We start from the raw sequence: 71051 nt of genomic DNA on the forward strand, positions 1-71051 counted from the left end.
CCTGAGCCTATATAATCCAAAATGTCTTCAAGGATGGGTAAGAGGGAGCGCTATATTAGAAATAATAGAAGGAGAACAATGATGTCAATTGCTGAGGTGAGTAGCTCGAGAGAGGACGCCTTCAACACCGGAGCGGGGGGGAGATCAGCGTCCAGGAGCCTCAACTCAGAGCGGCGACAGCCACCGAGGGAGCCTCAAGTCCTCGACAGGACCTGCCCAGGAGCCGGCAGCTCAGCTGACGAGAGCGAGCAGCTGACTCACACGGGGCGGAGCCTGAAGCAGCGGCACCAGCCCTGACTGGGTAAAAACCTGACCCAGGGAGCGCGGCGAGGCAGTTTGCGCGGGCAGGGGAGCGGGGTGGTGGGCACTCGGCGTATGAACAGGGCCCGGTCCGAGAGCTCTGCTTTATCTGCCCCTGCGGTGGCCAGCGTAGGCACCCAGACAGAGCCGATGAGAGGGGAGGCTGCAGTGCAGAGCTCGGGGTGCAGAGAGGTGAGTGCCTGCACTGGTCTGGTGAGGGGAGGGTGCACAATGGGCAGGGCTGCGCTCGGTGCTCCCTGGTGGAGGTGCTCCTGCAGCAGGGGCTGAGCTGCGGGATGCTATCAATAGACTGCGAGATGTCAGGGAAGCTGAGAGGAAGCAGGAATGCTTGCTCCTGGCCCAAACTGTGCAGGGGCCTCGAGCTTCGCCTTTACCTCATGGAGGAAGAAGGAGGCCGTTAACCTGGCAAGCTGGGAATTAGTGACAAAAAAAAAAACCAACCACAAAAAAAAAAGAAGGAAAAGGACAACCAAAAGCAAGGGGCTTCCCCCTACATCTCCTGTCCCGACGCAGAACCGCTTTGCTGTCCTGCAGGGGGCTAATGAGGAAGCGCACTCGAGGCAGAAGCAGCCGGCTGATGCACTCGTAAAGAAGATCTCTACTGGTGCTGCCAGGAAAAAGCAGCGGGTTGTAGTAGTAGGGGACTCTACTTGGAAAGGGACAGAAGCACTCATCTACCAGCCAGACCCCGTCTCAAAGGAGGTGTGTTGCCTACCGGGGGCACGGATCGGGGATGTGGCAGAGAGGCTGCCTGCGCTAGTAAGTCCCACAGACTATTACCCACTCCTGGTGATGCATGTGGGTGCTAGGCATATAGATAGTAGTAGCCTGGGGAACATAAAGAAGGGCTACAGAGCCCTGGGGGAGGTGGTTAGGGGCTCTGGAGCTCAGATAGTCTTTTCGTCAATTCTCCAGGATACAGGGGAGGACCTAAAAAAAGCTAGGAGAATTAGCCAGGTTAATAAATGGTTAAAAGGGTGGTGTCATAGTCAGGAGTTTGAGTGTTTTGAACATGGGACCCAAGCTTGTAGGCCAGGTCTAGTGGGGGCTGGTGGAGCTTGTCTAAAGCTCCAGACTGGTCAAGGAGGCTTTAAACTAGTTGTGCTGGGGGAGGGGGGCATCATTCCATTCCAACACACACAGTCAGTTGCCAAAACCTATAATAAATGCTCAGAGCACTGTAGAGATATCCCAGCCGCTGCAGCCAATGAGCCGGCTTCATTTGGAGCTCGGCTCAGATGCCTCTATACAAATGCCCATAGCATGGGGAACAAACAGGAGAATTAGAGACGTGTGCACATCTACGGGGGTATGATATAATAGGCATCACAGAAACATAGTGGGATGGCTCCTATGACTGGAGTGTTGGAATGGAAGGTTACAGGCTCTTTAGGAAAGACAGGCCTGGCAAGCGGGGAGGGGGAGTTGCCCTTTATGTTAGAGATAGGCTGGAGAGTATGGAACTCTGTCTGGGGACAGGTGAGCAGTCCACAGAGAGTTTGTGGGTCAGGGTTAAAGGGAATATAGCTATGGGAGACATTACTGTGGGCATCTGTTACAGACCGCCTGATCAAGGAGAACCTGTGGATGAAGCACTCTATAGACAGATAGGAAAAGCCTTACGCTCACAGGCCCTTGTTCTCATGGGTGACTTCAACCACCCTGACATCTGTTGGAAGGACAGTGCGGCCCGGCACAAGCAATCCAGGAGGTTCCTCGATTGTCTGGAAGACAACTTCCTTCTGCAAGTAATAGAGGAGCCGACAGGAGAGGTGCCATGCTTGACCTCGTGCTTACCACCAGGGAAGGTCTCGTTGGAAATGTGACTCTCCAGGGCAGCCATGGATGCAGCGATCACGAGATGCTCGAATTTGAGATCCTCAGGACAGTGAGAAGAGCGTGCAGCAAGCTCACTGCCCTGTACTTCAAAAGAGCAGACTTTGCCCTCTTCAGGAACCTGCTTAGGAAGGTTCCATGGGATACAGCCCTAGAGGGCAGGGGGGCCCAAGACTGTTGGTTGATATTCAAGGATCACCTGCTACAAGCTCAGGAGTGTTGCATCCCAACTAGAAGGAAGTGCAGCAGGAGGGCCAGGAGACCTCCTTGGATGGATAAGGAGCTCCTGAGGAAAACTCAAATGAAAAAGAGGCTTATAATAAGTGGAAGCAAGGACAGGTGGCATGGGAAGAATACAGGGATGTTGTCTGGGAAGCTAGGGACCAGGTTAGGAAAGCTAAGGCCCAGTTAGAATTAAACTTAGCTAGAGGTATTAAAGATAACAGGAAGGGATTCTACAGGTACATCGCAAATAAAAAACAGACTAGGGAGAATTTAGGCCCCCTCTGGAAGCTCTTGGGAGAACAGGCTACACGGGATTTGGAGAAGGCTGAGGTTCTGAATGACTTCTTTGCCTCGGTCTTCACTGGCAAAGGCTCTGACCAAACCACCCAAGTCTTGGAGGGCAGACACAGGGACTGTGAGAATGAAGACCTTGTGCCCACTGTAGGAGAGGATCTGGTTCGAGACCATCTTAAAAATCTGAATGTGCACAAGTCCATGGGACCTGATGAAATCCATCCGCGGGTCCTGAATGAGCTGACAAATGAAGTTGCAAAGCTGCTGGCCATCATATTTGAGAAATCATGGCAGTCAGGTGAAGTTCCCGATGACTGGAAAAAGGGAAATATAACCCCCATTTTCAAGAAGGGGAAAATGGATGACCCGGGGAATTATAGACCAGTCAGTCTCACCTCTGTGCCTGGCAAAATCTTGGAGCAGATTCTCCTGGATGGCATGCTAAGGCACATGAAAATCAACAAGGTGCTTGGTGACAGCCAGCATGGCTTCACTAAGGGGAAATCCTGCCTGACCAATTTGGTGGCCTTCTATGATGGGGCTACAGAACTGATGGACAGGGGTAGAGCAGTTGATGGCATCTACCTGGACTTGTGCAAAGTGTTTGACACTGTCCCAAATGACATCCTTGTCTCTAAATTGGAGTGACATCAATTTGATGGATGGACCACTCGGTGGATAAAGAACTGGCTGGATGGCTGCACACAAAGAGCTGTGGTCAATGGCTCCATGTCCGGCTGGAGACCAGTAACGAGTGGCGTCCCTCGGAGATTGGTGTTGGGACCAGTCTTGCTCAACATCTTCATCACTGACATGGACATTGGGATTGAGTGCGCCCTCAGCAAGTTTGCCGATGACACCAAGCTGTGTGGTTCAGTTGATACGCTGGAGGGAAGGAATGCCATCCAGAGGGACCTTGACACACTTGTGAGGTGGGCTGATGCCAACCTCATGAAGTTTAACCATGCCAAGTGCAAGGTTGTACACCTGGGTCGGAGCAATCCCAGGCACAGCTACAGGTTGGGCAGAGAAGAGATTCAGAGCAGCCCTGTGGAGAAGGGGTGTTGGTTGATGAGAAAATGAACATGAGCCAGCTTCAGTGTGCGCTTGCAGCCCAGAAAGCCAACCGTATCCTGGGCTGCATCAAATGGAGTGTGATCAGCAGGTCGAAGGAGGTGATCCTGCCCCTCTGCTCTGCTCTTGTGAGACCTCACCTGGAGTATTGTGTACAGTTCTGGTGTCCTCAACATAAAAAGGACATGGAACTGTTGGAACAAGTCCAGAGAAGGGCCACGAGGATGATCAGGGGGCTGGAGCACCTCCCATATGTAGACAGGCTGAGGAAGTTGGGGCTGTTCAGCCTGGAGAAGAAAAGGCTGCGTGGAGACCTCATAGCAACCTTCCAGTATCTGAAGGGGGCGTATAGGGATGCTGGGGAGGGACTCTTCATTAGAGACTGTAGTGATGGCACAAGTGGTAGCGGGTTAAAACTTAAACAGGGGAAGTTTAGATTGGATACAAGGAGGAAATTCTTTCCTGTTAGGGTGGTGAGGCACTGGAATGGGTTGCTCAGGGGGGCTGTGAATGCTCCATCCCTGGCAGTGTTCAAGACCAGGTTGGACGAGGCCTTGGGCAATATTATTTAGCGTAAGGTGTCCCTGCCCATGGCAGGGGGGTTGGAACTAGATGATCTTAAGGTCCTTTCCAACCCTAACTATTCTATGATTCTATGATGTCCTGATGTTTCAGACTGAAAAGGTAAAGGGAATCTTTTGAGATGGATTCTTGTGGTGATTCACAATTTAAAAGCCCAGTGCTACGCAAACACAAGAAAAAGAAAACAAACAAACACAACAATAAAAAAAAAACAAAAAAAAACCCAACCAAAACAAAAAAAATCTCCTGTTGCATTGTAAAGAAGGTTTACTAAAGTGGCAGGTAATTACTCCCAACCCTGTCATCTAGTTCATAAGAGAGTAGAGTGAAACTGCAATATCTAATAATCAGAAATAAACAGCACTAATGGTATTTGCACAGTAAAAATTGGCTAGTCCCCAAAAGAACACCAAAGGAATCCATGCAATTTATCATGTTGAGAAAGTTATTATTGCTGCCAAAGAGACAATAAGTAAATAAAATTAAATTAAAACTGTGAACTAATGTTGCTGCCCCTGGGACTGAGATAATTCTGTGGCATATCATAGCAAGAAAGACAAGCAGTATACTTTCAATTGATACTAACAGAAATGCATTAAGACCCCCAAATTCCTTTTCAGTACTCGCTGGTATCACTTGTAGGCAAATGCTGCAAAAAAACTTTCTGGCTTTAGTAGCTGTGTCCTTACGGAAGAAATGAAAGTTCTTTTTTTTGTTTCTGCCAGTAATGGGATTTATGATTCTTGTGGAGTCATGCCACCTTCCTCCCACCTATTTCAAGCCACCTTTAAGAGCAGCAATCAATCACAGGCTGTTTCTTCTTATGCATTTGCAAAATACTTAAGAAACTAATAGGTTTGTGTTATATCATAATAATAACCACTTACGGACTATTCTCATAAGCTTTAACCCTAAATAAGTACTTTAGGATTTGGCCTAATTACCCAATTTTGTCTTACTGTGGTCAGCAAAATAATTTTCTCCAGCTTTAATTGGAATGAAGTTCAAGTTGTACATCTTTGTGGAATGCATGGATTTCCCTATGCAGATATAGTGTACTGATTTTGGTTTTATATTCAGTTGGCAACTAAAGAGATTTTTTTTTCTACTAAAAATATACTTTGTTTTATAGATCAAGATTTCAGAACAAAAATTTAATTCCATCCTATACAAACTCTAAAGGAAATTCTAGTTTAGTAATTTTGAATAAATGAAATGCTGAAATCACACTGATTTCCCACTTAACTGACACAAAGGCTCATTTTTTAATTTATTAATGTTGCATAATTTGCATGTGGAAGTGCAGTAGAATGATGACATCATGCAATTGTTGAATATTTATCTTCTAATTTTTATCCATTGTTAAATCCAATTTTAGTCAGTGCTTGATGCGCTTGTTTTTGGATGATACCTGAATGATTATATTTAATAAAAAGTATGCCATGTCTTTTCTTCATAGCAAGTCAAAGGAATGGTTGCCAGTAGTATACCACTATATGTCCAAAAGCAATTCTGATTGTGTTTGAAAGTAGTTAATGAAATTTATTTCTTTCGACAACATCGGATTTAGTTTCTAAGTCTTTGAACAAAGTTTTGGATCAAAATAAGGTGGTTTAAAGTCAATACAAATGAATGCAGGGTATGAAATATTAGTATACAACCCATGTCACTCTTAGAGATTCTGTCAGAAATTTTCTTAGGTATCAAAAAACCTAATCTGTTCTTGAGTATATTTCTGTGTGAAACACATACACTTGATGTAAAGTAGAATTTCCTCTATACAGCAGTATCATGCAGGTCATTATCCAGTTGATATAAAGAAAATACTTGTTGGAGTTGCAAGTGAAATACATTTATTTGCAATGGCATTTAGTATTGTGGCCACTTTGGGGAAAAAAAAAAAAAAAGGGTGAAGGAAAAATCCATATTAAAATGGTGATAATGCAGTGGGGTCTTCCAAGCCATATTCCAAGATTCAGTAACTGGCTTTCCAAAGAGCATTCAGGAGAAAATATTTCCACAGAATGATTCATACTAACTGCTGCACAGTTATGTAGTACACTGTTATTGTAGTTATGTTGTTTGAGCTGGGTTTTAGTATTTTTGTCAGGTTTGTGTTGTTTTTTTTTTTTGTGCAAACTGTGTTCATTCTCAGGGTGGTAGAAGTTTTAAAACTATTTTTCTTTTCTTCTTTGTTACTGGTTCAATTTATCAGTGGCTGTTTCTAGTTTTGAACATTTCTTGGTGGTGAGATCTGTATTTCTTCAGTAATTTCTCTCTTATCATGAGTGAATCTTGATTCTCATACTTTTTCTCCTTGAAATCTTTAGGTTTCCCTGGTCCACCCAAAAAATTTCACAGAATCATAGAATGGTTTGGGTTGGAATGGACATTAATGATCAACTCATTCCAATCCCCCTACTATGAGCAGGGACACCTTCCACTAGATCAGGTTGCTCAAGGCCGCATTCAAGCTGGCCTTGAACACAGATGCCTACAGGATTAACAGGAAAAACAGAGAACAATCAATTCTTTAAGTGTCTTTAAGAAAAGGAGGGTCTCTTCTACAAATTACTTTAAATTCTCTGCCCTCTGAAATTGATGCTGCCTTTGTACACAGCACACATGTTTAAACTTTTAGGTGTAGAGCATATAGTGTATTTGACCAGTTAAAAATAATATCATGCAGATACCAATTCTGCAATACAATAGGAAAAGTGCCCCACCATTTTCAACATCTGTAGGTGTCATGGTTTAAACCCCAGACAGACGGCTTGTTCACCCACCCCCCCCCCCCCCCCCGGGCTCTCCCCTTCCCTGCTCCTGTGTGGGATGGGGAGGAGGACCAAAAGAGTGCAACTCCCACGGGTTGAGACAAGAACAGTCCACAACCAATGTACAACACAAATCACCACCGCTACCACCAACGACAACAATGATAAGAGAAAATAACAAGGGAAGAGAGTACAATACCACCGGCCAGGAAACGAGTCCCACCCAGAAGCCCATGTCCTTCCGGGTAACTCCCAGGTACCCCCCCACCCCGGGCATGATGTGCTGTGGTATGGAATACCAATTTGGCTAGTCTGGGTCAGGCGTCCCTTCTCTGCTTCCTCCCAGCTTCCCCTCCTCCCTGGCAGAGCATGAGCCTCACAAAGTCCTTGGTCAGGGTAAACATCACTTAGCGACAACTGAAAACATCGGTATCACCAACACTGTTCCCAGGCTGGAAGTCAAAACACAGCACTGCGCCAGCTACCACGAAGGAGAAACATGACTGCTACTGCTGAACCCAGGACATTATCCACCCCTTATTCCATACCATTCACGTCATGCTCAGATCCCACATTTTCAATATATCATCGCTCTCCCACATATATACATCCATATACATACAGACCAAGAGAAAAAGATCATTTTCTTAGTGCATGGGCTGCTGAGTCCATTCGGTCCATGATGTCAGGTTCCATCTCTTCCACTGCCTGCTGATGCTGGTTGTTCCTTTACTGTGGAACTCATCTGATTCAAAGTTCATTCTCTGTTGGGATGATGGTTGGAGGGAAGGCAGGGCTAGTCGCTGGTGACCTGAAGACATGTAGTTGATGGGCTATAAAAGTATTACACAGCAGGCAACAGCATACAATTAAGTTCATTGGCTGTTTTCCCCTAAAATCAAATCCCCTTGAGGTATACATCGGACTTCCCCATCTTCCCGCATTACCCACCAAGTATATCCAGGTCCCTGAGCAAAAGCAATCCCACGAGTGGGTTTGCCTTTACCTGAAGCAGGAATAACCCAGACTGTCTTCCCCAGCAATTTCTTCGTATGCACCACGGGAACTTTGTCCCCCCCTACAATATGTAAAAGTTCTGACTGGGCTGGGCCAGCCCTGTTGGCAGATCCTCTGGTGTTGACCAACCAGGTGGACTTTGGTGTGTATTCCAATGCTTGAAAGTTCCCCCACCCATTGCTCTCAGTGTAGTTTTTAACAGCCCGTTGTACTGTTCAATTCTCCCAGAGGCTGGTGCGTGGTAGGGGATGTGATATACCCACTCAATGCCATGCTCTTTGGCCCAAATATCTATGAGGTTATTCTGGAAATGAGTCCCATTGTCTGACTCAATTCTCTCTGGGGTGCCGTGTCACCACAAAATCTGTTTCTCAAGGCCCAGGATAGTGTTCCGGGCAGTGGCATGGGGCACAGCGTATGTTTGCAGCCACCCGGTGGTTGCTTCCACCATGGTAAGCACATGGTGCTTGCCTTGGCGGGTTGGTGGCAGTGTGATATAGTCAATCTGCCAGGCTTCCCCAGATTTTTACTTCAGCCATCATCCTCCATACCAAAGAGGCTTTAACCGTTTGGCTTGTTTAATCGCAGCACATGTTTCACACTCATGAATAACCTGGGCAATAGTGTCCATTGTTAAGTCCACCCCTCGATCACGGGCCCATCTGTATGTTGCATCTCTGCCCTGATGGCCTGAAGTGTCATGGGCCCACCGGGCCAAAAATAATTCACCTTTATGTTGCCAATCTAAGTCCATCTGAGCCACTTCAATCTTAGCCGCTTTATCCACTTGTTGGTTGTTCTGGTGTTCCTTAGTGGCCCGACTCTTGGGTACATGGGCATCTACATGACGTACCTTCACCACCAGGTTCTGCACCCGGGCAGCAATATCTTTCCACAGTGCAGCAGCCCAGATGGGTTTACCTCTGCGTTGCCAGTTGCTCTGCTTCCATTGCTTCAACCACCCCCACAGGGCATTTGCCACCATCCATGAGTCAGTATAGAGATAAAGTACTGGCCACTTTTCTTGTTCAGCAGTGCCTAGGGCCAGCTGGATGGCTTTCACCTTGGCAAACTGACTCGATTCACCCTCTCCTTCAGCAGTTTCTGCAACTTGTCGTCCAGGACTCCATACAGCTGCCTTTCATCTCCGATGCTTTCCCACAATACGGCAGGTCCCATCAGTAAACAAGGCATACTGCTTTTCACTTTCTGACAGTTTATTTTATGGTGGGGCATTTTCAGCATGCATCACCTCCTCCTTTGGTGACATTCCGAAATCTTTGCCCTCTGGCCAGTCCATGATGACTTCTAGAATGCCTGGACGACTGAGATTTCCTATTTGAGTTCGTTGTGTAATTAGTGCAGCCCATTTACTCCATGTAGCATCAGTTGCATGATGTATAGAGGAGACCCTGCCTTTGAACATCCAGCCCAGCACGGGCAACCGAGGTACCAGGAGGAGCTGTGCTTCAGTGCCAATCACGTCTGAAGCAGCTCGAACCCCTTCATAGGCTGCCAGTATCTCTTTCTCAGTTAGGGTATAGCTGGCCTCAGATCCTTTGTATCCCGGACTCCAAAAGCCAAGGGGTTGACCTCGAGTCTCCCCTGGAGTTTTCTGCCAGAGGCTCCAGGTAGGACCGTTCTCCCCAGCTGCAGTGTACAGTACATTTTTTACATCTGGCCCGGTCCGGACAGGTCCAAGGGCTACTGCATGAACTATCTCGCGTTTAATTTGCTCAAAGGTTTGTTGTTGCTCAGAGCCCCATTTAAAATCATTCTTCTTCCGGGTCACATGATAGAGAGGGCTTACAATCGAACTGTAATTTGGGATGTGCATTCTCCAGAACCCCACTGCACCCAAGAAAGCTTGCGTTTCTTTCTTATTAGTTGGTGGAGACATTGCTGTTATCTTGTTGATCACATCTGTGGGGATCTGTCGACATCCATCTTGCCATTTTATTCCCAAAATTGAATCTCCTGTGCAGGTCCCTTGACCTTACTCCGTTTTATGGCAAAACCGGCTTTCAGCAGGATTTAGATTATTTTCCTCCCTTTCTCAAAGACTTCTTCTGCTGTATCGCCCCACACAATAATGTCATCAATGTATTGCAGGTGTTCTGGAGCTTGCCCCTGTTCCAGTGCAGTCTGGATCTGTCCATGGCAAATGGTAGGGCTGTGTTTCCACCCCTGGGGCAGTCGGTTCCAAGTGAACTGGACACCCCTCCAAGTAAAAGCAAACTGTGGCCTGCACTCTGCTGCCAAAGGAATGGAGAAAAATGCATTGGCAATATCAATCGTGGCATACCACTTGGCTGCCTTTGACTCTAGTTCATACTGAAGTTCTAGCATGTCTGGTATGGCAGCACTCAATGGTGGTGTGACTTCATTCAGTCCACTGTTAGTCTCCATTCTCCAGTCGACTTTTGCACTGGCCATATGGGGCTATTAAAGGGTGAGCGGGTCCTGCTGATCACCCCCTGACTCTCCAGTCTACGGATCAGCTGATGGATGGGAATCAGGGAGAATCGGTTGGTGCGATACTGCCGCTGGTGCACTGTTGTGGTTCCAATTGGCACTTGTTGTTTTTCGACTTTCAGCAACCCCACAGCAGAGGGATCTTCTGAGAGACCAGGCAAGGTGGACAGCTGCTCAATTTCCTCAGTCTCCAAAGCAGCAATACCAAAAGCCCACTGGTACCCTTTTGGGTCTTTGAAGTACCCTCTCTTGAGGTAGTCTATGCCGAGGATGCATGGAGCCTCTGGACCAGTCACAATAGGGTGCTTTTGCCATTCCCTCCCAGTCAGGCTGATTTCAGCCTCCAGCACAGTCAACTCTTGGGATCCTCCTGTTACTCCAGAAATATAGATGGGTTCCACCCCTTGACAGCTTGATGGCATCAGGGTACACTGTGCACTGGTATCTACTAGAGCCTTATACTTCTGTGGGACTGATGTGCCAGGCCATCTGATCCACACAGTCCAGTAAATCCAATTGTCCCTTACCTCCACCTGGCTGGAGGCAGGGCCCCTCTAATGGTCATCACAGCACTGGACACTTAAGTTGTGGTGAAAGGGATTATTCTTCGTTATCACAGGAGCTGGAGTAAAATCAGCTCTTCCACTCCATCTGGGAAACTGCTCACCAGAGACTGAAGCCGTAGCCCTCATGGGAGGGTCAGTCTTGGCCCTTGCTCCCCTCTTCAATTCACTCACCCGTTCCTCCAAAGCTGAAATAGGTTTTCCATCCCACTTTGTCATGTCTTCTCCGTGATCCCACAGGTAAAACCACAGGGTAGCTCGTGGCATATATCTCCTTTATCTCCTCTCTCGAACGATAGGATGCCTTTTGTTAATAGCTGAGACGAGTGTTGGTATAAGTGAGGAGCTGGATAAATCAGATAGATTGTCCCTCAATTGTTTGAGGTCCTGGGACAGTTTTTCCAGAGCTGAGATGATGGAAGGGGTGAGATTGTCTTCGAACTCTCGGAGTTTATGAACCATTTCATCCACTGTTAGTGGTACTATGTCATTCCAGGTTACTGCTGCCAATGAACGGGCATATGATGACGGTGCATTCCATGTAAGTTTTCGCCACATGGGTCGTGTACATTCAACTTCATCTGGATCTATGGGTATATCCCCGTTATATGGCTTGATGTGATAGATCATCTCTACGATGCTGATTCCCTCAGAGACTGGATGCCTTTGTCTATAGTAGTCCACTTGGCCGAACGACTCCTAACCGTCCTTGTACGGAAACATTTCTTTCACAGCTGCCAAGAGCCGCCTCCAAAGGCTGAGGGACTTTTTCTCTCTTGCAATTGCTTTGTCAATTCCCCCTTCTCTAACAAGTGATCCCAGCTGCTTGGCTTTTGTATCTTCTAGTTCGTGACCATTGGCCCCATTGTCCCAGCATCAGAGCAACCAGGTGATGATGTGCTCCCCTGGTTGATGGGTAAAATCTTTTTGCATATTCTGTAGCTCGGTTGAGGTCCGAGGTCAAGAAGTTACCTCTTCTTCTTTGTCATGTGATGATGACTCCTGATGAGATGTTAGACCGGGTGGTGAATACATTGTTTCTTCATCTTGCTTCAGCCTTCTTGCCTCCTTTTTGCTTGTTCTCTTGCGTATAGGGGCAACCTATATTGGTACGAATTAATCCTCTGGTTTGGCTGCAGTGATTATCACAGTGGTTTGAGTAGCAACTGTACTTGTTGCTGGGGGTGGTGTAGCTGCTGTGCTTGGAGCTGGGGTAGCCGCACTGTCTGTTGCAGTCGAAGTTTGAGCAGCTGCTGTACTTGCCACTGGGGTAGCTGTGCTGTTCATTGCAGCCAACATGGTGATCCCCCTCACGATCAGCAAACAAGTCTCAACAGCATTAAAAGGCCATTCAAAAACTTCAAAACTCTCAAATGTAAATGGTCTGGGGGGAGGACTGGGAGGGTAAAAGAATGTCTCCTTCACAGGCTGACCACCTGAGAAGGAGAAAAAAGATGTGTAATTCCTAAGCACTTCTATTGTATACCTCCCGAAGTATAAAGGTGGTGACCACACTGGGAACATAAGCCAGATCAGTTTCATGATCAATGATTCTGTTGTATTACAAGTCATTACCATAAAGTACAATGAGACAAAAACTTTAGCCCAAGCCCCACACTTGAAAAACACTAATACAGCAAATACCGGATGGAAGTAAGGTACTATATACTGAAACTGTGAGATCAAGAGGAACAACCTTGAGAGACAATAAATCAGCATTGTGATGAGTGACTATTAATCCGGACCAATCTGTCATTACCTCAACCCCTCGAGCCCCACGTTGGGCACCAAAAAATAAACTGTCATGGTTTAAACCCTAGCCAGACAGCTTGTTCGAGAGCAATCAAGGCCCACCCCCTGGGGCTCTCCCCTTCCCTGCTCCCGTGAGGAATGGGGAGGAGGATCGAATGAGTGCAACTCCCACGGGTTAAGACAAGAAGAGTCCAGCAACCAATGTACAACACAAATCACCACCGCTACTACCACCAACAACAGTGATAAGAGAAAATAACAAGGGAAGAGAGTACAATACCACTGGCCAGGAAACGAGTCGCACCCAGAAGCCCCTGTCCTTCCGGGTAACTCCCAGTTACCCCCCACCCCGGGCATGACATGCTGTGGTATGGAATACCAATTTGGCTAGTCTGGGTCAGGCATCCCTTCTCTGCTTCCTCCCAGCTTCCCCTCCTCCCTGGCAGAGCATGAGCCTCACAAAGTCCTTGGTCAGGGTAAACATCACTTGGCAACAACCGAAAACATCGGTATCACCAACACTGTTCCCAGGCTGGAAGTCAAAACACAGCACTGCGCCAGCTACCACGAAGGAGAAAAATGACTGCTACTGCTGAACCCAGGACAGTAGGAATAGTTTCAGCTATGGAAATCTATCACCAAAACATACACTGTTTTTTTCCTGGGCAGGTAGCTTTTTAGAAATGTTTGATTTTGTAGAGCAGTGGTAAGAGAAAAGTCCTTGGAAATCCCATTACTCTGAAGTCATAGGCTACATATGGCTGGATAGATAACTTCTTTTTGAAGCACATCATAGCCTATTTACAAGTGTCCAGGATTATTTATTCATGGTTTTCTAACAGAATTGGTACTGGACTTGCGCATAGAGCTTAGCTTTCTTGCAGTTGTTTCTCCAGCTATACAATGTAAATACCTGCCGTATGGGGATGCAAGGGAGGTTAATTAATTAATATTTATATAGCACTTTTAGACAGTTTTATGGAAGTAACTAGAAAAATGTGTATACAGATGAGGCTATAAAAATGTGAAATTGTATTCTGCTACTTAATAATTTTTTGACAGTAATGGCATGTACCTTGTGCTCAGTACTGGTTTCATTCTTTTATGTAAAATATTCATTTAGAATGGGATAAACTTAGTCTTGTTTTAGTCATCTAAAGTTTAGGAATGTAGTCCTGACTAGTAATTGGTATTCCTGCTAGAGTTACAGGAAACAATTCAGCAAATCTAAGAAGGTAGCTTGATACTTAACTAACAGTGAACATTTCTTGAGATGAATCTCATCTTTCTAATATTAATGTGTGATTGCAAGTGTGGGGGAAATCTAGCTTTAGAGTCTTCCTTCACATACATGTTTGGAGCTAGTCCAGATCTAGCCTGGCTCTTTGTCATTTATAGTTTTAAAAACTGTTGTGGTTTTTGCACATGAAAATACAGACCAGAGCTTGTCTGTGCAGAAATTAAATGATGCATTTTCTTCCATGAAACCTGAGGAAATTTCATTAGAAGTCTGACTGTGCTAACAATGTTAAACCTCTTAACTGTCAAATTCATCACTGAATTACTTTATAGTGAAGCCTTTCACATGCACAGTAACTAAAAGCCTGATTCTAAATCTGAGTCAGAGGAGACAAAGGATTGAATTCTATCCCATGGCCTGACAAGTGTTTTACAATAGTTTGCACTTGTCTGAATGGCAATATTGAAGAATTCGACAAATTGCATTTTCTGATAGTTCCAAGAGAATTTTGTTCTGTTCTTTCACCAAAGAATTCATCTCTGTCACAGAAAAGGTGTATAGGTGTGGCTTAGTGGTGGAGTTGACAGTGTTAGGTTGATGGTTGCACTCAATGATCTTAAAGGTCTTTTCCAACCTAAACAATTCTATGACTTCCTATTACATTTTAAAATGAAGATTCATCACAGACTAGAATATAAAGGTGAATATTAGTTATAATCATACCAAAAATAACTCCAACCTTTTTTTTTTTTGTATGTGACATTTTAAAGTTGACTGGGTACCTACCTGGTAAAGGAAGATCGTAAACTTATATTTTAGTATAGTAGCTTCATAAGATGAATCTCCTCAAGTTTGGGTAGAACTGGTTTAAAATGAAGAACTGTTCCCTAAGCAATTCTAAGACATAATAAACAACAATTTATTTCTTGGAATATTCAGTTTTCTAGTATGATAATGATCTAACTGTAATGAACTGTGTCTTGTTATAAAAAAGAATCAACCACGGTTGATGCACAGAACTCCTTTATATCTTGTCTGACAGAAGGCTTTCTTTTTTTTCCTAGATGCAAGGATTTGCTTCAAGGAAATGACAAAGCTTATCTCCAACCTTACTGTTGTAATGTGGTAAACATGTTTTCCTTTATGCACAATAGACATAAATGCACTTCGGTTTGTTCCAAAAGAAATTCTAGCTTTATAGTAGTCCTGTATGCTTTGGAAACCAATAAGCATTTTCTGTTGAAAAGTGAACTATACATGTTTTGCTGCATTCCTTACCTCTGCTAGGTGAGCACAGTCTGTGTGGTCTGAAAGTCACATTCCCGGATGCTTTCATGATTCATCATGATAAGGATTTCCATGCATTAAACTGTTTTGGAGTACTAGTGTGTGTATGATGAATGCTATTTATTTGTAATGACTATAAAATTAAAGAAAGAAAAAAGAAAAAAGAACCCCAAACCCCAGACACTCCCTCCCCCCCCCCCCCAAAAAAAAAACAAATAAAGCCAACCCCCCCCCAAAAAAAAAAAAAAAAAACACAAAAGAAAGGGGGCATATTTCTTTTGATATACGTGAAACTGACACAAAATTGGATATTAGCACAGACTTTTGGTACCTCTTTTATGAATGCGTTGTAACTGTAGCAATAAAATGGTATTTCTAAGTTCTGTTTCTTTCTTATCTAAAGCACTTTTTCTTCGTGAGTTTATGAATGTCTGTATTTTAGTAGACTGAGTTGATGAAAAAAGCAATTTATAACTGATTTTCAACCATAGAACCTCACCCAGTCAAACAGCTAATTAACCACTTTTCAGTATTAAAAAAAAAAGATGTTGTCATTAGCAGCCTACTCATAAAAATAAGAGTGGTACAAAAGCAGCTTACCATGGCCCCAGATGTAGATAGAGTAGAACTCAGTGAAAGAATGGCATCTATGCTATACCAGTCTTGGTGAAATTCATAAATGAGAAAGGTGCAGAAATGTAAATAAAAGTATGAAGAGTTTGTATGCAAGTATTTTCTGAAAATAGAATGAGTGATATGTCTCAGATGTATCTAAATTCATGGTAGGCTCAAGATGATGCATTTATCTGAAGGTGGGATTTACAAAATCCTGAAAGAGATGAGCTGTATGAGAAGTTTGCAAATATAATCAAAGACAAACTTGAGATATCCACATTGTCAAGAACCTAAAATACCTTTAAGTTATCCAAACAAGGCCTTCAGTTTGCCGTGTTAATTTAATATAAGACAAATTTTTCATCCAGAAACTCTTGATTTCTAGGAAAGGAAAATGTAGGTTTTCTTTCTGTCATAAAGTTTTGAACTTTAATTATCTTCCTTTCTGTAAAGGGCTGATGCGCTAGATTCCAAGCAGAAAGCCTGCATAGGCATATAATAGTTAATTGCATACCTGCCATTTCATGTAATCGTTACATATATGCCAACGAAAGATTTATGTTCTTATGGGTATTATTTAGCACATGAACAATGATTTCTAATGGGAGCAAAGCTGAAAACTAGCTCATTATACTGCTGTTATTCACCTAATGAAAGTACTGTAGGAAATAAATTTCTGTATTATTTAAAAATTCATTAGGGTGACCAAAATCAGATGCTACTGTCTATGAGAAAACACAATATCCTGCCCAAATAATTTAGACCTCTATATGAAGGAGTTAATTTAGTTTATTCTGATACAGAAGTTATACAGAAAAGTGCCCACCTTCAGAATGAAAACAATAAACAAACAGGGTTAAATCCAACAGTTGAAATTATACAGAGAAATTATAAATTGAACAATTCTAAAAGGAGGAGCAGTATATTGACTGAATCAACAAAATCTGGTGAGACTGTATATAGAGGAAATTACTTTCCCTAAACTCAATTCAAGATAACAGAACATTCAAGATAACAGAAGACTCAAATCCCTTATAGATATTGGTCAAAGGCATACTTTAAATATTGAGCTTCTCTAAAATTCTGAAAATATTTTCTTCAGCCTTCTAGGAAGGTTGGTTTTCTAGAGCATGAAATGGGAGACAGGATTTGATCTGAGTCCAATCTTTCACAAAATTAAAATGTTTTTTCTGTTAGGTAAATAATATCTGATCAGGATGTAAATGGTAAATAGCCACTAAGTAATGTTTACATCGTATATATAAGATTATTGAGATTCCCACACTTATATATTTTTCTCTGTTGCTTTACTGGAGTACGACAATGGGCATTAGGCTGGGCCTCTCTGCGTCCAGTCTAGGTTTGTGGTAATTTTGACATGATTGAATTGAATTGAATTTAGCATTGATTTGAATTAATGAATTTTTGGGATCAGTTTCATAAATATACTGTCTGTTGTAAAAGTTATAGGCCAAAACATCTGCTTTTAAATACTTGTCACAGTGTAATTCCAGAGAATATATTTCAGATGTATAATGAAGATTTTGTTCAGGAAATTTAATTCTGTGTTTATCTGCCAAGAGAATAACCCATATTGTGTGCTTATGTGTCCAATAGTTTTGATTTAATGTTCTGATTAACATTTAATACCAGAGTATTATTAAATACTTTCAACAGATTGATTCATGCAGCTGATGGGCTAAGAATTATTTAGTGTTCAGTGAAATAATGTTGAAAATGCATACGTTTAGATGATCAAGTTTGATCATAATTAGATGGTCAATCATGATTGACTGTGGTCAATTCATGAGCTGAAAACACAGTGAAATTTTCATCAAATATCTTACCCCTGTAGATTATTTGCCATTTGCCACAAATAATGCTTTTTCACTTTCTCTAAAATTAAAACATGTATTAGTGAAAAATAATGAGCACACATTAGTTAGGTACTGACAAAAGACCAGTACTCTGTAGTGATAAGAATCTCTCTCCCTCTCATTACTGATTGCAACTATTCACATGTCTTAATGCAAGCACCAACAGAAGTTGTCAAGAGTACTTGAATTAGTCTTTTATATTGATAAATGCAGCAAAAGAGACTCTTGCCTATGAATATGTTCACCAGGTGGCACAGTAGCTTTGCTTATATTAACAGAAAACTTCAGTAATAGTTCACGGCTAATTTAACTTCTGTGAGTGTCAGATCACCATGGAAGTAATAAGTGGTTACATTATGAAATTTTGGTAGTGCTAGAGAATCCTAAATGCTAACATTTAGGATTCCAGTGGGAGTTGGTTTTGTTTTGTTTTGTTTTGGTTTGTTTTTTTCCCTTTCCTCTCTGTTGCATTATTCTGAATGATGATGTATTTTTTCACATTTTCTAACATACAAGTTCTGAAGAGGGTTTGCACTCAAACTCTATTATGAACAATGAGCCATGATTCAGAGTTTGAAATTTAGGTCCTTGGTATTCTTGAAATATTGAAATATTGAGTAATCTTTTCCTTTGTTTCTTTTACATTCAGTAATCATGCTTGTTGCTCACACAGATATATATAAATATAAAACCACCCCTCTGTACATGAAAATATAGACAAACTGTTAGAACTGCATTTAAAGTAACTAAATTAGGCTTGTGGTTTTAGTTTTTCAGGAAAAGGCCATCACTGTAGTCACATTAGGGCACCATTGCCAGTGATATTTAGCAGGTTTTAGCAACTGTTTAAATCACCTGTCCCATCTTGGTGGCATACTGTTAGATGAAAAGGATATTACTGTGGCAATTCAAAGAAAAGCTGACAGGCTGCAACTGGGATCTGGCTTTGCTTCTTAGAGTAAATCTAAACAGAACTTATAACTCTTATGACATAATTAACCTCTTACTATTGCAGTCCTAATATAGGCAGGTCGTTTATATTATGCAAAACATACAGAAGCCTGTGTCCTGTTGCAGAGAATCCGGTAGTGAAACTAAACAGGATGTGACGAGATTTAATAGCGAAGTGTTGTAATCCATTATGTGTCAAAAGGCTTCATGTAGCTTTGGAAGATTTGGAAGTTATGGAGTCATTGTAGATCTCTAAAGAATCCCATCATGTTATATAGTGTTAAATTATGTTTAGTAGCCAAGTGGGGGAATCATCTATTAGTAATCTATCTTCTCTGTAGCCTTAAGTAATAATGCTTCTCCCATCCTGCCATGTAACAATAATATGTAGCACATTAGCCTATGTAATATATGCTTATACTTATGTGTGTGTGTATACATATATATGTAAACATGTTAAAAAAAAAAGAAAAAGAAAAAAGAAAAGGTGGTTTCATGCAGTTGCACTGATTCGTCCCAAATACATTGTATAACGTGTCTCTGGACATGTGTTTGATGCAACACATTTTTAAAGAATGCATGGAGTTTCAGCACAATTTTTTTGTGTCCTGAGTCCATAGACTCAGGTGAAGTGGTGACTAATGTCCATATTCTTGAGGCCAGTCTTGGAAAAATTGATGATTATAAATGTCCAGATTACAGATTACTGTAATCAGTCACTTCCCAAATGACTGGAATCATATAGTTAGGTTTCATATCAGCCATCAGTGCTTTTTAGGTAAGGTTCAACACTATGGACTCTGTAAATACAGTCTCTGAAAAGTTAAATTTCAAGTTTTTACCCAGAAATGAGCATCTGCAACTTTTTCGAGTTCTATCAACTTCTCTGTTAGGTATTTTTTTTCTATTTATTGCTTCTGTGACTTCAGTGTTAATTTTGACCTGAAGAAAGCCTCATGTTTTATGATTGTTTGTTTAAAATTAATTTTATCAATTTGCTGAGCCAGTTAGTCCTTATCCAACTATGGTGGAAAATCCCTAACAGGGAATACTGCAGCATGACCTACATTTAGCTACAGGATTACAAATGTTAGCAGTAAGGGTAACATTTGTTTGGGTGGATTTAAAAATGAAATTTTAACTAGCACCAGAACACTGCGTTTTAACAGCTCTCAGGACATCATGTATATCACCTGGTGCAGCTTACAGATACACAAGCTGCCTTCTACATCACAATGCTTTTTTTCTTTAAGGTCTCCTCTTTTATTCCTAATATCTAAAAAGTATTTAGGAACTAATCTGGACTTGTATGTAAATGAACATAACAAAAATTAACATATGTTGAGAAAATGAAACTGAAAATGAGTTCTAAACTTTCAGCTAACAATAAATAGTATCTTTTTTCTGTATCCATTTTACACCAACCACCCCTCCCTCAAACAGTTACACTGTTAAAATAATAATTCTTTAACCTACCTTGAACTAAAACATAAACATATATAGGACTTAGGAAGTATGTAAAAATCTGTTTTCTCCTAATGAGACAAAAAATCAATAAATAAGGTAAGACTGATGTTGATTTCCTGATCAGACTTATTACACTGAGGTTGTGTCAGTGGCTTCAGAGCAGTGATAAAAATAAAGTAAGTGACTGGCTTCTAATGATCTCAGACAACTGGTAATGATTGTTTATGATTTTATGATACAAAATTGATCTATAAATACATGTTACAGCAGTATAATATTTTCATTATTTAGGATGCCTTCCTATATTTAGCATTCAGATTCCATTATTATATTTCTGATTTCTAGAATGCCTTTACATTAATACGAAATTAATGCGAAAAGAAAAGGAGACAGTGGCATAAATAATATTTTCTTGTGATATAAAACTGATACTTCTTACTCTCAAAAGCAAAACATATGTTGCAATAATAAGAGTGTAATGGGAAAGAGACTCAATTATGACTGGCATAACCATCAGCCACAGATTTGCTGTCAAAACTGATTGGAATGAATATATACAAAATCTGAAACCCCATATAAACAGGGATATTTAAGGTATTACTGCTTATTAATTGCCTCTTTAATTAAATCTTGTCTTTCTTTATAAAAATATTTAAAAGAATAATTTTGTAATTATAGAGGTGCAAGCACTGATGGTTCTATAAGAATAAATGTATCTGGAAGAATGTTTTGTGTTTACATGCATTTGATGTTTACCAATGTGAAGATAATGTAGATTATGTTAGGAAATATGTTTATCAGCTTATATTTGTACTATATTGTTTTATTCGGTTGTATATATATATTTTTATCCCACACAGCCTTTCTCCCACTTATCTCAAAAAACTAACCATCAAATCTGGTGCCCTACACAGTATGGCAAATAGATTGATATCCAGCCAAATGTGATACTGAATATTGATAGCTGCATTAAGTATATAAAAAAAAAGTTCACAGTAAAAAGAAAATTGTCACTAATTTAATATTGAGTTATTCTCCATATGATCACATTAATTGCAATGTATTGTTCGTATATTTTATTGTATTTTTATATAAATACACACAGGCATAAAAGACAACTCAATATATGCATACTCATCATATTTAAAGAACTATATTACATTTTGATTGGACAAAGGGCCATTTTGATAAATCTTGATTTCCCAGGATGCTTAGATTTTCCTTAGTGGAAACCCCTACTAAAGAGGTGACATTTAATAAAGCAGCGCATCACTATTCATATGAATGAGCCTAAGCAAACCTAGTATACACTATAGTGTATAAGCACTCAACTGTTTTTTCATTTGTTTTTCTTTCAAAACAGACCTGCAAGAACCCCAAAATCCTGAACATCTCACTGGGAGCAGGACAAACATTTGAAAAATGAACCCCCTTTCCCTCCATGTCATTCACTTTAAGAGGTGGCCTCTTGAAGTACTGTCATGGTTTAAGCTCTGCCGTAAATCGTGCAGTCACTCTCTCACTCCCCTCCTTTCCTTCCCCCTCTCCTGGATAGATAGGGGGGGAGAATCAAAAGAATGTAACTCCCACGGGTTGAGGTAAGTACAGTTTAGTAACTAAGGTATAACACAAATCACTGCTGCTACCACCAATAATAATGATAAGGGAAATAACAAGGGAAGAGAATACGATACCACCCATCAATACCCAGTCTGACCGAGCAGTGAACTAGCCCTTCCAGGTAACTCCCAGTTACATACTGGCCATGACATGCTGTGGTACAGAATACCTCTTTGGCTAGTTTGGGTCAGGTGTCCTGCCTCTGCTTCCTCATGGCTTCCCCTCCTCCCTGGCAGAGCATGAGGCTCACAGAGTCCTTGGTCAGACTAAATATTTAAGCAGTAACTAAAAACATCGGTGTTATCAGCGCTGTTCCCAGGGTGAAAGTCAAAAACACAGTCCTGCACCAGCTACAAGGAAGGATTAAAAATGACTGCTACTGGTGAACCCAGGACAAGTATGTTATAATTTAAGTCACAGTATAGTGGCCACCCATTTCTTTTTTTTTTTTTTTCTAGATACCTATTTCCTTGTATCTCTTCAGTTTCGCACAGTATCAACAAAATTCTTACAGTCAGATCCTCATCCAGTTTATACTGGGTAAGGAGATATCTCTCTTGTTAAGGCTGCACCGGTAAAATTAGAAATGCAGATATTCTATGTGCTTAAAATGTATGAAGAAATCACACAGAATTTGTAATGAAGCAATTGTAAATTTGTCCTGTGAACCTTAAACTGCAGCAGGAATGTAAAATTATGATGTCTACCTGTGTAACTTTTTTTGATGAAGACTTAAGAATCTTATGCATTTATTAACTTCCTTTTGGCTAAAGTGGACAAGAAGAAAATTGTTTTCCCTACGAGAAACCCCTTTTGCTATGTTACACTTTAAAGTGAAATGCTCTGATATATACAGTATATTTTCATCTTGAAAATGAAATGCAGATAAATGATCACAGACTGTGGTGCAATTAGAAGACTTTGATGAAAGATGTGATTTAAGTAATACAAGTTTTAATGGAGAAAGAGCAGTTCTACACTCAAATGCATATTAATCATCACAGTATGTGTGCTTTGTTGGCTGCTGATAAACTTATTATTTCTTTCTTCTGTTCACTCTGAATAAACATGTATTCCCAAACGCTACCCATAGCACTAAGTGGAAAGAATAAGGCCTTCTATAGTCTGGCAGAATGGCATCCTGTACTCAGCATAGATATCAGTAGTATCTTGTCTTAAAAATAGTTTCTGATGGCAAAAGGTTGAATAATGCTTGGTAGGCAAAGCTGAGAAAATTATGATCATGGTTATTGCATTTGAGTGCAGACTTTAAATATTCTTCCTTTCCCCCAGCATCCAGTATTTATTCGTTTGTCTGTGAAAATGTAGTAAGCAAAAGGATTTCTGTTATTACTGCTATTTCAGGACTAGCTAGTCTCAGAGCAGGGTGACTTGGTTGGGGTTGTTCAGCCTGGAATAGAGAATACTCCAGGGAGACATTATTGTGTCCTTTCAGTTCTTAAAAGGGGCCTGTAAGAAAGATGAAGAGAGACTTTTTAGCAGAGCCTGTTGCAATAAGATGAGGAGTAATAATTTTAGACTAAAAGAGAGGAGATTCAGGCTGGAGGTGAGCAAAAAAAACTCTTTGCAATGAGGGTGGTAAAAACCAGAACAAATTGCCCAGAGCAGTGGTGGATGCGTCATCCTGGGTGACATTCAAGGCTGGGCTGGATGTAGTTCTGGAAAACCGACCTAGTTGAAGATGTCCCTGCTCATTGCAGGGAGTTGGAGTAGGTGACCTCTGAAAGGTCCCTTCCAACCCAAATAGTTCTATGATTTTTTTTGTAAAAAGAAACATTGTCACTAAGAGGCAGGACTCATGAACGGAGGTATGCTCACACTTAGTCTAAGGGTTAAGAAAAGCTGGTTTGAAACCACCAAGCTGGAACAGATACAACCCAAACCTGTTCTATAGATTTTTCTCCTAAATCTTGACTGTTTGGCTGCTGTACTTTTGTGTTTAGACAAAACAGTGAGGTTCCATTCTGTCCAGGATTGTCATGTGTCTATAAGGAGAATGTCAGCCACCTGCAGACAATTCTCTAAGAAATTATTTTTCCTCTGCAGTTTTACATATTTTCTGAAATTAGATTTTACTTCTTACTTTCTTACTACCTGTTCAAAAGTCAATTTTGAATTAAAACCTCAGTCAACAGTATGTGTTTGAAACTAAGTATTCCAGAGAAATATGAAAAAAAAATTAATAACCTTGCATAACAAGTGAATTGTCTTAGATCTGAGGGTTTATATTGTAGCCATTACACTATATTAAAGAACAATATTAGTTATGGGGAAAAGATAGAGACATCTGCAGTCTAATACATGTAACAGAATTAAACACAATAGGAACATGGAGAAACTGGTAAAAATTATGTTGCTGTATGGCTCAGTTGCATAACATGTTGTGGGCTTTTTTTTGTTTTTGTTTTTGTTTTTTTTTTTCCCTTTTTTTATTGTTGCAGTGCTTCACTTTTCAAATTAATTAAAGAATCTTCCAGAATGAGGTGCAATATTGCTTTGGAAAAATATTGCTTTAGCAAGTTGTAATGGGCAACTCAGCATACTTCTGTAAAATAAGTCTGTAAACTTGTACCAATTATAGTTGCTATGCTATAAATGAATTTTAAAAGTTCCTTTTTTTCTAAAGGCCATTTTTAATTCCCCCGTCATTAATGTTTTTGCATGCAATTATAGTAGCACATCACTGAAGTACATTTCAGTGTGTTATCAAAGGTTATGAAGAAATAGATGATATTTCACCCTGATTTTCTTTTTCAATACACAGTGTAAGAAGCTAACTGTAGTCTAACCATGAGAAGAAAAGGCATTGCAGTCACCATACAGCATCGTATCTGTAGCTGATTCAAACATCCATTTCAATGAAGATGCAGCAGAAGATCTGACTCCAAGTTTTAAGGTGTGCTGATTTGTAATCTTTAGAAAGTATATATACATACAAAATATATATGAAATTAAGAAATTAACTCAGTAGCACAAGAGAACAGATCAAGTTACGATAAACATTTGGCATCTACTAAGGACAAACACTAAAACAAACAGAAGATTAACATGCTGCTTCAATTTAATCTGAACTGTGATAAACATGGTATTGTATCATCTGATATGTTCCAGTGAAGAAATAAACTGTAACCTTCATAAGAGGAAGATTCTTTGCCAATTTAGATTGCCTAAGACTTTTTCAATTTACTGATATAAGGATGTCTTATGTCAACTCAACATCATCTCTCAGATTCATTCTGACATCTTTACCCCATACAAGGTGAGGCACTTGTACGGAAAACAGTAATTAAAAAAAAGAAAGCTACAATTTGTGGACTGGGTGCACAAATGTCTGCTTACCTCAGATAGATAGTTGTAATATCTCAATAAAGAGAGTCTTGCACCATAAATAATCCAGAGCAAAAGAGATATTCATAAGCACTTCAGCATGATTCATTCAAGTGTTCTTAAGTGGCTACCCACAAATATTGTGTAAAGAAGCAGAAAAGGAAAGGCCACTTGGTATGAAATGTGCTCAGAGGAATATATGTGAGCATGAAAGATTTGCACAGCTTTGGAATTAAGGGAATTTATGACTTAGTGTTTAAAAGCAGTTTCTTTTTTTTTTTTTTTTTTGTTCTGGGTAAGGTATTTAACAGCACATTCTGGATAGTAACTCTGTTTTTTTTTGTAGTTAAGACACTAAGGACAGATTAGAAATGCTCAATGGCATCATAGCAGCCAGCACTGAACATAAAATTCCTTTCATTTCGTATTACCAAAGCTGAATTGATTGAATGAGTTTTAAAGAACACTGTTAGTTGTCCATTTACAGAAAGAAGATTTCATTTGGCATTTAGGATGCTTTTTATAAACTTCTCACTAGGAATACTATTCGATGCTCTGTGCACGACCCCTTTTGTGGAGCTGCCTGCCAAAAGGTGCAGGAACTCTGCTCAGCCAAGCAGACAGCGTGAACCCTACATTCAAACTGCGCACAATGTGAGCATTAACTTACTGTGTGGTTTCTTCTTACTAAGTTTTTTGTAAAGGTTAACTGAGAATTGCCATACTTGAGTGACAAGAAAAAGGCGTTATGGAAAATTTAGCTCACTAGACATTAAAAAGTTAGATATCTACATCTAAACTGGACATCATGAGCTCCTTTCATTGACTAATACAGAGGGCTCATCAGTGAGAAATTAATTCCCCTCAGACATGCCTATTTTACTCTACTGGCTATGATGCAGAGCTAGGATGGCTGGTTTAGGTGTGAGTGCCTACAGTTTAGATACCTGGGAAGCATCATTCCTCAGGTCAGAACTGAACCCCAGCTTCTCTTTTGTAAAATTGTGGTTTTGTGTTTTAGTCTGAATTTTTTATTGTTTTTATTTATAATTTAAATAATTATTTGCTAAAATGTTGACTTCAGCTATTCATGGTAACTTTAGTAGAATTATGATTCCATACAATCCTGTATTTCTTTTTTACTGCTATGTGCTATCTGAAAGATGTATAATGAATCCTTTGTCCACTGAAAGATATTAGCACAACAAAATACAAGAACAACAAACCTACCATGGCAACGCAGCTGTGGAAGAGGAACTTAGCTTTTGCTGTGTTTCTGAATATTTTCAAGCTCATCTATATTTCCAAGGTGAGGAAAGTAGTAGGAGCTGGTTTCTCAGTACTTCTCACAAAGTCAGACTTTTTGTATGGCATCTTTCCCTATCTCCACTTGCTGAATTGACTAATAAAGATAAATGCCATTCAGAAGCCCAGGCAAGGGCTGGTACAATTTTTTTTAATACTATACATTAATACTAATGCTTGTAATGATGTGTCAAGTCAAGTGAATATTAACTAAAGCAAAGGTCCTGTCTTCACTCTTATGAGAAATAACAGCACAAAATATAGCCCTCTCAAGATTCTTGATTGAAGCAATTATTTGAATTCTTTCCTCTCAGTGTCTCTCAATAGTAGTGTACGGTTGAGCAGTGAATGTAAGGCCCCACTTCTGGCTTTTTCTTAGCCCAACAGCTGGATGTTATTTCTCTTACTTTATCTCCTTTCAGTGAATCTTTATTTCAGTGCTTTCTTGGTAAAATTGTTTGTGACTTGTTTCAAGGGTGCTAGAGCTCTGTGTCATACCTTTGTAGGCTGGCATCTATATAGTGAAATTAGCCTCTTTTTCCTATATTATTGATATTGCTACCCCTGTTGTTTTGGTGGACTAAATATGAAACTTTGAAGTGTCTAAGACTTGGTATACTTGTATACAGTGCTCTACTTAGGATTCAGTGCAATGGAGTTACTCAGCTAGCACAAGCCTTGCTAATTCTGAATTGTAGTTTCCACTTGATCACCAGTTACTGAGTTTGCAATTGTGACTTGCCTTAAAAGAACCCCAGACTCCGTAACATTGACCTGTACTGCTCCACATAGCTATGCGTTTTATGAATAGTTCTCTTGTAGTCTGTGTCATATATGAAACAGTCCAGCTACAAGCCTTATGAGAATTCGATGTCTGTCATAAAAAAAAATTGCCTTGCCATGCATTTCTTGGGTGTCATTTCAGAGAACATCGCTAGCAGAGAATCAGTTGCATAAGTATTAGAGAAGATTTACTGTTGTTTGTTCATATTCCACAGCCATTACTCTCATAACTAAAGTTCTTGGTTTTTACAAGTGCTGTTTCTAAGAACTGTTCACTGAAATTATGGACTAACTCCCCTAGTGTAACTTTTTTGGAGAGAAAACTCAACCCACAGAATCCATAAGGGCACCACAGAGTTTTTGCTTTAGTTAATGAACTGGAATTACAAGTCTTCACGGGTAGAGAATAAGAACAAAGCAGAGGCCACTTGGGTGAATTTGAAAATCGCTTATTTATGTGAGAATGTATACATCTTGGGTTGTACAATCCCAGAATTACAGAACAAATATACGAAGAAAAGCTGTGCTGTAGTGTATAGTCATGCTGTTACATACAGAAAAGAATAAAATAGGGTTTTTTATTTATCTTGCCTAGTCAATGTCTTACCCATGTTTTGTCCATTTACTCACTAATCAGTGTCTAGTGTCATTTAGCTTCATTTAATGAAATTGGCTGAACAAGGGAACATTGCTCATTCTAACCTTTTGGTAATCTCTGTTGGCCATTGTTCATTGTTGTTTGCCTTTCATCATGTCACAGTTTTGAGCTGATATTGTTTATCCTTGCTCAGCAAGCATTTTTCTGGCAATTATTTTCTAATATTGTTAGTCTTGGCTCATTCCTATCCAGCTTGCAATCATTAGCTAGGAGTCCACTTCTGGTGGGACAACTGTCATAATCCAGTGCTAAAATAAGTAGGAAGAACTTTCCTGAATATTTCAGAAATTTAAACTGTAGGGCCAGACTTACAAAAGGGCTTGGAAAGCATTGTTCTATCAAAAAGAGAGAAGCTGAAGCCCTAGATATGGTTTGAGTTTGCTTGTGTTTCTCATGAACATTTAGTATATTCATACATACAAATGTAAAGCATAACCTGTTGGTTATGATTCTGTTTAACTTTCAGCCCTCAAGATGTTAAGTCCATTGTGAATATTTACATACCTATCCAGTTGGATGAGGACCTTTGAATATAGACCCATGCTCAAAGAACTCATTACTTTGCTTATGGGAACTCTGAGAATGACAAAAAAATTCCCCATATATATGATAATAAATATGTACCTTGCACAGATTCAACTTAAACACAGCAATGTACTTTTTCCTCTCTGGACTTTCAATGTTATTGTCGTGGTTTAAACCCAGTCAGGTAATTCGTTCGCTCACTTCCCCCCCCCCCTTCTTGCCCTCCCCCTGCTCTCGGAGGGATGGAGAGGAAAATTGAAAAGAATGCAACTCCCACGGGTTGAGACAAGAACAGTTTAGTAGCTAAGGTATAACACAAATCACTACTGCTACCACCAATGATAATAATGATAAAGGAAATAACAAGGGAATACAACACCTCACCACCAGCCGACCGATAACTCGCCCCCCCCCAGCCCGACCAAGCTCCGACCGATACCTCCTCCAACCCTGCCGTCTCCCAGCCCTTCCGGCTAACTCCCAATTACATCCTGGGCATGACGTGCTGTGGTATGGAATACCTCTTTGGTCAGTTTGGGTCAGGTGTCCTGTCTCTGCTTCCTCCCAGCTTCCCCTCCTCCCTGGCAGAGCATGAGGCTCACAAAGTCCTTGGCCAAACCAAAACATCTCTATCAGCTCTGTTCCCAAGCCGAAAGTCAAAACACTGCACTGCATCAGCTACCAAGGAGGAGAAACATGACTGCTACTGCTGAACCCAGGACAGTTATGTATACTTTTATTTATATTTCCTTGGAGTAATAGAAACAAGTCAAGTTCTTTCCTCAAAAATCTAGGGTCTTGAATGTCTGTAATTTTGTTTGACTTTTAAAAAATATTTTCAGGATTCTAGCATCATTTTTGTTGTTGTTGTTATTTTAAATTTTTTCAGCAACAGGTCTAAGTTTTCCACCTTAGAAATTGAATGTTATCAATACTTCAGAAAAAGCCTTGATTTAGGAGTTTTCAGAGAGGAATTTGTACTTTCAAAGTAATTTGAAATTACTTTGTATCAGTTGTAGTGATGGCTGTTGTTGGATAAGAAAGACCTGGAGACCAGTGTGTTTCAGAAATATCCTTGTTTTATTACATTAGAAGTAAAAATTATATAGCTAATTGTACTGGGTTTATAAAAATTGCATACGCATGTCAAAGACACCTGCTGTCACTTCATTTCTTTGGAAATGAATCTGATTCCTAACTACAGACAAAAATGTGTGGAATGTGGGTAAATCCACTGCTCAAAGATTGAGCTATGCCTTGACAAGCTAACAATTACACCTGCAGTTAAAAAAAATCTGAGAGCATCTTTTGCTGTTTGAACATATATAACAGAAATTTCCTGCTTGGAATTCAGTTCTCACTCTCATAATTGTTAGAAAAGCAGTAAATGAAGTGGGTTTAAAATCTTGGAAAGGTAAATAGTTCCTCATCTCTGTAAAACAAGGACTTGCTGACCTCCGTTTGTTAAGGTTATTCTCAAGATCAAGTTGGTGAGAAGTCACAAAGCCTTAGCTGAGATATGTTAACAACTTTGTGTATGTTTAAACCATGACAAATGGTGCCAACTACTTCATCTTAGCTACACTGAGAAGAAGAATAAGTTTAATTAGGTCTGATGTGGGACAAAACAAAATATAAAGGCACCCATTGCTGAGGAGCTTATCTGTGTTACCCTTTTAAGAGGTGGCATATAACAATTTGAGCTTTTTTTTTTCATTTGCTTGAACATTGTTATTTAAGACAAAATATGTGTCATATTGAACTGTCTGTACTTTTTTTTTTTTGTAGTAATCCATAAATATAGGTCAAAATTTCACCTTGAGAAATAATATGTATACTATATAGTTGCTATAAACTGCATTTTATACGTGGCATTCTAAATATAAGTAAACAGACTTGGAAGAAGTGGAAATAATGAATAGAGTTGATTACTTTCCAAAGGTTGGATCCCATTTCTTATGTATAGTTAAATACTCTTCATATTGATCTGCATTTACAAATGTGTCCAAAACCTTTTAACCAGCCTCTAATTTAATCTAAGAAAGCAAGTTTTTTATTGAAAGTAAGAACGCACATTTGCCTTCTAATATAAAGTACTCTGATTTAAATAGTAGTTATGGGATTATACTCTTGTTTATTTTTGAACAGTTAATACAATGATTTTAGAGACTGAATCCAAATTAATGCAAATAATGAAAAGTGAATCATTTTTCTTCGTTTATACTTGTTTTAAGGTAGGCCCATACCTTTGCTACAAGCAAAGCTGAATGATGCAGAAACTAGCCCTGCATCTGCTGATACAACGTTTGCCAAGATGTTATTTTAATTCCTGAAACAATTGGAGATACCACTTTAATTATTTTGTATTTATACATTTTATGAAATATATTCTCATGTTCTGCATGCAGCAAGTGTATAGAAGATGTAAAAGAAAAAGAAGAATTAAATGTCAGAAAATGATCAATTAGTTGAACACAATTTCCCAGAAAATCTTTGGAGTCCATTAATCAGTAAGTTAGCCTTTGTGACAGATGCAATCATATGAGATAAGAAAAAAAGAAAAAAAAATGTTCCATTGGTTGATATTTTATGTCCTTTACACTAGAAAGTGCAATAAAGGTTATCGAATAACAAATGCCTCAATGTCCACAAAGCATAGAGTCAGGAACTCTGGGCTCATTGCAGAGTAAACTTTACTCTTTATATGCAGTTCCCACCTAATTTTAGAAACATCTCTCTAGTAAAAATTAAGTTCATAGCTGTGAATGTCTCAAGATAGTCTAACTGCAGAACCAAGACTGAATTCCCTACCTGAAAAACCTCTATGGATAAGAATGTTTGGAGGCTACATAGGCACCCATTGAGGAGTTATGATAACTGTTTGAATCTGTTTTCAAAAAGAAGCTAATATTTTGCTCCTCATTTTCTCTTAACACAGCCAATTAACAACAAATTATCTGACACCTGTCATTGTGTTCATTTGCATTACCTAAGCAATTTAGCCTCTTCAATTAGCCTCCTTAGTGGTAAAGGTCAGGATAGTTATCAGGTCTTAGTAATCACCAGGGAATCAGGTGGAAAACGTATAAGAATCAGTCTTCCTATCTCAGGCTTAATATCTGTGATGACTTTAATGTCTTCCACTACACCTGCAACTGTGTTTTATGTTGTTTCCTTATCCTGTATGTGCAGTGAACACCTCCCAGGGCTTCACTGGGTGCAATTGTCACTAAAGCTAAATACTGTTGTCCCTGGATTACCTCTGTGCTTTGAGCTGTCATTGAAGGTAAGTGCATAATATGTTTAGTACTGTAAGTAATGATATTCACAGTCTCTCGAGGCAAGAGGAAACATAACTTCGTTCAGCAGAACAACAAAAGTAGGTCATCATGCTAGTTTTGCTTTTATGTCACATTAGCTATTTCTCTTCACTAGTGCACTTCACATTTCCTTTTAATAAGCATCCTTCAAGTGTGAACAGTAGAAACTATTGGAAGTTCTTTTCTTCACTTAGATGAAGTTCACTTCAGTTTTGTCAGAGTGGAAGTTGCTGGTGTACACAAAAGACCACTCTTTGTTTAAAATCATTTGACACACAGATTGTGGGTATGCTGAATACTGTCACAGAACAATTTGGGTAGGAAGGGACATAGAGATCATGTGGTTCCAACCCACCTGCCACAGTCAGGGCCATTTCCACTAGAGCAGGTAGCTCAAAGCCCCATCCAGTCTGGTTAACAATAGGCCCTACAGTCTTTTTTAATTTCATTACAGCTGAAGCACAGGAAAACTGCACAGCTTTTAAAGTGAGGATTTCTGCTGACAGTCCTGTGAAAGATAGTGTAAAAGATAGCCTATGAAAGATAGTGTAAAAAAATATTGTGTGTGGGATAAATAAATCGATAACACAAAACATGTCATTTTTCATAGCTGGAAGATTCTGTAATGAAAAGATATTTCATTCACATGCAATAGAAACTTCAAAGAATAGTGTAATAGGACCGTAATACAACACATAATGTCTCTGCAAAAGTAGAACACAATTTTTTCTCTGATTGTTGTGTTGATGCTAGTATGTTACTGAAGTGAGAAGACTGTATTTGATATTGAAATAAGTTTTTTTTTTTCTTTTCCTACTGTCTATAAAACTAGTATTTGATCCCAAACCTCAGTGATGGCTTTCCTTTTCCTTTGGTATGCTTTGAATTGCACCCAGCTAAAGAAACCTTTAAATTATGTTAAAAAAATTAAAATACTCGTTTCTGAAAGCATGATGATAGCAGACAAATAATTTTATCTATATGTAAAAAAATTAGTGTGCTTTTTCTCATTAGTTCTACCAAGGCTGTTAGTTCTGTATCATCATTATAATTGTCTGTCTCCTAGTTCTTGATAGTAACATCTTTTTTTTGTTTGGTTTGCTTTTTAGTCTTGGTACTTTGGAGATTGCATGACTATGTAATATTGTTGCCATAGTGAACATTGTCTGATATCAAGGGGCTGACAGGAGGAATTATGAACCTAAATGATGTGATGTTCATATCATTCATCAAAACAGTTATTACTAGAGAAACATGTTATATTCAGGAGTTTTTTACTGTTAAAATAATTCTGTCACTGTGTTTTAAATTAAAAATATTTTTGTTTTCACTGTATTGTATATATATATTTTTAATGAAGAAAATAATTTTTGTAAAAATTTCTTTTATAATATTCTCAGATTCTTTTCCTAACTAGGCTTACACTATCACACTGATCTAGTTAATCTGTCTAAGTGATAGTCTAATTAGCAGGCAGCACAAGGCCATGTATGTCAACTGACATTTATTAGCTGAGGGAAAGCAGGAGAGACATATAATTCTGTCATCCCTCCAGGGGAATCAGCCAGCCACAGTCCATCTCTTATCTAGGCAAAATAGAGAAAAAACTGACTAAAAAGGAGGAGTTAGTTGTGGTGATTAGTTTTGAATTTTTAGCTGAAATGTTCAAACTATGGGTATAATATTGAAGCCTAAGAGGACTTCTGTTTTTCTGCATAGCAAGACTGATGTTGGAGGACTGAAGAGACAGAAGCTATCTATGCTTTAAAACTCATTTTGTGAAGGGGAAGATAGGGAGACATTCCAGGATCTCGCCTCCTATTTCTAGGAAGGGAAAATCTCATCATTTTCATTCAACATTGTACTTACAGTACTTTTCCACTAAATAATATGTGCAGAATTTTGGAAGGGTTGTTCTCTTTTAAGAAAGAAATCTAATTCTAGTCTTACTTCTCATCTTGTATGATTATTCAGTAAGTAAAAGAAATCAGCATATATGGTCTTGCATTACTCTTCATTTAGGCTGAAGAAACACAAAGAATGCAAAAAGGCAGAAGGAGGGCGTAGTTTCTTTCTTTCTTCCCTCAAAAAAATTACCTTTTGTTCATTGTTTATACATTGTTCATACTTTCCTGATGTTTCTGCAGCTACTTTGCTGTAACATTACCCAGAGTCCATATGATTATAAATATGAGTAGGGCTCCATTTTCTTCTTGAGTCACTGATTAGATGTTAATTTTTTAGTAAAGTGGAAATTATTAACCTCTGATGTTGACAAATCTTAGTCTTCAGTTTGACTATGTATACAGTAAAATTTTCTTTCACTGTGTTTGATCAGTTCACATTAGTGCCTTGAAACAATCGATATCACACTGTGTTCAAAATCATCTTTCAAGGGACACAAAGTAGTCAGGTGAAAAAAAATCTCAAGAGACCAGCATGAAACTAATAAGATTTACTAATAGCTTTTGCTTTTGTAATTTGAAAAAACCCCAGAGTACTCTCTGAAAGCCACACTCTTAATTGGATATTGATCTAAACAAATATTCTCTTTCTAACTACCTGTTAAAATCAGTTATCACTATTTGTTAGGACACATTATATTTACCCTTATTTCTATAGAATTGGTACTGCTGCCCTAAGTTACATAAAGATACATTAGCACACTTTTAATAGACCTATTAAATTCACTTTGCTTTGGTTTACTCAGTATTTGAGTATAGGCTGAGTGTTCTATGCAGCTGCAAAGATACCTGTACTGAAAATAATGTGATTATCACAATTTTTCCTACTATTTATTTTGCTAATTTGCACAAAGCTGTGGTTTATGGAGCACTTGTGTTTTATCCACTTTTAAAAATGCCTTATATGTGGCTTAATACAATTTACCCTTCAGTTTCACTGAAAAATCTTACTTTCATTACCATGTTTTGGCTTTGATTTTGCTTACTTATTTTTCACTGACGTAGCGAGACAACACGGCATTATTCTAGAAGTTGTGTATCATTCTTTTTCCAGACTCCTTTCCAGTTAAAATTACATAGTCACACAGGCAGAGCTGTGCAAAGTAAGCAAAACATATCAGTGACGTTTTTTATCCGTTTGCCAAGCTCTTAACAATTAAGGAAAAAAAAGAAGAAAAAAAGAAACCAAAAAAAAACCCCAACCAAACAACAAAAACCCAAAAACTAACCCCAGAAAAATGTGGAATTAAATAAACTACTTCCTAGAAGGATTAATGGAATGTGATGATAAATACAAATATTTTTGGATTTGGGTTTGGTACTTTACTGTATAAATCAAGACTGCGTCTTTCAAATCAAGCTCAGTTAATAAGTTGGAATTTTTTAATTCTTATTCTGACCTATTCACACTTGCTTTTATTTTTCTCTAAAAATATTTAGAATAGAAACATGATATTTTGGGATGTAAGACAGTATAGGAGTACAGTAGATCCAGTTATATCTCTCTTAAGCAGATTTCGACAAGATATCCTAGTCCCTTCCTTGAAGCTACACCATTACAAACACTTTTAGAAGTATAGCTCAGTCCCTAAACTATATTTGTATTAAATTAAAGAACAAAAAGCACTAGAATTTATAGCTTGATTTTACTCAATAAGAAAATTTAAAAAAAATTAATGATTGTATCAGGTCAGGGAAACTAAGAACTGATTGCATTTTGATCATTGAGCTATAGAGCTGTTGACCCCACATTAATTTGGCAATAATATATTGTCCTGTTTTCGGCTGGGATAGAGTTATTTTTCTTCCTAGCTGGTACAGTGCTGTGTTTGGCTTTCTGAGAACAGTGCTGATAACACAATAATGTGTTAGTAGTCACCAAATAGCACTCATCCTGATCTACGACAGTGACGAGGGGCACAAGAAGCCTGGAGGGAGCAGAGAGGACGTTTGACTCAAACTAGCCAAAGGGGTATTCCATACCACAGTACTTCATGCCCAGTATATAAACTGGGGGGGGGGGGGGGTCACCCAGAAGGCCAGATTGCTGCTCAGGTCAGGCTGGGTATCGATCAGCGGGTGGTGAGCAATTGTATTGTGCATCACTTGTGTTTATCATAGTTTTCCTCCCCACCATCCCTTTTAGTTTTATTTCTCTCTCCTTGTTATTCCCTTCTATTAGTGGTATTATTAAATTGTACTTTATTTATTAAGCTCTTCTTATCTCAACCTGCATATTTTTACATTCTTTCAGTTCTTCTCTCCATCCAGCCTGGGGACGGAGGGGATAAAAGAGGGGCTGAGCTTGCAGCTGCATGGTATTTAGTTGCTGACTGGGTTTAAACTGCAACACAGGTTACTATGACTGCAGAAATTGCCTGTTGAAAGCAGAAGTCATTCAGTCTTCTCTCTGTTCTCAAACCCATACTTTCATTAAATTTGAAAAGACTTAATTATGGCTTAGTCTTTTACTTTTTCATTAAATTTGTGATATCTGTGAGTGTGATTGAAAGGGATTGGGGTTTAGAAAGAGTCACAAATACCTATACAGAATGAGTGACTGGATAGATAGCTCCTGTAAGCTAGGCTGATAAAAAAGGTATCAGAAACAGTATTTTAATGCTCTTCATTACAATCCACAGCACTGTAAGAAGAGAAGGGTGCCTGGCATGAGGCAGCCACTCTTCAGTCTCTTGCCAAATGCTGAAGACAGAGGAGGTATAAGGTCTTCTGTGTTGACTAAGAGAAAGAAAATTGTTAAAGCTCAGATTGGGAAATGAGCTGTCAGATGAATTCTAGGCAAATTTCTAGGTAATATTTTTGTGTCTGAATCTCCTGGTGTGCAAGACAGTCTACTAGCATGCTGGTCCAGCAGCCAGATGTGGCTTTAAAATGACAGAAACCTTTAAGGTGATATATTTCTGTTGTTGGTATATTGGTATGTTTGTGTTCTGTTGACTGCAGAAATATCAGGCACACAAGCTGAGACAGGTGCAAGTCCTATCTCCATCTAGCTATGTAGGAAGCTATAGCCAGAAAGGTTTGAAAGTATGAAGGTGCTCATGTCTTCCACTGCAAGACAGGCATTGTTTTTGACATCTAGTTTACCAGTAGACAAAGTGCAGACGGGTCTTTGCAGCAGAATTGAAATGCAACATCAAACCAGCAGTTTTCTCTTTAAAAATCTTAGTGATTTTGTGTAATATTGGGATTTCAGGAGAAATATATTAAAATCTATGGGAGAAGAACAGCTACCTTTTGAATTTATTACAGTTTGGGTTTTTTTTTTCCTGCAATATATTATTCTGTTTGTGACTAAGATGAAGAAATGCCTTTGTGTCTGTTCCAGAAATCCAATTCTGGTTGCCTATTTTTTTGTTTGCTTCCTATCCCAGACTTTTTATATGATAGTTATATTTAGCTTGAAATAATGGAATTTGCACAAACTGTAAAGACTTCAGCGGTATGCCTGTAGAAGCCTTATTTATTTGTCTTTTGAACAAATATTTTCCTAAAAAAAAACAAGAACATGAAAATGCTAGCAATGGCAGTATTTGGAATTAGACTCTGAAGTCTAAGTCTGAAGAAGACCTGAAGAGATCATTCAGTCTACATCATTGTTCTGAGACAGGTTTGATAGCTATAATTCTATTTTGTTATCTCATGAATGACTAATCTGTTCTGAAAGACCTGAGGTACTGGCAACCCCCCAGTTTACTCCATCACCTCATCATCTTTTCTATAAGAAAGCTTTTTCCTAGTATCATCCTTTTTCTTTTTTTTTTTTTCTTTTTTCCTCCTCTGGTCCTATCCATTATCTCTATGAAAAGCAGCTTTATCTTTACTTTTGAGGAAGCTTTCCATATTTTTTACTATAATATCATCCCCCTTCAGTCTACTCCAAACAATGACGTGAATAATTAGTTGTGTGCATATCTCTGCTTGTTGTTCACAGGTTTTTCAGATCCTATGTCAGATTTACTTGAATCCACTTGACTTCTGTTAATTCTCTTGTCAAGTGTGTGGTGTCTCCTCACTGGATTTATCCTTCTAAATACACATATTTGAATTACTGCATCAACCCTTGCACAATCTTCATAGCAGTTTCATATAAACTCACACAAATTTATGACAGTGTGATAAATGTCTAATCACAGATGATGATGATACACTCGCCATCTCATTGAAGTAGGGCTATTTGAATAGGAGTCTAAATATAGTGTTGCCATTTTCCTGAAAGGTTTTTTTCTTTGAACTAATTTGTTTCCCCTAGCTTACAGCTGTTCAAATACCATGATGCATGCCAGCTGCCAATAGTACTAGCTTGCTTCTGGAGCAGCCTGGGGACATTGGAGCTCAGGGAATCCTGTCTGTGTTTTATTTTCCCCAGGTACTTGCTGGGCCAGGAGTGAAGAAGCTGACATTGGAGTACAGGTGTTTTAGTTCAGTGTTGCGAGAAGATTCCTCCCTTACTGCAGTCCTTCTATAGATAGTTATGCAAACCCTAGGGTTTCTTTGACTTTACAAGACAGAGATTCAACTTCAGAACAGATTAATGCCTAGTTAGGTAGAGCATAATGCTGAATGTTACAAATTAAGACCAGAGAATTATCCCTTGGTTTAAAGAGAGGTGAGATGAGTTTGACATTCAGCTCCTCAAAAAGGAAAGAAACAGAAAGTGGTCTTCTGGCTGTTACTTTGTGGACTCGGATGTTTTGAGCCTTCACAGAAAACAGAGTTTTTGAATTCACTTAGATAGAATAAAGACTAAACAGGAGAAAGAACATATAATGAAACCCAAAATGTAAGCACAGTTGGGATATTACATTAATATACCAATTTAAATGCTTCTGAGAAAGAAAGCCTCTCTCCTTTAATAAGTAAGACTTCCCTAGAATTTGTAAGGATAAAATTTGTCATACTGAAGAAAGGATCAGAACAAAAGTATTTTGGAGTTCCAGGTCCATCTACTGGTGAAATTGTTCTTTTGAGGTTTTATAGGGCAAGCCACATAGTATTAAAAAACTGCAGACAGCTTCATTACCCATGTAAATAGTCAGAATTAGTAAACCCAGTGAAATTACATGAGTTCACAGTAGCAATAACTTCGGTTGATGATGTCTGAAGAATTTTCTTCTCCATTAACCAGCTTTGGTATGAACTGATTTTCTTATCAAACTTTGTCAAATTTCCAAAGTTTTCAGATGGTATGATCCATCAGTACAAAACAGAGCACCATCTCCATGCAGTGGAGTTGCGAAGGTTCACAATGAAAGGATACAGTAGTCAAAGAAGCAGCATGAAGAAGAAATCTCCCCTGCTGTTTCCAATCATGTTTTTGGCTATTTGCCTGGCTTCAGAAGTGACTTCTTTTTATTATTTTCTTGTAAATATTCATTTGGCTTTTTCGTATGTGAGGTAGAAAAAGGCATTTTTGTTCCCCTCTTCGCCACTTTTCAAGTTACCTTGTTTTTTGGTAATTACCAGTTTAAATTGAATGAGTAAATAGAAAAAGTACAAGAAAAAATTACCTATCCTCAGCAACTTATTCAGAAATATGCAGGAATAATCAAGTGAATAAGGGAATGCACAGAATATGTGCATATTGTATGATACATTAATCAGCTTGATTTGAACAGACAAAATAGCACCCATCATTAAAGTTTGTTTAGGCAAGTATATGACTCATCATTTATTTTTGAGAAAGATATATGTAGTTACAAAGCCTCCTAGGAAAACTCCTTGGCACACAGTGGAATTGTGAGACTCCTCTGATGTGTTCTGATCCAGAAAATATCAAGCCTACCTGTTTTAATTTAAAAGCGCATTAGATAGATAAGCTAGTAAAACTTAGGCAGTATGAAAGTTTAAAAATAATTTAGTCATTTATGCATGCAATTCTTTCAGATTCTACCTCTTTGCTATTCTAAGTCATTATTTTATTGATCATCTCTGCAACATATAAAGTGTTTTACACAAACACTATTGCATGGTGCTGTCAGTTCACACTCTCATTATTTAAATATCTCTGGCCAAGGAATAACAACTGATTGTTATGACTAATTTTTGGTTTCATTATTGAAACTGTTAGATTTACTCAACATACAAAACCTTCAAGTCTACCCCATTTTCATTTAAAAGACAAAGTTCTTGTAGCTTTGGAGAGGAACTGATTTTTAAAAGTCAGCTGGAAGTACTACACATAGGAATGCTGAACAGGAGGACTCACGTCTTTGCAGACTCTGATCAGAGTACCCCAGGGAATTCCACACTTCTATTTAATAATAAAAAATGTTTCTTCAATAAAGAGCCTGTTTTCCAAAAATACATTAGTGCATCTGTACATGCCTTGATGAACTTGGCCTTCATGATTGGGTGACCACAATTACTGAATATAAAAACCCAAACAGAAAATACATCACCCCTTCTTTCCCCCTGTTCACTGTAAGAAGCTAAATGTTTTGAACAGATGAACTTATGATGAAATATGTCTCAGAGGAAAAAAACTGAGCCATAGATCATGAGTTAAGACTGTGCTTTTCTTAAGAAAGGAAATTAGCATAAAATTTAATGCACTTTTTAGTTCTTCAAAACTTATGGAACTATGTCTAGGAATAAACGCAGCCAAATTTTGTAATTTTGTTAAACCGTTTCTTCTACTACTCAGCAGGTTATAGGATGCCATTGAATCAGGAGGACATGCCAGAAGGCTGTTCCACAGATTATATTGAGTTTGATAGATTGGCCACCACAGGCATTTAAGAACAAAGGCATGCACAGAATATATCTATTAAAATTTCTGTGTACAGGGAAAACTATGTACAAAAAATACTGATGACATACATTTCCCTATATTACTTACAATTTAAATAGTAGCTCTAAATTATAACCATGGGAAATAGCTAATCGATTGACAAATTATATATATTCAGTAATAAAAATGGTTGCCACATGAACTTTAAAGATAGAACTTGGGAAGTATCAGCTGTACCCAGCCTGTATGGATTCACTGTTGAATTGTTACTGTTCATTAGATTTCTGCTGCTTTAGCTCGTATAAAACGATCCAACTGCTGATGATTTAGGATAACCCTACCCCTTGATTAAGGTGGAAGACTTAAGTCAGGAATGTCTTTGTTAAAGTATTTGGATACCTGAAGTTGGAATTATGAGATTGGAATTTTCAGAAGATCCTAGTATGCAAATACCTTTTATATCAATGAAAAATCAGTGTGGTGCTTGAAGTATGTCTGCATATATACCTTTGATACATTTTTTCTTTTTTTCTTGGATTGTCAAGTTGATCTGAGTCTTGCTGATGACATTGGCTTTGAGGTAAACAGAAATATTTTGGGGTGGTGTTTTATTTTTTTCTTGTTTGTTTTGGTGGGTGTTTTTTTTGTTTTTTTTGATTTTTTTGTTTGTTTTTTTAAGGAAGTGTCTGAACATGGTAGTTGTCTACTTCATGTTGATTTTTAACATAAAAGCCAATTACTACATCTTTAATAATTTAACTTTTATTGGAAATCTTTCCTATAAGTCATTACTTTCGAAAATGCTACAGTGTGATGGTGGGTTCCTCCCACCCCATATATAACTCTATTGACTTTAGGCAATTGCATTTCATCTACGGCTGCTATAGTTTATTTTCAGATGTGCCTGAAGTTGGAGAAGCTAAACAATTTTTCTTCCTTGCCAGTGCCTTTCTATCTAGAACTCTATGTGTTTTTTTAAAAAACTGTTCTTTGTAGTAAATATCTCTTAACCTTCTAAATGATGAATAATGTGTGATATAGTAGAGACATGAGATAAATCTAAGCTTATAAATCAGAGGAAATTTACTGAAGTGAATATAAATTCCATCAAGATCCAGCAAATATTGTGTGTTATCATGAAGGCAGGTTAGATTAAATTCTCAGGTGTACTCCCTAGGCAGCCTTATCAATGCCAAAGGTTGTACAAAGAATAATAGTTAGACGTTTTAAAGCAGCCACGATTGCATTCTCAAGTTTTTTACATATAAGAGAACTTTTTAAACGAATTTAAAATAACTGACAGTGATCAGCAATCAAACATCTTTATACTGTTAAACGTATTTATATCTGAATGAACTATTAATTGTTTGATAATAAATTGACGTACAAATAGTGGAGTTTTATTTACAAATGGAAAAATCACTGAAGTGGAAAAAAACATGCTAATGATAGAATTTTGCATTTAGGAACACATTTATCCTTTCAAACAGAATGGACTGCTAATCTTAAACAATAAACCCTTCATTATGGAGAAGCACTGAATGAAGCATAACCGTTCCTAACTGGCATCTTTTATATAAATTTAGAAAATACGCACATTCCTTTAGCTCTGTTTCATGGATCTGTTGTAATCAATCAATAGGTGTTAATGTATACTACTTTAATATATAACTTGAATTCTGCAAGCTTCTCCACAGATGATATGTTTAAAATATAAACATATCATAAGACAGATAAAATCAGTAAATCTAACTCTTTCCTGAGTTTTCTACAGTGCAAATATCTACTGATTATCATACAAAGCAAGGCTGCACTGTCTTTTATGTCTGCCAAACCTGGTGAAGGTCTTCTCTTGGATCTTCACCTAAGAAATGGCTAAGAAAATTGAGGCTGTTCAGCCTGGAGAAGAAAAGGCTGTGTGGAGACCCCATAGCAACATTCCAGTATCGGAAGGGGGCCTACAAGGATGCTGAAGGTGGACTCTTCATCAGGGTGATAGGATAGTGATAGGACAGTGGGTTTAAACTTAAACAGGGGAAGTTCAGGTTAGATATAAGGAAGTTGTTCTTTACTGTGAGAGTGATGAGACACTGGAACAGGCTGCCCAAGAAAGTTGGGAATGCTCCATCCCTGGCACTGTTAAAAGTTGGACAGGGCCTTGAGCAGCCTGATCTAGTGGGAGGTGACCCTGCCCATTGCAGGGTGGTTGGAACTAGGCTGGAAACCTAACCATTCTATGATTCTATTTTTTTTTTCTTTTTTCTTTCTTCAGAATTCTCAACTTATCTTGAGCACAATCAAAGCAGGTCATACATTCTCTCTTGAAAAGCACTGAACATTGAACATTTCTTTTCATTGTAATGTGCATCCTGGTTATCAGGAGACAAACTTGGAAGGTAATCCAGGTTTTTAAGTAAGTCCTAATGATAGCTGTAAGCAAAACCCTTGAGACTGATGTTCAAAACTCTCTCATGCATTTTTCTGTTCCTTGGATCAGAGAATATAAATAATTTGTATTAACACTAAAAGTTATTACACTGAAGTAGAATTGGAAGCCTTCTATGATAAGTGTGTAGAGGAATTTAGAAAGCAAGCTTCTAAAACTCTTTTCTTTAAATGACCAACATTAACTCGGGTGCAGAATAAAAGACACTCTAAATATAATCCATTAATAATTCCATGAAATCTTGCTGTGTTTATGATCACTATTCACATTTGAAAAAATATTTTATGTTTTCAGTTTATTTGTTATTATAGTAATTTATTATTATTTAAATTCTTCTAAAGCTATTTAAGGCTTAAATGCATCTCTGGAATGTGCCTGCATTTGATAGAAAGGCTTTTTTGCATATCCTGGATTCCTATGCTCCTAGAGTGTGACTGTGGAAGATTCTTGATCATCTTATTTCAAAAACTGCAGACTAAATATTTGTATCATTAACAGCTGCCTACGGGAAATTTTGCCTATTAAATATGCTCTTAGGTTTAATTCCTTCTGGTGTAGCATCAAAATTCATGAGCATCTACGTAAACAGAAAGTTTCCATTCATCATTAAAAGTTACAACATGCGGCCAATCAGCTGAAAATCTAATGTTACATTAAATGTTTTAAGGCATATGTACATACATTTACATATATGTTTCAGAAGTGGTTTTGTTTAGGATCTATACGCTAATATTTTTGCTTTTATTAAATACAGAGTTCAGTTAAATACTGAAATACTGCTAAATGGAATGCACAGTAAAGGGTAATGAGAGGATAAAAAAAATAATATACTGAGCTTGACAGATTAATTAATGAACATTTTTTCTTTACATGACTTAAGCCTTCCATGCACTGTCTTGTACTATTTGACAAAGTTTTACTGGCAGGTCCCAATGCAAATTTTTTATGTCCTTGGTAAGGCACATAATATAATTAATGCTAGATCCTAACCAGTTTTATCCTGTACATAATTTTGCCAAAAATCTAATATGGTGTTTACTGAGTTCCTACAGATAACTTCTCCCAGTTGGCTTTTGTTTTAGAAGCACACAAAACAAAAGCACGGGAGTTAAAATACCATCACTGGTACTGGCAGCAGAAATCTGAAAAGTTTTTTCTGTCTAGGGATTTGCAGGAAATGTAGGTCTTGTCTATAGCTGCTACCTGTGACACTTGATGCTTCTGTCTCTAAGAGCTTGTCTGATTGGAAGTACTTAGTTAACTCATGTTAATTTTAGTGAGATATCTAAGGTAATGAACATTAATAAAATTTGTATGGACGCTGTCACTAACAGTAGTTAGTATAGGAAGAAATGGTCTGATCAGCTGAGCAGGAGTTTTGTCTGACTTTCAGGGGTAGTAGTGTTGAGTGCTTTTTCAATATCCCATTCCTAGTGAGTCAAGGTTTGCCTTTTCAGAATGAGTAAATAGTTGTATCTATCTATCTATCTATCTATCTATCTATCTAATCTATCTCTGCTACTAAATTTCTCTCTTCCTTGAAATGCAGCTTCAGTTATACTGCCAATTTCCTATAAATCTGGACCAGATTTTTTATCTATAAATAAAATTAAGGAGGTGTAACTTGTATTTAAGTCTCCTCTAAGGAAGCATTTCATTGCTCAGTGTGGCAGAAACATTTATGATTTTCAGTTTACCAATGCCCAGAATAGTGCTACTATAGTGATTTCAAGACAGTTCATGGTCAACCCACGTTTTTGTTGCATCAGGTTGAACCCTCTGCTCAGAATCCATCTCTGATGTATGTGTGCCTCCTAATCTGGAAGCTCTTTCCTTTTAGAAGCATTGATAGGCAAGTGATTTGACTATATTGGAAGGAAGTCAAGCATTCCACATCCCTGACTCAAGTCAGAGCTTTCTGCACAACAGTTAAAGTGCACTGTAGATTAGAGGTACATTATTATTAACAGGAGTGGTACATTAAATCCACTGTGCACAGCGATTGTACTAATAAAATGCATTACTTGGAGTTTTAAATCCTCAATCTAGAAATTCAATTAATTTCTAAGGAATCCAATATTGAAATACAAGAACTTTGCTCATCTGCTGTCACCTTGTAAAGCTTCAGTATCTTACCCTGTGGTAGAATGAATTTTGTATACAAACATGCCATGAAAATCTTGGCTTAAGATGCATGTTTTTAATTTCTAAAGCGAGAGAGTAGCATTGTTTCAAGACAGAGTGAAATAGAAGTTCCAAAACCTTGTATTGCCTGTAAACACCCCAGTTCCCACCTCAACATCCTGTTTACGTAAGAAAACCTGGCAGTATTCCATCCTCCCTTTATAAAGTACAGACTCTTCTGAAATTTTACTCATCTAAATGCAAGTTTTCATCAGTGATGTCTTATTTTACACCAAAGAATTTCTTTTAATTTTCATGTAATAACTTTCTGACTTTTCATTTCAATCCATTGCTTATTCATCTGCACAAAACACATGAAGCGCAGTGTATTATTCACTTAAAGGGTACTCATGGACGTATAAACCCCGATGAGCCACAACCTAAAATAGAGTTCAACCCCATTGTATTTTAGATAATTTTATTAGAATCGGCTCTACTCTGTAATCATTTTGTTAAGGATGAATATTTTAAATATATTACAAAGCAAAATGCATATTGCAGCTAAAGAATTGTAATGGCTAGAACCTGTGAGAAAACACTCGTGTTTAATTCAGAAAGGAAAAAAGGCAAATTTAACATATGAGAAGCAAAATAATTTCGAATTTTAAATAGAATAATATTCTCTTAAATGACTTCTGAGCTTTGCCATCTAATGTATAAAAGCCCTCAAGCAATGGCTTTAGTTTCAACATAGGCAGATGGAAGGATGGACAAAAAGCATCTAAGTAAGTGCTTTATTAGCTGCCTGCTGTTCTTGGAGTGGTAATCAATAAAAAATATTTCTTATAAATTAAGATTTTGCTAGTAAAAAGGGATTCTTTTTTCTTGTGACTGACCTTAACTCTCAAAATCTGAATGCACTTGTGGTGCCTATGAGTTATGAAACTTTCGTACTTAGGAATATAATAATTACCTTTCACTGTTGAGATATTCTATAGAACATGCATTAAGTCAGTAAAAGGCATGAATTCTCTTGTGATTTCACTCCATCATGAGTTTTCTGTGCCAAAAAAAAATAGATACCCGTTTTCACTTTGCCTTTACCGAAGGATAAGGCAATGAAAGCATTAAATAGCTGAAGTAAAATTAGAGAGTCTTTCTTGTAGTGAAGATTGTGTCATAGTTGTGTGATGTCATTTTGAAAAGAATACTGTTTAAGGATAGTGTTGGACAAATTTTGTCTGCTGCTGAAAAGAATAATGTGATACCACACTTACTTACATTTGTTCAGGAAATTTCTCGCCTGATTACTTTCAGTTTCAGTGGTCAACATTACACACTGCCTGTTTTCACAAGAGTAAGAGTCTCCTGGGAATATCTGTGCATGATCCCAGACAGTGATATATAATTTATGATACTCGTATAGTAACACTGTGCTTCCAAAACATCATTCAAAATATAACAGAATGATATTCAGTATACAGGTTATTTTGATCTCGGCATGCAGGATACAATAAAGAGTGGTACATAGACATAATTATCTTTTTATTTTCTAGTTGCTGTTTGATGAATGCAGTTTTCTGGTGCTTTATACATGAGCCACTAGATCATGCCCTGAAACTTCAAGAAAGTGAGAAGATAAGGACTGTGACAAAGTTGAAGTTAAAATTAGCCTACTAAATTTGTAGCACTGTTGAACTGGAGAATGCCTTAAAAAGAAGAGTTCAGTGCAGATAACAAACATTCAATTATTAATGAGATATTTAGAAATATTTGGCACAGATACTGGACAAAATGTGGAAAATGGTGTTGATAGATCTAATGATGTCTTTGAGGCTGTCATGAAAGATGTTGGAAGTTAACATGATAAAATATCAAGCTTTGATGGCAAGGATGGTAGCTGGTTAGAATTTGAGAGGTCATCCATGTACCGGGTGTCCATTATATGTCATTCATACAAACCATTCTGCCTCAGATATGTGAAAAAAAACATGTAACAGAAGTTCAAAAAGCTAGGACTTTAAATATAATTTAAAGTGTGAGTTCTTTTTGCTTTCACCTACAGAAGTGAGAAAATCTACTTTCTTTAGTTAAAGTAGAACTAAATCTTACATAAAATATTTTGGTTTATAACTAATGAGTTTACTTAACTAAGGCAGACCATTTCCTTGAGATCAACCACTTCAAGATAAAAGCCTAGCCAGAGTCTAAGACAGGTGTAGCCATGAATTTTCTTATGACTAACACCCTGAACAATGTTGTTTGTTATATTCATTTTAACTTTAAACAACTACATTATATTTTTCAAAAAATGGATAACAATATTCTACATCTCTGAGCATCTGTCAATACATTCTAGAACAAATTTGTAAAGGTGGTTGTAAGACTTAAGCTTTATTTTCCTAAAATCTAGGGGAAATGGAATGAAGTAAGGTGAAGCTTAAAACAGATACTTCAGAAATGTCATTCTAAATGAAAAAAAAAATTACAAATAGAAAAATAAAACATCTTTTCATAAATTTTAAGCAATAAGTACTAGGCTCAGATTTTTCAGGAAATTTCAAATTCCATTTCAATGCTAAAATGAATTCCAAACTCTTCAATATTTGATATCAGTGAGAAAAAGTCATACTTGTAACCAGGATATGTTTTATGAGAGCTCCTTCTCAAAAGGGGAGCTCTTGACAAAAGCTGTTAATAAGAACTAGGGTACATTGTACTTTAAAAATCCATTTGTTCTTCAGGTGCCTAATTAGGTGAAAGTTACTTTATGGCAGAAGTATTTTAAAGGCAGAAATATCTTTGCTGGACATGTGACAACTTTATGGCTCTAGGGGTCTACGCTTACTCCTTTTTCTTAATGAGACTTTCATTTTTTACCTTACCTCATTAAAATATGCCAAGCACTGGGAAATTCTTTATAAAATGAAATTAGATTTATAAAGATTAGAGTAACATAAAAGCTCAGATGGTTTGTTTTTGAAATTGTTGATTCAGAGCTGGAAACCCTTTTACGTTACTCAAGACAAACTTTCATTTTTCCTTAAGACTTTGTCCCTATCCTCACCAAATGTATTTTCACTGTATAATTTCAGACTGTTTTTAAAATTTTAATAATTTTTATTAAATAGAATACCTGAGGTTTCTAAGCTTCCATTTGAAAATGCACTTCAAGTTTTCCCAGCTGTGATAATATTTTTCTCTATTTAAACTAAGGCAAAATATTATTAGTGTTTAAACTGCAGGGAGCTATCCACAGAGCAACTGACTCAAATAACATTATTAACCTATGTATTATGTACTGTCATTTTACTTCCAGGACATTACTTTCTTAATCTCATTGGTATAATGTGTATACACTTTTTCCTTACATGTTCTCCAGATATAAGAAGCCATCCAATTAATAACTGTGTGTGCAGTTCTCTATTTAAAATTTGGTAAGTGCTTACAGCATCCTATAGAAAAATGTTATCAATATTCTTTTATGATAAATACAGTTTGATATCTGCAAAGACCACATGCAGTTAAGATAAGGAACATTTGTTAACATACTATATCTTTTTGTAAGCCAGGTAACTCATGGCTTCCAAAGAACTTGTGCAGAAACTTAGGCAAAGCTAGTTAGGATAAGAAGAAATAACAGAACATTACTTTTGTAACAAGTAACTTTTTAAAATAAGAAGGAATTTATCCTCATAAATGGCACCTTCAAAACTAACGAATCCTTTACGCATTTTATTCTGCTGGACACTTATTAGTCAAACAGTTTTTTGGGGGACTGTGTATGTAGTGTGCCAATTCTCAGACAAATTTGTGCTGTTACATTTGCTTCTAGCAAGACATAGATTAGGCTCTGATCTTCATGGTGTCATATCTGTGCCAGCCACAGTTCTAATGTGAAAATGTATGCTCTGCCATTTTAGCAGCCTGAGTCTGACTGCTGCTATTTCTTTTCCTTTTCTTTATTTTTTTTTTCTTTTTTAAAGAAAAGAATTGTGGCTAATAAAGCTTATTATGAGCTCCAGAAGTCAACAGGTCCTGGTATCATGTTAGAAGGGAGAGAAAAATAGAATAGAAAAGACAGAAATCTAAAAATTATTGAAATATAACAGTGCTTCAGAAGACACTTCAGTTCTTTACAGAGCTTTTCACTCCTGACACAGGACAATGCCTTTGACATGCAGGAGCTAAATGGAGCATAGACTGGAGACATCTACCATCCTCGTCACAGCTGCTACCACATCATGGAGAGTATTGCTAACACAACAGAAAAAGAAATTAACTGCCCATCTGCACAGTGTAAACCATTTTGTCTAGTCATGGTTGATTAGCAAGAGAAAATGGACTTGTGCTAATGTTAGGGTACAGTTCTGGAACGTGGAAGACCCAGATTCAAGTACCATCTTTGGCTGATGAAAAGAAGAGGTTTTACTGTTTTAGTATTTCAGGCCTATTTCAGTGCTACTCCACAGCTACAGTGCTTTCGGTTACCCAGCTTGGAGTCTGCCCTCAACAAGCCAGGTAGTTTGGACCACTGAACTCGGGCCATGAGAGTGACTTAATCTCTACAAATTTTATTAGTTACATCAACACTTTAACAGCAGTGTTCCGAGGAGTCTAGCATGCTTTTGAAGTCCACTAAACCAGATCCTTTTATTATAAGTATTTCACCAAATTTATTTTCATGTCTTTCAGTACACGTTCTACAGCGAAAAGAACCTTAGAGGCTCTTTCAGCATTTGTGCTGCACTCATTAAATTACCTGTAGCTTTGATGCTGGAAAACAGAAGTCTGTACTTCATGAGTTCAGGAACATTCAACACTTTTAATTGACTTTTTTTCTTTTCTGCTTCTTTCCAAAACTTTAAGAGGGCATAGGGGGCAGGGAGCAAGAGAGGAAAAACGTTAGTTTTCATACTTACATAAAGTAATGAGCACAGAAAATTGTTGACTGGTTTTACTCACCTGGAGGTACCCATTTCAACACCCATTCCAATTCTGTACAATTTTATTTCCATTAAAATATTTTTATGTGTTTCTTTACTTTCTGGTAAGGAATTGCGTTACTGCAAGATGGAATTTACATTTCTGTATATACAGGGGTTGGCAACATATGTCCCCTACATACTGCAGAAGCAGACAGTACTTAAAGTCACAACCAAAAGAAAGACTTGCTCTTGCTACTCTTCAACCAGAAGGTCTTTTTTCCTGTTTTCACTCTGCATCAGCCTCTGCCTTTGCATTATGTTTTTTAACATTTCCATATGTTAGGAAGAAAACTGTGGGACTGTTCTTCCTCAAATATGGTTTCCATCTAAATACTCCTGCTGAGTGGCTGCTCTCCACTTTAAAGCCTCGGTTTGTAATAATAGTTTGAAATCTTTTCCTTTAAATCCATGTGCATTACGTGCTTTAGGAGACTGGATAAAAAAATCTAACAATTAGAAAAGGATAATTTGCTTAAAATACAGTTGAAAGAATTGATCCCAATTGTTCAGGTTTTCAGTTAAAGCTCTGTTGAAGTCACTTTTAGCATTATAAAAATCAAGCAACCACCTCATGAAGAAGAAATATAACAAATTAGAATGAAAATTAATTGAATTTTTTAAGTTGAGAAAGCATTCCAAGCTAAAAGCACAGTGTCTCTAGGGCAAATCAGGTTAAAATAAGTCTTTTGCTGTTGACTATTAATCATTTGGAACTTGTTCTTTGAGTGGTCAAGAATAATTTTCTCTGGATTATGTGATTAAAGAGATCAAAGAGTTCATTATTGCTTTAGATAAATGCCAGCAAGTTCTATTATTCTACATGCAAAGAGAACAGGTCTCCAGTTATCTCCCACCATTTCAACTTACGCAAAAAGTGCCCTGTGCACTTTAATTAGTTATGTATCAAAGAAATTTTTCTCTAGGAGTCAAAAAAAAAAAAAAAAGGCAAAGGAGTGAACATTGCTCTCAGCTATGCCAATGATGACTTAGTCAAATTAGTGGGGATATTCAGCTCTATCTAGGGACAGAATTGGGGCCATGAGGACATGGAACTTCTTGATATTTGGGTGGTTTTATTTTGCTTCTGTTACTCCCTAAATATAAAAGACTGGCATTTTACAGCTTCATTTTTCTGACCTGCACAGTTGTGTTTCTTGATTCGGATTCAGCTCATTGTTTTAACTTGCAGCCATGGAAGGAAATTCCTGCTGTTCTCGCTAGATGCTGAGAACAGCATAGCCCCTCCTGGGTGGCTGCAACTCCACAGGGGCCTCTTGTAGCCCATGAGTTGTGTAACCACCCATCTCACCTTTGGGAATCAATCCAGGGATTCACTTTTTTTCTCCATCCAACTGTAATCTGTAGAAATTAGGGGTTTTCCTTTGCATTTTTTTTTAAACTGCCAAGTTGTTAGTCTTATTAACCTTTAAGATGGAAAAAAAATAGAATTATGTTCACTATGGTAATTTATCTTTGATCAGAAAGAGTTATTCCAAGGTGTTGCAGGAAAAATAAATGGAGATCATTGCACAGCTTATATTTTCACTCTAAAACAAACAAACAAAAAAAAACAACCCAGAACAAAAATATTTTAGAGCTAACATTACAAAAAAATAAAAAAGAAACTGTTCTTAGTCAGGTTTCCCCATTATATATAATATATTAAGAGATATTTCTATGCCTGACTCATGTTTAGAAATGCAGATTCATGGATTAATGCCTTTTACACTGGTTCTTCTTTTCTAAGGAGTTCATGTGACATTTCTTCACTTTTCTTTCCAAGTCCTTCTGATAATATTTATGTGCATCTGTGAGCCATTATTTTGAACATATGCATGGTGAGTCGTTCAGATTTTTTTTAAGAAATAAGCTTGACTTCTACTAGTTCTGTGAAATTTATTGATCTGGCTACTACAGTCTGATCTTTGCATTGTTAAGTAGCCAGATAAATAGTACAGAAAGGCAGCCATCTCCAAAACCTAGGTCCAAGGTCAAATCTGGCTTTTTATAGAAGTATATGGCAGATGTGAAATGAATGTTATTCTAATATTTTATATAAATGAAAGTTGAATGTGAATGAAATGAAAACCATTTCTTAAATGTAGCTGGAGGGTTGTACTTTAAAAGGAGATGGTTTTGAATTCTAAGGGCCAGATATTAAAGTATTTATGAACTCATTTCTTATTAAAACTAAGTTCATGATGCAATAATGTACCTCAGGCCTGGAGAGAAGAAAGGGTCAGCATGAAAATCAGGGCATGATATTCTGTGTCTTTCAATAGGTAATACTTCATGGTCAGTGCTCCTCCTAGTATTCACATTTTAATCTATCATATTTATTTAAACACTTACTGAAAACAACCCAGCTTACTATTTTGTTTAATTGAGACATGTGACACAAATATTCATTAATTTTGTTTTTTCATCAAAAAAAAGATTATAAATAAACATATATGTTCTGCAATAATTCACAATGGAAACTCAACTCTTCAAATTCTTAAGAAAATATTTTCACCAAGGTTACTGTAATTTCGAATGAACTCAAAATCTTGTCGTCTTCTTGTTGCTATCATATTTTTATTTGTCAAAAGAAAAATAAAAACCTGTGATTTAAAGCAGGAAAAATACTTTTTTCAGCTAAGAATTAGTCTTTGCTTTTTAATCATTTCTATTATTTCCATTAAAAAAAAGTTAACAAATTCAGAAATAGAGATAATACTTTAGGAATAAAATAGATTTCTTTGCATTTTTCAGTCATTTCATTTTCCAACCAGCCTTTCTAAATTGTTTAAGCCAGTGCTATCAGTTATTGCATCTGTATTTACGGGCACTAGGTAGGAAATAGCATAGTGAAAAGACTGATTTTACTGTACCTTTCATTTTGGAAGATGTTCTTTCCAAAAGTGCTACAAATTTATTGATGCTCTTGAAATCTAAGGTTAATTATTAAAATCAAAATTACACACCCCACACCTCTACCCTCACCCCCAATTTTAATTTTGTTTAATTTGTGGGTTTAATTTACTGTTTTATTATTTTGTATTTATGGTCAGATTTCTTTCTCTCAACCTTCTAATAGCAAACCACGTTTAAAGTATTACCATAGTTAGTTCTCAAATTGTTGTTTCACTTTCATTCTTCAAATACTTTAGGAGATGACTTCCTTTCTTCTTTCTGCTTCTCTATCACAAGCTACATTGTACCCTCACCTGCTTTGTTTAAGGTGATTCTGCTGGCAGGCTTTAATAATTGCCCTTAAATTTAAAGCACCCCCCAGAGTAATTTGCTAACATAGCCCAACTGACTTTCCTCAAGAAAATAAAAAATACTTGCATTAATAGCACTATCATATCACTTAAAATATTAGACAAAGAATCTCCTCAGAATTGCTACTGCTTCAGTTCAGAACAGGCATAGAGTCTCAATAATACATGGCTTTAATTAGAGCTGGACAGAACATTTATAAGGCAATTAGCCACTCCATGGACTTTTATGTGTTCAGACAGAAGTTGAATTTTTTTCTTAAATGAGAAATGCAAAATATTCAGACAAAGAGACCTTCCTGTGACTCAAAGTATGAAGTACTATGACCCTTTGTGTTAAAGAAAACATTTTCTTACAAAACATCATGTCCATTATATAAAGAAGATTCAGTATCCTGGGTTATTCATATAATATTGATATTGATAACATTGATACAAGATATTCATATAAATGTCCTGTCAATTGCAGCAGTACAAAGTAACCCACACAAAATTAAAAACACTCAGAGCATAGTTCATTGTGGAGACATGTTACAAAACAATTGAAATATAATTACTTGCATTTCACAGACTAAATAAAGGTAAAATCTAGAAAAAAATATGGCACAAGAACATGGTTAGTCTTTTTTTAAAAATTACATTTTGTATACTGTGCCTACAGCTACATTAAAGCTATAGAGTCCAAGATTCCCTTTCATTTCTTTATTAGACTGTGCTTTCTACTTAGATCCTTTTCTTCTATTTCTAAGGAAGTCACTGTTCCAGCTCTGCTATAAATACTGTTTCTTTTCTTTTCTATATAACTCTTAAGGAGTTATTATGCATATCTCTTAATCAAGCTAATGCAAGTTTGCTTGTGAATGAATCTTGGAATGAATCTTTGTTCTTTCTAGGCACCCATCAGTTCTGAAAAATGAAATAATCCCTTGCTTTATTTAAAAGAATAAGGAACAAAGGACACCTGCATCTTATGATATATACATTTAAATAATTATATTGTAAATACAGTCAGTTATTTCAGAATACATTTAATCCAACTTGTAGACAATCCAATAACATCATGAAAATCACTTTTTACTCCATTTAGCTTAATGTTTAATAGCAACACTTCTGAAATATGAAAGAAATTTTGCTGGTTACTCAAAATTATCTTTCCCTCCTTGCAATTTTTAGAAATAAAGTAATTGACATGTCTCCTGTCACTCAGAATTCTCACGAGAATTATTCTAAGTATTTTCCCCAGATCTGTGTAAATTCTAATCTTTCTATGTTTTTCCTTTCACAGATATTGGGATATTTAAAGTATTGCAATTTATCAAAGTTCAATCCCTTGAAAGTCTAAAAAGTAAATGTGTGCCCTCAGGGGCACATAGCACAAAAACTTGTACTTGTCTCAAGGACATTGTACAAATCAAGATATGAATGCACCTTTGGTTGCAGAGATATTTTTAATTAAGAAAGAGAGAATAAAACGAGTTTTGGATGGTAATCGAAGGTAGGATTTTCTTGAACTCCCCTACATTTGGTTGAATACTGTAAATATTAAAAGAACCTAAGCAACTGTGAGTGATGTTGGTAGGTGATTTGAGTTCCATCTAAGTTGGCATCTTGAGATATTTGACCAACCTTTTTTATACTCTAAAGCATTTGTTCTAAACAGAAAGGAGTTTTTAAGAAAAAACCTTTTGCAGTAAAATGCAAGTGTTTCTTCTGCAGGTTGGTTGAGGTAGTTGACTCTACATCTTAATCAGGTTTTCTGTCCTACAATTATGACCTTGACTACTTTTTTGAAGTCAGTGATGATCATCCTTTGAGGAATTATGGACTGTTAAGAGGTCTGTTTTCAAAGGACTCCAATGGAAGAAAGTGATGAAATGGTGATTTACACTGCTAAAGATTATATACAGTCCCTGTAGAGTGTATGAAAATCTATGTTTTGTTCATTGCAATGTTACTGCTTTATTCCTCCCTCACATCTCCAGGGTAGCTTCAGCAATTTTTTAGAAATGTGTGAAAATGTCATTCTGCCCCAAACCCAAATCTTAATTAAACAATGCCAAATTGTCCTTGCCTACAATATGTATAGAACCCATATAGTCTTCTATTTCAAATATTTTTCCTTTTTTTTTTTTTGCCAATGCAAAACCTGCTTAAATTGGTCCAAGGCAAAAGTTTGTATTTTTTTTCTCTTCCTTTCCCCAATATTTATGGTCCAGAATCTCCCCTTGCATATAGTGTAAATTCAGCCCAAATTGAACTGTCAATCATTTCCGAATAGATTATGCAGGAGAGGTTGACTGTGAAAAAAGCAAAGCTAAGAGGATGTAAGATGCGAAAAAAGGGACTGTTGTGGTGTATGCAATTAGAAGTTCAAACTGGAATCTGCTTTGCTCATGGAAACATCAGTCAAGATGATGCAGCAGACTTATTATGGAAATTCAATCTATGGTGCAGTTAGGAGAGCTCAGCTAGTTTTCTAGTAGTGTTAGAAACTACTATAGTTTCTACTTCAGTAAAAAGAACATTGTGTAAATATATCCTGAGATTGAGTATATATTTTATGCAAGCTTGATTGCATATTTTAATTGCACTATAATTGTTAAACATATCTGTTTTGTAAAATTTTTTTTATTAAATCTAAATTCTTGGTATTAGACAAAAATTCTGATGTCACATTTACAGTTCATTAAATTCAGAATTAAATTGTGCAACTAGACTAGAGAATTAGAGAGTAATTTGGAAAAGCATTTTATTTAATTGCTTCTGTAACAGGCTAGGCTAGGTTTCTGCAAATATATTGTACATGTAACCACTACAAAAGTTCATTGCAGCATCAGGATTTCATTCCATTACTAACATGTCCACGTATATTAGGCTAACACATAATAGATCTTAAAAATCCCTATAGCATGAATGTTATAGATATGCCTCCACTTCAGTCTCACAGATTTTTAAAACAGTACCGCAATGCAGAAAGAATGAAACAGTGAGGTATCAATGTTATATCAAAACTGCATAAATGTAAATAGGGTCTCAATCTCAGCCAATGAAACAGGACAAATCCCAGCACTAACTTTTCTATGCTTAGTTACTGTTTATCCTAAGTCAAAATGCATACTCTGTGCTAGTATTTTCACTCTAGAAGTAAAAATTAATAAATAAAACAACAAATAGATGTTAGGGAGGATGGTGGGGAATATATATTCTTCACAAGATAAATTTTCTCTCTAGAGAATACGTGTGATGAAAATTCAGTACACTATAGACTGGATTTTTAATTTCTTTAAAGACAGGATTGTTGAGGACTAGTGACAAATTATTTTTCTTTGGATTTTTACGGTTCCCTTTTGTGACCCCTGAAGGACTGCAATCCTGACCAGTAAGACTCGCACTGTGGAAGTGCATCAATAACCAGATAATTACTGAAGGCTCCCAGAGAGTTTCTGTTTGGGGTATGTTTCTCACAGCTGAAAGGGGTTATGTTATACCCATTACAGATACATGCTACAGGAGCCTTATGTTTTTCTCTGAACCTTTTCTTTGGCCACTATTGAAAAGGGGTTCAGTTGCTAAATCTATAATGTTCCCTTCCAGAATTCCAGGCAGTCACCCTGGACAGCTGCTCACTGAAGTCCATACAGAAGGTGTTCATGCAACCAAATATCAATATCTGGAGTAAATGTGGAAAATTTGTTTCTCATGTAGTGAACTGTCCAGCCAAGCACTGATGTTTCTGTCATTCTAAAATGTGAAGCTTCTCCTGGCTCTGTGTGCATATGGTCTAGGAAGTTCAGTGCTGTTTGTTTGCTGCATCAGTATACTTTCCTGCTATTGTTGATCCCCAAAATGTAATTTTTATGAATGTACAATGAGTTGCTAGAGCAAAGGGACAAGAGAGGGCTATAAACAGCAGTAAAATTTAAGACTTCAGAAAATGTTAATAGAACAAAAATTCACAAAGGTAACAAAAAGAATAGTTGTCTCATCTGAATAACTGAAGAGTCAAAGACAACCTGCTCTTTCAGAACTGGATGATGAATGAGAAAGGAAAGTCCTCTGCAGTGACAAATGATAGTAAAGTTGTTTTCCATCTCTCTCTGTGCTGCTTACAGCATTTAACAAGGAGGCAGGGAAAGAGCTGCTGTGAGGGCAGAAGGGGATGACCCCATCTCCTAGGAATTACAAGAATAAAAACTTGCAATATGACAATTGCTGTTATATCAAAACAAGTTTTATTTAGATTAGTTTTTATTTACAGTACATTTATGCTGTGGGTACAGATTGGGTATTTGGTACATGCTTCTGTACCTTCTTTCTTACTAAGCCATAGCCTTTCCTTACCAATAAGCTCATATTAATTACATGCATACTGGGGGGATGTATGCATAAATATGTGTATATACTTACATCAGTATGTATGTGAATTCAAGTATCTGATAAAAATACCATTACATCAGTGTTGTGTTTCCTAAAAATAAAATCTCTCCATATAGGAAATGTATATAAAAATATAATTCTACATAGAACAGAAGTTCCCTCTGTTGAAATGTAACTATTTGACAATTTTGCAGGCTCTGTTTCATTCTTGTATTAATAAAATTTGTAGAACTTTGTAGTTACAAAGTCATAAAATTATTATCTCTGTATCTTTTACTAGAGTAAAAGGAATTAAAATCTACACCATTAAAACAAAGTTCCTGTGTGCAGTTTCTATTGTAAGACATTGTATTTTCCTCCACTGAGAAAAACCCCTCCAGCCTGTCTTTTTTCGTAAAACATACATATGCTAAAAAGAAGTTTAGTGCAGTAATCTTTTAAACCTTTTATCTCTTAGTTTTCGATTCCTTGTAGATTTGAAGTTAAACTTTATATAGAACTGTCTTTTTTCAAGACAGGTGGTGTTTAAACATTTCTGTTTGTAGAAACTTTTTGGTTTGTTTTGTTTGTTTTTTTTTATTTCAACTTGGGGTGAAATCCAGAATCCAGCCCCATTTCTCGTTTCAGTCTAATTTTAGAACTCTTTGAGTCACTGTTTGTACCCTCTGCCACCAATATTTGCAGTCCTAATGAATGTTTCACTACATGCTCTGCTACAGAAACACGACAAATACCTGATACTGAATGCACTTGCTAAATTAATTACTTTTTTTTTTTCCACTGAGAACTCAGAAATATTTAGTTTAGTTTCTATATTATTGGAAAATTTAAAATATATCAGTATGTCACAAGATTCATCTATATATCAGCTTGTGTGAGAGAACTTGCAGGAGTAAATAATAATGTATTTGATATGACTTACATAATAAATTCCAGTTTAGAGTAAAGCTTAAGAGTCACTTACTGACCATGTCTAATATAAAAAAATCCAGAGAGGCCAGTAGAGCAGCAATAATCCAGCACCTCTCAGAGAGTCTGGCTATTGTTTGATTTGTCATGTTAACAGTTGATACCATGAAGGTGGATAGAAAGACAGATGGTGCCTGAGGACATGCCCAAAGCCTACAGGCTCTCATACATGAGTATATTTCAATGGCACTTGCCACACTGATTGCAGTCAGAACTCTTGACTCATAAGTAGAGAGAAAATAACTCTGTTCTGCCTTAGACCTTCTGTCCACATGTTGCTTTCAAATATGGACTGTGCAAAATCCTGCTTCAGCTTTTTAAGAATCCCTAGTATGACTATTAGGAGACAAAATGTAAAGTGTATTTCATAAAATATGGCAATAGCTAGGGAAAAATTATAGCTGTGACTTGTCTGAGTACAGGAATTGTCTATATCCAACTCTTAGACATAGAGGTCTCTGGATTGAGCCACGAAAGGAGGAGGAAAAGTTTCACATTTCTTGCAGGGTCTGGATAAAGCATATGCATAAAAAGAAAGAAAGGATGATTATTATGTAACAAAGATGTGATTCTTGGTAAAATACAAAGTGACATATCTAAATTTGATTTAATGGAATCCTCAACATCTACAGTCTTAAATCTGTCAATGGAAAAAAGTAATTAGACATTGGGCTGTGGTGTTTTTGTTTTTTCAAAAGCTTCCTTAAGTAAGGACTTGTGAGTATTATTTCAGTCCTTCGTAAGATTTACCAAACAGTTGTTTCTAACTTTGTCAAACTTGTTTGAAATTAGACTATGTCTGAGTCAAGGCTTACTTGTTCCAGTTAAGAGAACACTATTTTTAACATATCTGAAGTTTTTGCTTTTTTGTGCACTGTTGTTTTAGAATGATTAGGCTAGCATGGAGATAGAAAATAATTACTATTTTATTACAAACTCTTCCATTTTCTTAGATGCACAGTGGATTATATATTATTAAAACAGCTTTGGAATGCATTTCCCCCATTTAGCTCAGATTCTTTTGATATTATCTGTATTTGTTGGTGTAATAGATAAAACTATCTGTCACACGAAAATGATACTATGAACAAAGAATTCTTTTGACAAGAATGGTGATAATTAAGTTTTATCATTTATCTGATGGAATTTTTTAAAAGGTGTAAGAAAAAAATTCTACATAGCTTTCTCTAGTCAAGCAGTGCCTTTATCACTAGTGAAGTAGTAATATTTCATTTATTGTTTTTGTATCATTTCCAGGGTCTTTCTTTTTTTTCACAACTATGGAGGAATATGGAATAATATCAGAAACTTATACTAGTCTACTGTGAAATTGCTGCTACTTAAAAATAAGTAAACTTGGTTTTCTTGTAAGAGCTACAGCTATTTAAAATGGTATTTTAACTTATAGTACCATATATTAGTGTCTAGATCTATTGTAGCATGCCATAATAGCTAGTATAGATACAAAGAATAAGCAAAAAAATAAACTTATGTTAATACAGTTTTAAAGAAAAATAAATCACTGAAAAGAAGAAGATTACTGATAACAATTTCTGAAGTGAAACGCCTGCTTTTCACAGCTCTGGCTTCTGAATATGTAAATAAAAAGTTGTTTCTCATTGCAGTTTAAAATTTTAATTAACTTCAGTAAATAAAACATAAATAAGATTCATAGTTTAAAATCTGGACAAGAAGAGAAGGAGAGAAGAAATTAGTGATTGATGGCAGTGAAAAAACGGACAGTGAGAAGATAAATGTAGAAGGAGGAGTAACTGAGAAAAAGGCTACTTCATTTTGAGTGGTTCCATTTCCTGCATTTTGCTGTTATTGACTTGTAGGGAAATATGAAAGTTGGAACAAACTATTCTAAATGACCACATTACTGAAATTTACTGAGTTAGTTGAATATCAGTAACTGACTCAGTGATTCTCTAAGATTATTTTAATTGCAGAATTATATATGTTAGCTCAAGCCATTATAATTACTCCATAGTTAATTGTTTTAGAAGAGCTAATGAATCTTACTGTAAGAGAAAATAATATATACAACTAGTGTATACTGGAAGCGCTGGATACTCTATTTTGCATTCCTACAGTGGTAGTACATGAAGTTCTTTCAAAGCTTGCTTGATACGTGTCCCTTGGAAAAAAAAAAATCTCCTTTGCCATCTTTTCACTATGAATTTCCACTTGTATAATCTTGAAAGAAGATTCACAGCAGCAAGAAGCACTAACCCTTCACACATGCCAAGGCAATAGCATAGTGAACTGCAAGTGTGGAATTGCATAAACACCTGACACCAGTGTGAAAAGACATTCAACGAGGAAATGCAAGACCTCCTTTTCCATCCATGCTCCTTCTTTCTATACTGGACTTTTCTGGAAAATATCTAGATTACATATCTATCTGTTTCTTTTGGTTAATAGCTTGCTTTCAGCCTTTTTGCTTAATTCTGTGCAAAAGTTTCCATTGGACAAAAAAAAGAAGGAAAAGGGGCAAATTTTTTGGCACGTCATGCAAAATATACATTCATATTTTTAAATATATTTTTTTTATAGTGGGATCAAAGGTATATGATTACATTCAGCAAGGAATACAAGTGATGACATATATGAAGGGAAGATGATTACGTATCACTGATATGGTAAGGTACAATTTTTCTCAATTATTTGTTGTTTAACTGGGGAAGAGAGAGTGCGTTATGGGTGTCCTTCAGATTAGCCCCCTGAACATTTATGGATAGAACCCCTTCTTTGGCTCTAAGGTGCACAAAATTGTTGCCACCACTGTTGCAACAAAAAAAAAAAAAATACTTGTGTAATTAAATGTATTTAGAGAAGGCATGTCTTTTCTCTATAGTCTTCTGAAACAATTTCTTCTTTTCTTCAACTGCATCAATATTTAAAGAAACTTATAAAAGCTGCAAACAGCAGTTTCACGTCATTCCAAATGTTCATAATAAAAAACATAAACCATATGCAGAATTAGATGAAATCCTTGTATTCTGTGAAGATAATAGGTATATTCAACTATGGAAGCCTACACCTTTTTTAGCATTAACAGAATGTGATTTTGTAGGCTTTCTTGTAATTGATACAGTGAAAAAACACCCCACATATAAACTATTTTTCATGGCAATGATGTTAAACAAATAGAAACAGTTCAGTATGCAGTACACAGAGTCTTAGATAAATTGCTGTCTGGTTTATTTGGAAAATGTTCATGAACTTTTTGCGAATAAAATTATTTTACTCTCTGTTTTTCAAATATCTGGTTTAATTGAACTCTAGGGATATAAGGAGCCAAATTCTAATTTACTATGTCATTAAATAGAAAAGCATGTAGAATCTTATATATCTACCATATTTGGGTATTGTGAAATAATTTTTTATTACTTCTCCAGACAGGTTCTCAAATATCAACTCACAAATACACAGGAAATAATTGTATGTCCTTTCAAAAGAATATATCATAAACCTGAGTTGTTTACACCTTTTCTATAGATAGTAACCTATGTAGAGGTCTCAGCAGTTAGGAGCAACTTATGAAGGGCGCTACATGGAAAGGTGTGAGTTTCCATGGTATAAATCTGGACAGTGTTACTTCATTGGTTACTTCATTTAAAGGTATCAGTTTATACCTAGATTAATACAATTATATCTGGAAAAATAATCAGTGTTCAGCTTCCTCCCTGTTGGTTGATGTTTGGTTATTTTTTTGTTTGGTTTTGTTTTGTTCTTTGTTATTGTTTATTTGGTGTCTTTTTTTTTTTTTTTATTACTAAAAGTGTGCAGGTTTTCATTAAAATTTTAATTACAGAAAAATTGATTTAAAAAAATGTAAATTCAGGAATTTCTACAGAGGAAAACAGCTGGACTTAATATTTCAATTTGCACCAAAAGATACTAATAGAAATTCAGCTCTACAGATACTAGCAATTGAGGATATTCAGACTTTAATTATTTTTTAATCAGATTTAAAATATATTGTGTGAAATCAAAAGCAGTTGCATATTTTCATAAAGTTTTACAAATTAAATCTAGAGTTTTACATTACTTATACACTGATCATGAAATTAATTTCTTTTTCTTCACTGAACTCACATTTTAAAAGCTTTGAGAAATCTTGTATCATGATCTCTCAGAAATCCTAAGACTGTGGTAATAAGATGGGTTTAAGACAACAAATGTGACTATAAATGAACTGTGACTGAACTTTGAAGATTGTTGAGATGAAGTCTAATTATAATATATAGGGATTCATGTGAAATTTAGATCTGGCTTCGCAGTAAATGCTCACAAAGTATATATTCTTATCGCATGTTTCTCTCCATTTTCAAACTCTTTTAAAAATAGATGTTTGCAAATGGCCACATCGTAGAAAGTAATTATTATATCTAAAATGAACTTGTGTTAATGTCTTAATTAATGTCTTCATTAACTTGAATCTGTAATCTTCTTTTAAGTCCACCTCTAGCCATTTCCTTACGCTAATATAACAACTATAATTTGAGTATTTTATGCAGGCTCTGTGCGGGATGCTTAACTAGAATGAACCCTTATTTTAATGAGAAACACTGCATTTTTTACATTCTCCTGCATTTTCAGCTTCAACTCGCCCTGGCCTTAACTTGGCATCTGAAACATATGCTTATCTGGGTTGGGAAGTGTGACCATAACGTCACTTTAACTTGAATGCTCTAACTTAAATATTTTGATTTTTTTCCAGATGAAGATTCATCTCCAACCCTAACAGAACAGAATAATATTTTGAGGATTGACTACCTCCACAAGCTCCAGCCCTGGTCTGATATGCAGGTAGGCTTCAAAGCAACACAGGTGCAAGGGAGATCCCCAGTTTTACTTATGTGCTGTCACAGACACCCATACTGTACAATCACTTTCATACACTACTCTAATGGTGCCTTTTGCTGTTTTCTGCTACACTTTCCTTCTACTCGTGGTCCTACTAGAATTACTGATTCAGAATCACAAGTTTTGCTTGTTCTTGTAGGGGTGAAGACAGCATTTTAACCCCAGCACAGTACAGTTTCACAGGTACTGGAAAAACATTTGTGCAGGGAGGAAGAAAAGGGCAGGAGTTTAGGTCAAGAGGTACTGTTGCTTAAGCAGGGGTAAGCTTCCTTATTCATGATTTCATTTTCAGCTCTCCAGGCCACACTCACCTGCACAAAATTTCTTACAGTTCAACATCTGTCTGGATCTTGCAAGGAGAGACACAAAGTGAGCAGGAAATAACAAGCATCTGGTTTTATTGACAAAAGTTAGCGTGAACAGTTGAAAGCTTTTTTCCCACAGATAATCCCAGTGAGGGTACTGAGAAAGAAGGTTTTTACTAATGAACATTAATGCTTAGGGAGTACTTGTCATATAAAAATCAGCCTTTCGGTATTATAGGCAAATATGTCATTAAGCACATTCAAAATTTAAGGCCAGAAGCGCACGAAAATTTATTGGAAGATTCAGTAATTAAAAACTTCCAGACAACATTTGACCTGGTGAGCTTCATTAACAGAAGAACAAATGGGCTTATTTTGAAAGTAGTGATGTACTTCTGAGGACTGGACCCAGGTGAAGTTTGATGAGATCCATGGCTGGCCAGAGCACTGAGATTCAGGTGCACAGACCCATCTATGGGTCTGCACATCTCCCACAGTGAACTTCCCAAAGGTGGCCCAAAGTCTCCTAAACTCAAAATGAGTTTTTCCTAGTGTCTAAACTGTAATTCTTGTTAAGTAGAAACTCACAACTTAGAGAATGTATTTTTTATAATATTCCTGGTGGAAAGTTCCTTTAAAGGCATGTACAACTGAAATAAATTCATCTGGCAATCTTCAGTGCAAGAGAGCTCAATGCCACAATGACAAGATTTACTTTCAAAGTATGTTATCTCTGTGGCATATATAGCCACAAAGAAAAGTGCAATCTCAGGGGAGAGAATACGCTTTACCCTTTGTCTTCTACCAGATCTTTCATTCAGACTCAAATCCAAAAGTACCACATCCTTTGAAAGGTAAGTTTCAGCACTTGTATTTCTGTAATTCTTTTGAATTATTTTGCAGGCAATGGAATGCACAATTAACCCGTTATGAAAGAAAAAACGATTAATTAGTTACACTTTGTGCATGCTATTTTAAAACCATTGCTCACCTCATAAATTACCACTAAGAGACTGTAAGCGGTGAGGAGAAGCAAGACAGGCCAACCCAATATGGGTGATAAGCAAACTTCTACTTTATTTGTGGCGCTCTTTGCTTAAATCTGCGTGGTGTTTAGCCACGCCTACTAGGCACAACAGTATTGGTTAGTTCTACACAGCTTCCTTCACGTTCTCCTCCCACATCCGGTATCCGGTTACCTGTGAGGCCTACCCCTTGCCTTGCTCGCACAAGGCCTCTAAGGCTCCATGGCCTTGCTCTTAGAGCCATTCTGCAACAAGAGACCAGGTTAGAAGTTTATTATTTTGGAACTAAAGGTAATCCTTAGACTTGAATGCCATAAAATCAAGGAATATTTAACAAGTACCTGTGTTTAGAGTCATTAGTACTCATGGATTGCATTAGCATTTCAAGAATCTGAGCTCTGATCAATTAAAACACAATTAGCACAGAAAAAGGAGTAGTTTTGTTTAAATGAAAATGTCAATTTGAGTGTTGCTTAAACTGATAGTAAGGTGGATGTCTCTTTAGAAAGACGTCTTGGCAGTGGCTGGACTCAAATGTAAAGAAATACTATGGCTGATCTTACATGGGAATGACAAAGTAACGACCTATGACACCTTTTGACTTTAACTTGTATGAATGTATACTATTAATCTTATTTTACTGATGAATTTACTAGAAAAGACTAGAGAAGACCATTCTTGTCATGATGTTTGCATAATTATATTCACTGAAACCTTGAGTCTTGAGCAGATCCTAAAATTCAGGAAGGAAAATGATGACTTTGACCTATATCTGAAATCTTTCTTACCTAAAAAATACATTTACTCTGCTCTTTTGTGGTGCTGTGCAAATGTGGTTTTTATTGCAAGTGAAACAGCAGCTGCCCATCTGGTAGAAGAAAGAAAATAAATGTATTAGGGATATGTCTATATGGGCAAAATGTTGATAAATCTAACAATAAGTTAACCAGTGGCTTACCATTATTTATTAATTCTTTATGACAATTACACACTGCTTGGAGTGATTTATTTCTCTTTATTTTTAAATTGTTCTGCATGCCTCAATGCCCAGCCAGGATGTGTGTATATCTTGGATATACACAGCTCCAAACTGCAAGCTACAGCTGCCATTTTCTCTTGCACTTCCATGTGGCCTGTGAGACTACAGTTTTCAATCATGAGTCATTCCTCCTTGATTCAGTTGGAGAACTGGAATCAGGACAGACATTACAATATGGGAAATAAAATCTCTATGGATTCTACCCCTGAAGCCATTCCGTTATATAAGAACTGAATAAAGCTTTAGTTATGTACAGTGTACAGTCCTAGTAGAGGTAAACACTGGTAGTATGAAGTAATGAAAAAAAAAAGAATAAATTCTCACACAGTAAAAAGTCAATTGAAATAACTTTCACATCACTTCTGAACACTCTGAGTCAAATATGCAACATTTCTCCTCTGGTATTAGCAGAATTATATGAAGGATATATTTTTTCAAAATGTTATCCTTTTATGAAACAATACATTCTGTTCTCTTTCACTTCTGCCCCATTCAGGATCTAAAGAGACTAGACTGATCAGCAAGGTCTTTTTATACTTCTGATAGTGGCCACTTCCAGTAATGGAGGAAATGTTGGTGCAATCTGTTCTGCTGAAAGATACTGATCTCAGATAAATGAAAAAAATGAAGGCTGTTGAACTGGGAGAAGTGATGCCCACAGGCCACACAAGTGCTTCTAAATGATTATTGTGAAAATACATGCTGGATATTCATGTGCCTAGGGTGAAAAGACTTATAGCTCTTTTGCACAGGCTCCTTTTAAATAACTCCACAGCTGGAGTAGCTGTCCCAAGAAATTCTAATTGTCACCACGCTAGAGTGCTTTTAAAAAAAAATGTCCTACATTTTAAAATACACATTGGATGCACTGAAATGGCCTGATGATAGTTGGAATAACCTCCTTTCTTTCCTTAGTTTTCTAATTCTCAGTTCAGATCCATTGACCAGAGAAAATAAGCTTATTATTACTGTGGTAGGTTTTGTCAGGGCCTGATTAAAGTTATTAGACAAACTGTTGTGCCGTGAGTTACACTTGTACTAATACTCATACAAACTTTTCAGCCTTGCAATTTATTACACCTGATGTGTACTAAAACATAATACTTATTTATTGAGTAAAAATGAGACTAAAAGTACACACACATATATACACATGTAAATAATGTAAACCAAATAAATAATACACTCTTGTTTTAAAGATGAAGCAGATAAAACATACCTCAGGGAACATCTAGTTCCTTCTGATTTTCTTTTGAATTAATACCAGTATCTGTGTTTTTCCTTTGAAATAAAAAAAAGTATAAAAATGTCTTCTTAATCAGGAAAAAGAAAGTAAGTTCATTGATAAAATTTCATCTAGAATTTAATACTTAGACAATGGTCCTGCCCTTTCTCACACAGACTTTATTTCATGCTCCAGAGTGCTCATTCCACAAGGTATCTATCAATATTAAACTTGTAGACATTCATGTCCTCAGCAAATTTTATTATTATAATCATAGAATCATAGAATAGTTAGGGTTGGAAAGGACCTTAAGATCATCTAGTTCCAACCCCCTGCCATGGGCAGGGACACCTAACACTAAATCATATCACCCAAGGCCTCGTCCAACCTGGTCTTGAACACTGCCAGGGATGGAGCATTCACAACCTCCACTGCATTCCAGTGCCTCACCACCCTAACAGGAAAGAATTTCCTTCTTATCCAATCTAAACTTCCCCTGTTTAAGTTTTAACCCGTTACCCCTTGTCCTATAATTACAGTCTCTAATGAAGATTAAACTGTTGTTTATGAACCCTGTACAGATAATTTGTTTTTGGTTTTGTTTTTTGTTGTTGTTGTTTTTTTTTTTATTTGGTTCAAGTTATATCTTGCATTTCCTTCTTCACTTACCAAGTAAGTCCAAGGTTATATAAACACCAGAAAGTCAGAAGCCAGACACTTAAGTGGTTTTACTGGTAGTATATTTGGACACTTCTCACAAAATCTCCAAGGTTTAACAAATTTCTCATTTGCCTCAAACCTAACCAGAGCTAAGTACCATATTTTGTACTGGAAGAAAATTTCTAACAGAGCATAAGTGATTTTTGTTCTGTTTTGTTTTGGTTTTGTATTTTTATTTGTTCTAGAATATTTTGATTGAGATACTATTTGGAGGCTAAGTACAAATTTAACTATGTGGTTTTACTACTAAAAAACAATTAGAGCAGATTCATGAACCAATTGCATCAATTGCCCTGTGTCTCCTTTTAGAATGCCTTCATATTTTATCTACTGCTTGACCTGGAATAAAGCAGATGGATTTCAGTTGCTCTGAACCAGCGGTTAATTTTCAGAGTTGTTTTCTTTCAGTCTCAGTAAACAAAGCAGAGAGGACTATTAGCCAGCTATATAAACTATTAGCCCGTGTTTCAATTGAAATGGATATTTCGTCATTGCAAATGCCCATTTACAAGTTTTCAGCTTATGTATAAGCCACTTCAGGTGAAGATTGGTAACATAGTTTGGTAATTTTCAGTATTTATGATGATTCTTGTATTTGTAGGCATTTGTTGCATATTGAATTGATTTAGTAAAATTATTTGCTCTGTTTGAGATGGTAGGCAATATCAGTAACAAAAGAAAAATAAGTTTAGGTAAATTTGGAATCCTTTAGTGTTGTTTCTGAAGATAGTAGAAATACTTGGGTACCAAAGAGCAGGGGTGTTCCATGTCTATAGGTATGGTGCCAATCTTCTTTCTCAATTTTTATGCAAGCAAACTGAAATCTAAGAATGACAGCTGGTTATTTTCTCTTGCACAGTAATTTTTGTTTTTCCGAAGAAATCAACATGTCTCTAGTAAAATTATTTCAAGATATGTTACTCGTATTTCTTATAAAGAACAACTTGCAAAACCCACATTAAAGCTGAGAAATATGGAAATAAGAGTGTGTAGCAAACAAGTTTTTTAGTTAAATGGTGGCCCCACTTGAGCAGGGGGTTTGCACCAGATGAAATCCAGACATGTCTTCCAACCTCAACCATTCTGTGATTCTGTGAATTCTGTGAATTCGTGAATAACTTCTCTGTTTTTCCTCCCATAGAAATGAAAACAATCTGAGATTCCTATTTTTGAAGCTTGTACAATGTACCAGTTCTACCCATGTTGTCTAAACTGCTGGAATTAAAAGCTGTGAAAATACCAACATAGCATAATCTTAGACTTACAAGATAAGAGTTATGTAAGAGTGCTCATGTGAGGTTTTGAAGTGCTTTTGAAATGAGTATAATCTGAATTACAGCAAAGACAACTCCAGGTGATAAACAATACAGTCTGCGTCCCACTGCCCTTGGGCATACAAAACAGTACCATGTGTGCAGTGGCTTTTGTATGTATGTATGCATGTATGTATGAGGATGTGTTTTTTTCTCCTTGCTTGTAATTGAACAGTTAACAGTAAATAAGGTCTTTGATGGCTCCTGGTATTGTTTCTACAGAAAAATGGTGTAGTAAATTTCAAAGGATAATGCAGAATGTTGCTAATGGCATCTGAAAGGTGATGTTTGTGTTTCTCAGAAATAACAGATTTTTTTTCTATAAATTCTACATTTTGTAAATGCAACAAAATATGTCGAGAAATTAAATTAAAAAAAAAGAACTTTTTTTAAGTGCATGTGGGAAAAAAAAAGCATTTTTGATATGCATCTGCTATCCACAACTCTGGAGTAATTTTAGAGTTGTCACTGGTATTTTCTCTTCAAAACTGTGCTTCTTTATTTAAAACTAGAAAAAAAAAATTAAATAAATTGTGGCTCAAAAATGTTTTCTTCGTAGAATATCCATGGTGGTATGTTCTTTGTTACACACTGGATTCTCCTTGGTTTTAGCCTGTATGCAAACACAAATGAAAGACAATAAAGGGACCAACCTTTTCCTGTAAGCCTGACACACAATGATATGCAATTTCCATTTCCCACTACACTGTTGTAATAATCGAGCTTTGTTTGTTTGAATTTAGTATTTATGATTAGAAATTATCTAGTCATAGTTAAAAATTAATTTGCGTAAGAAAATTATCTTGAATCGAGTATGATTTTACTGCATGTATTTTAATATTGCAAGTCTGTTAGGATTTTGATAATTAAGGAAATACTGTAAACTCTAACTTAGCCTAAAAAGTACCCTAAAAAAACCCAAACAAAACCAGTTATGAAACTTACCATTACAACTAAATATTCTTATAAACTGAAGAGGGGGAAATATAAATGAATTGAAAAATAAAATAGCTAAATAACTAAAATAACTAAAACCAGCTACTGCATCGCTTAACAAATTGAAAATGATAATGAACATAAGCCAAAGTTGCTGAAGTCAATAACAAAACAGAAACTCAGGTCCCTCACATTTTATTTTTCAATCTGAGAGAAAAGAAATGAATAAATATAGAATCATAGAATCATAGAATCGTTAGGGTTGGAAAGGATCTTAAGATCATCTAGTTCCAACCCCCCTTGCCGTGGACAGGGACACCTTACGCTAAATCATATCACCCAAGTCCTTGTCCAACCTGGTCTTGAACACTGCCAGGGATGGAGCATTCACAACCTCCCTGAGCAACCTATTCCAGTGCCTCACCACCCTAACAGGAAAGAATTTCCTTCTTATATCCAATCTAAACTTCCCCTGTTTAAGTTTGAACCCATTACCCCTTGTCCTGTGTCCTGGGTTCAGCACTAGCAGTCATGTTTGTTTTTTTTTTTTTCCTTTGTGATAGCTGGTGCAGTGCTGTGTTTTGACTTCCAGCCTGAGAACAGTGTTGATGAAGTCAATGTTTTCAGTTGTTGCTAAGTGATGTTTACCCTGACCAAGGACTTTGTGAGGCTCATGCTCTGCCAGGGAGGAGGGGAAGCCGGGAGGAAGCAGAGATGGGGTGCCTGACTCGGGCTAGCCAGGGAGGTATTCCATACCACAGCACGTCATGGCCGGGGTGGGGGGTGACTGGGAGTTACCCGGAAGGACACGGGGCTTCC

The 71051-nt window shown here is 36.9% G+C and overlaps 1 long non-coding RNA gene across 1 annotated transcript; it reads left to right on the forward strand.

The window, feature by feature from the left end:
- Positions 1-31662: 31662 nt before the first annotated feature.
- Positions 31663-57952, forward strand: LOC130600352 (uncharacterized). Its single transcript, XR_008972438.1, has 3 exons — positions 31663-31875; positions 38264-38307; positions 57043-57952. It is a non-coding gene; the product is annotated as an uncharacterized LOC130600352 (long non-coding RNA).
- The last annotated feature ends 13099 nt before the right edge of the window (positions 57953-71051 follow it).

Source organism: Pezoporus wallicus, unplaced genomic scaffold (assembly GCF_028554395.1).
Source record: "Pezoporus wallicus isolate ANWC-B61680 ecotype Strahan unplaced genomic scaffold, APGP_CSIRO_Pwel_v1 contig_6899, whole genome shotgun sequence".
NCBI classification, from domain to species: Eukaryota; Metazoa; Chordata; class Aves; order Psittaciformes; family Psittacidae; genus Pezoporus; species Pezoporus wallicus.